Source organism: Musa acuminata, chromosome BXJ3-6 (genome assembly GCF_036884655.1).
Source record: "Musa acuminata AAA Group cultivar baxijiao chromosome BXJ3-6, Cavendish_Baxijiao_AAA, whole genome shotgun sequence".
Lineage (NCBI taxonomy): Eukaryota > Viridiplantae > Streptophyta > Magnoliopsida > Zingiberales > Musaceae > Musa > Musa acuminata.
This window is the reverse complement of record NC_088354.1, coordinates 25,066,159-25,138,247: the sequence shown is the minus strand read 5'-3', so window position 1 is coordinate 25,138,247 and position 72,089 is coordinate 25,066,159.

Sequence of the window (72,089 nt, the reverse complement as noted above, 5' to 3'; positions counted from 1 at the left end):
ACATACCACTCTGCAACTTGGAAAGGAATTTTAAAGGCAAGGAATTGGCTAATCAAACATATTTCTTATGCAATCTCTTCTGGAACTAGTACTAATATGTGGTATGATCCTTGGGTGAATGGGAAGAGTATATTTCAATTATATGGTGACAGAATACGAAAAGATCTTGGGGCTCCCAAAGATTGGAAGGTTTTCGAGTTCATTGCTAAAGATTGGAACTTTTCCGGATGAAACCGAGTGAAACCATTGGCGACATGTTTACCCGTTTCATGGATGTCGTCAACGGTCTAAAAGGACTCGGAAAAAGTTTTTCGGATTTTAAGCTCGTAAATAAGATTCTAAAATCCCTTCCTAAGAGTTGGGATCCTAAAGTCACTGCTATTCAAGAGGCGAAAGATCTAAGCAACTTCCCTCTTGAAGAACTAATTGGGTCATTAATGACCTACGAGATGACTTGCAAAGCTCATGAAGAGCAAGAAGACATCCTTCCAAAGAACAGGAAGGATATGACACTTAAAACTTCAGAAGACCACTTGAGAGAAAACTCAAGTGATGAGGACTGTGACGATGACTTGGCACTTCTAACAAGAAAATTTAAAAAATTCATTAAAAGAAATAAGTTTAAGAATGACGCAAAAAATAAACTTGAACCCAAGAAGGACCAAGTTATTTGCTATGAGTGCAAAAAGCCGGGACACTACAAGATTGATTGTCCCCAAGCCAAAAAGAGAACATCAAAGAAGAAAGCGCTCAAAGCAACATGGGATGACTCGAGCGCGTCCGAAGAAGAGGAGTCCAACACCGAACAAGTTGCTCATTACGCCTTGATGGCAATCGGAGAGGAGGTAACAAATTTAATAGATGTAGATTTATCATTTGATGAATTATTAAATGCCTTCCATGACTTATTTGATGAATGCAAGATTATTAGTAGAAAATATAAATTGCTAAAAAAGGAGCATGATAGTCTTACTTGTAATTTTGATAAGTTAAAAACTGAATATCATGATAGTTTAAGTTCATGCATGAAATGCCATGATCTAGAAACTCTCCAAAAGGAAAACTTGCTACTTAAGGACACCTTGAAGAAATTCGAGGTTGGTAGCAAGTCATTAAACATGATCCTTGCAAACAAGGGTCACGTTCCCAAAAGAAGTGGAAATGGATTTGTGAGAAGTCCTTACCAAAATCCAACCACCTTCATAAAAGTCCCCATCTTACATGTTCGACACCAAAGCAAATGCAACTTTTGTTGCAAACTTGGACACAAAACGCACTATTGTCCATTCAAGAAAATTAGTCCAAACAAATTAATTTGGGTTCCTAAAGGAACCATAATAAATTCTATGCAACATGATAAACAATGTAGATCTATTTTTGAGGCACCCAAAAGAAAATGGGTTCCTAAAAATCATCCTTTCTTGTAGAAACCTATACCATCGCAAGCTAGGAGCAAGAGATGGTACCTTGATAGTGGATGCTCAAGGCATATGACCGGAGATCCATCTCAATTCTCTAAGCTCACTAGCATAGACGAAGGCTATGTCACCTTCGGAGACAACAACAAGGGTAAAATCATTGGCAAAGGAACCATAGGTAACAAATCCAACTTCTTTATTGAAGATGTTTTGTTACTTAATTGTTTAAAACATAACCTCTTGAGCATCAGTCAATTATGTGATAAAGGATACAATGTCATATTCGAATTTAATGCTTGCATCATTGAAAAACCACACAAAAATATGTCTATGATTGCATTAAAACAAAACAACGTATACACTATTGACATCAATGATTTGTGTATTGAAATGTATTTTTTGGTTTTGAATGAGGATGCTTGGCTATGGCATAGAAGATTAGGTCATGCTAGCATGAAACTAATAAATCAAATATCATCTAAAGAACTTGTAAGAGGAATTCCTCATATCAAGTTCATCAAAGATAATGTATGTGATGCTTGCCAATTAGGTAAACAAATTAAGGGTAGTTTCAAATCTAAGAATTAAATAAGCACCTCTAGGCCCTTACAATTGATCCATATGGACTTGTTCGGACCAATCTCTACATCAAGTCTAGGACGTAGCAAATACGCCTTCGTCATTGTGGATGACTATATCAGATATACATGGACTTACTTCTTAAAACAGAAAAATGAATGCTTTAGATATTTTACCAAGTTTTGTAAACTTGTTCAAAATGAGAAGGGGTCTATGATTTCGTCAATTAGGAGTGATCACGGTGGAGAATTTCAAAACCATGATTTCCAAGAATTTTGTGAACTCAATGGATACAACCATAATTTCTATACTCCAAGAAATCCTCAACAAAATGGAGTAGTAGAAAGAAAAAATCGAAATTTACAAGAAATGGCAAGAACCATGTTGAATGAACATAGCCTACCCAAATATTTTTGGGCCGAAGCCGTAAACACCGCATGCTATATTTTGAATAGAGTTCTAGTAAGACCGTTACTCACCAAAACTCCTTATGAGTTATGGAACAACAAAAATCCCAATGATTCATATTTTAAAGTCTTTGGGTGTAAGTGTTTTATCTTGAATGAAAAGGATAACTTAGGAAAATTTGATGCTAAATCCGATGAAGGAATCTTTCTTGGTTATTCTTCGATTTCTAAAGCTTTTCGTATCTTCAATAAAAGAACCTTAATTATTGAAGAATCCATTCATGTTGTTTTCAATGAGATTTCCGAAATAAGAAAAAACGATTTTGATGATGATGTTAATTTTGATTCCTTGAATTTAAATGAAACCCGGTCTCCAACTAGCAACTTGGATGCATCCACTTCCGAAACATCCTTACCCAAGGATTGGAAGTATGTAGATGCTTATCCTAAGGAGCTAATCTTAGGAGACACATCAAAGGGGGTTCAAACACGATCTTCTCTTAAAATTTTTTGTGCGAACGCCGCTTTTCTCTCCCAAATTGAACCCAAATGTGTTGACGAAGCCATGAAAGATGATTCATGGATTATCGCAATGCAAGATGAATTGAATCAATTTGAGAGAAATGAGGTGTGGAAGCTTGTTCCTAGGCCAAATGACCATTTAGTTATTGGTACTAAATGGGTCTTTAGAAACAAGCAAGATGAAAATGGTATCGTGGTTAGAAACAAGGCTAGATTTGTGGCCAAAGGTTTCAACCAAGAAGAAGGTATCGATTACGAAGAAACCTTCGCTCCTGTGGCTCGATTAGAAGCCATAAGGATGCTCCTTGCCTACGCTAGTAGTAGAATTTTAAGTTGTTTCAAATGGATGTTAAAAGTGCTTTTCTTAATGGCTTTATTTCCGAAGAAGTCTATGTTGAACAACCTCCTGGATTTGAAAATAATGGCCTCCCTAATCATGTGTTTAGATTAACTAAAGCTCTTTATGGTTTAAAACAAGCCCTGAGGGCTTGGTATGAGAGACTTAGTTCTTTTCTTATTGAAAATAATTTCACAAAAGGCAAGGTTGATACTACATTATTCATCAAGAATTTTGAAAACAATTTTCTCATTGTTCAGATTTATGTTGATGATATTATCTTTGGTTCCACGAATGAATCTCTTTGTGAATCGTTTGCTAAAACTATGAGTCTTGAATTCGAAATAAGTTTAATGGGAGAATTAACATTCTTCTTAGGCTTACAAATTAAACAACTAAGCAATGACATCTTTATTAGTCAAACTAAATATGCTATGAACTTACTAGAAAAGTTTAATATGAATAACTCAAAGGCTATTAACACTCCTATAAGCACCTCCACTAAGTTAGAAATTGATGAAAGTGGAGAAAGCTTCGATCAAAAAACTTATAGGGGTATGATAGGAAGTTTACTTTACCTCACTGCAACTAGACCAGACATCATGTTCAGTATAGGACTTTGTGCTAGATTTCAATCAAACCCTAAGATATCTCATCTCAAAGAAGTTAAAAGAATACTTAGATATCTTAATGGTACCACAAATCTAGGATTATGGTACCCAAAATAAGAGAATCTTGAGTTAATTGCTTATGCTGATGCGGACTTTGTTGGCTGTAGACTTGATAGAAAAAGCACATCAGGAACATGTCAATTCTTAGGACATGCCCTTGTTTCCTGGTCATCTAAGAAACAAAACTTGGTTGCACTATCAACAACCGAAGCTGAATATATTGCAGCAAGTGCATGTTGTGCACAAGTTGTATGGATGAAAAACACCTTAGAAGATTATAAAGTTCATCTTAAAAATATTCCCATTAAATGTGATAACACAAGTGTAATATGCTTAACAAAGAATCCTATACAACACTCAAGAACAAAACATATTGATATTAGACATCACTTTATACGAGATCATGTTACTAATCATGACGTAATCATAGAGTTCATTGATACTAAACATCAACTAGCTGATATTTTTATAAAACCTCTAAGTGAAGAGCAATTTGATTTCATAAAAAGAGAATTAGGAATGTTGATGTGTCCGCATACATAAATTAGTTAAAATTATTTTTCGAACTTTTTTGAATGATCAAATCACTTGATTGCCATTACATGCCTAAATAACATGTTGGAAATTATATGTTGAATACAAAAATGTTTTGTCTTCATGATTGTATTTGAAAATCTGTAGCATAGTCTTGTCCGAATGCATGAAAGAGTTTATTTCATTTTCGGATTCGGTTAACAATTGGAATGCTAAAAATCGGAGTTTCTCATACACACTTATGAAAAATATTTTTTCTGAAATGGATTTGATGAAATAATTCCTGCTTATAAATTCCATCTTGAAATATGGATGATAGTATTTTTACTTGCAAAAAGCTGTTTCACACACATATCTTGGCTCAAAGTAAACTCGCAAATAACTGGTATCACAAATGGCTTTCCTTCTTCATGCAAAAAGATTATAACAAAAAAAGGAAGAAGTATTCAAAGCAATCTACGCATCATGCCTTCCTTTATATGCTTGATAATTTGCTTATATTGTTCTCCTGGTATCACAACTACCATGCTTTTTGTTGATGACAAAGGGGGAGAAATATATGAATTGATACTATAAACACTTATGCGATGCTTGCATCACCAAGAGATATATGAAAAGATGCTATGATTAATTTGCATTATGCCTTGTTTGTATCGTGTCAAGATATCAAACAAAAAACTAGCATCAAAATTCTACAAGTTGATATCTTACCATGTGATGAAATGCAATACTTGCAAAAATATTTGAAATGTGTACATCATGTAATGATATCAAAATCTTACTTCGCAGCTTTACATGTTGATATCTTACAATATGATGAATTGCTACTATTACCATCATTCAAACCTGTTATATTTGAATATGAATGTCAAGTCTTGACATCATCTTCAGAGAGATACATCATGATGGGAATCATGATGGGAGTATTGATAAGTTCAAATGATTTTAACTTATCAATATGTCTCTTGAATTCTTAGGTTTTGAATTCGAGAATGACTTATCTCAAGTATGGCATATAGACAGGGGGAGTTAAGGTTTTTTTGGTAAGTAAAAGTAAATTGATTATGTGTAAAGTTTCTACAAATAGCTTTATCTATACAAGTCATAGACAAAACCAAGTAACTCATAGAGTGCGAATGCGATAGTTATGACTACACATGCTGTAGATTATAACTACCTGTGGGTACATTATTTGGCATCATTCCCAAGATCTTTAGCTAATAGCAAAATTAAATTTGATAAAGATATCTTTTTCTCTTCGGGTGAAGTGCTCGGTTTTGAGATCATGCTCCATACAGGATCTTGAGTCTCTAATAATCTCTTTCAAGAGCTGAGCATTGTTTGTGTGTTGACATTCAAAGATTCTATTACATCTCTCCTTCCACATCCACCAAATAGCGCATCTGAAAGTAACCTTTGCCAGTTGTGTAAGAGGTCCTTTTCTTGAGAAACATTGCATAAGGTCACCTAGTTCTTGGTGCAAGTTTGGTTGCGGCAGTCTATTGAGTTCAAATCGCTGGAGAATCTCCTTCCATATCCATTTTGTATAATCACAAGCAAAATAGAGGTGGTCAACAGTTTCTTCTTGTTGCAAACAAAGGGAGCATCGGTTAACATGATAGATACCTCTTCTTTTCATATTGTCTATTGTAGGTAGTTTATTGAGGGGAAGTTAAGGTTAACTCCATTATCAATTGATTGTCATCATAAAAAAGGGGGAGATTGTTGAATCTCGGATTTTGATGATGAAGTCAATTGTCATTTGTTATCTAATCTATATGTTGAGATAAGTGTGCAGGATTAACTACGATGACAGTAAGACATGCAGCAGGAGTTGCGCCGGAGTCAAGACAATGATCACGTTGGGAGTTCGAGAGTTCGACGGAAGTTCAGACAGTCGTCGAAGGTTCTGCGGGAACAAATCCGAGAAGTCCATAAGCTTGCCAAAGAAGCTCGTCGGAACTCGCCAAGTGAATTGTCGCAAGTCCAAGAGTTTGCCGGAAGTCCGCAGGAGCATCACCGAGGGTTCATCGGATGATCGACGGAAGTTCGCCTGAAGCTCGCAGGAACAAGCGATTGACGCACCGGAGCAAGTTGCAGTAAATGTCTTAGGAAAAATCGTAGTTAGCACGTTGATTAAGTTGAAAATGGGAGGTGATCCCATTAACTTAATCTTGGGGCAATTGGGCCCTTGAAAAACCCAAATCGGGCCGAATGGATCAACCCATTCGGACCCTGATTTCTGCCAAGCGGTTGAACTGCCCAAGGCAAGAGGTTGCACCGCCTGGGCTCAATCTCCGAGCGAGACTAGGAGGTGCAACCGCTCCAGCCAGGCGGTGGCACCGCCTGGGCTCAGTCTCTGAGCGAGACTGGGCGGTGCAACCTCCCCTGACAGGAGGTGGCACCGCCTGAGCTCGGTCTTCGAGCTCTGCCAGGAGGTGCAACCGCCTGAGCTCGATCTTCGAGCTCTGTCAGGAGGTGCAACCGCCCCTGACAGGAGGTAGCACCGCCCATAGGCTCAGTCTTCGAGCTCTGCCAAGCGGTGTAACCGCTCCAGTCAGGAGGTGCAATCGCCTGATCCCGGAATTCTAGGAATTGACAGTTTTGAGCTCCAAATTTGAGCTGGGTTGGGGCCTATAAATACCCCACCCATTCAGCACTGAAAGAGCATGAACTTACACCGAAATCTTGATCTTTTTCTGTGATTCTTAGAGCTCAAATTTGTTGTAAAGGCCAAAAGTTCTTCTCCCTCTGTTCTTCCAAGTTCTGAGTTGTAAAGAGAGGAGAGAAAATTCTGTAAGGGTTGTCTCCTAAGCCCGTCAAAAGGAGTGAAACTGTAAAAGGGTGGTTGACCTTCGCCTATTGAAGGAAGGCCTCTAGTTGACGTCGGTGACCTCGTCGGTGGAGGAAGCCAAAAGTGGAGTAGGTGAAGATTGACCGAACCACTCTAAATCTCGGTTTGCATTTATTTTGAGCATATTATCTTTACTGCAAACTTCCTCTAAAGCTTTCTGCTTTCTGCGCATATACGATTGGGTTTCAAGCTTTGCACTTTCCGAATCAGTGTTTAAACGTAAATCTGTTTTTTCGTACGATCACCATATTTCAGTTTGCGTTTACGTTTTGATTTCAATCATAATTGCAAACTGCCTTTATATCCTTGCTTAAACTGCATCTTGCCTAATCAAGTGATTTACCAATATGCATTTAGACTTAAATCGGCTTCTTCATACGAACGACGTATTTCAGTTTGCGCTTATATTCTGGTTTTCATCATAACTGCAAACTGCCTTCATAGATTGATTTTAACGTCATCTCGCTTGATCTTAAGTTAAAGTAATCTTAGAATCGGCTTTCACATCGAAATCATTTTTATCGTTCGAACGTGTTTTATCGTTGAAAGATTTCCGCTGCACTAATTCACCCCCCCCCTCTTAGTGCTCTTGATCCTAACAACCTTATCAATTACTCCCATCATGATTCCTATCACGATGTATCTTACTGAAAATGATGTCAAGACTTGACATCCATTCTCAAGTTTTACATTTCAAATATGAATGATGGTAGCAGTTCAACATAAGATATCAACATGTAAATTTATAATTTAAGCTTTTGATATCTTAACGTAAAGCAAACATTTCAAGTGTTTAGCAATCGTAGCATCACATGGCAAGATATCAACAAGTAAAGTTGCTATGCAAGTTCTTGATATTTTATCATGATATGGCAATAACATAGTGCAAATATGACACTCATAGCATCAATTCATATATTTCTCATTCAAATATGGCACTCATAGCATTAATCCATATATTTCTCATTCAAATATGGCACTCATAGCATTAATTCATATATTTCTTCCCCTTTGTCATCAACAAAAAGGAGAATGATATAAGCAAATTTTAAGCATAAGTGCGATAATTATGCCATAAATAGGTTCATGTCATTTTCCAATAGTGAGTGACAAGATACTAATTATGCAAACATCTCAAGGAAAACATGACATGGAGATAGCTTTGAATACTTCTTCCTTTTTATTTGTTATTATCTTTTTGCATGAAGGAGGAAGTCTATTTGTGATACCAGCTATTTGTGAGTTTACTTTGAATGAAGTTAAAATCGATGAGAGATTAAATCATACTTCATTTTTACAATGATCAAGATATGTATGTGAAACAAATCCTTGCAAGTAAAAACACTATCATCCATATAAGAAGGAATTTACAAGCAGGAATCATTTCATCAAATCCATTTCTCAAAAAATATTTTTCATATGATAAGTGTATGAGAGATGTATTTGCCAGTTGATTTCATATGTCAAAAATCAATGATGAGAATCAAACTCGATATGACATATACTTATTAAGTTCGGAAGAGAATAATGTATTGAGAAAATCCGATTGTTAAGATACCACTAGTTAAGAGAATCCGAAAATGAAATTAACACTTTCATGCATTCGGACAAGACTATACTATAGATTTTCAAATATAATCATGAAGACAAAACATGCTCATTGTTATGGAAATTTTTGTATCCAAAACACATAATTTCCAACATGTAATTTTAGGCATGTAATTATGTAAAATCATTATGGCAATTAAGTGATTTGATCATTAAATCAAAAAAGTCCAAAAAATAATCTAAACAAGTTCATGCATTCGGACATATTAACATTCCTAATTCTCTTCTAATGAAATCAAATTGTTCTTCACTTAGTGGTTTTGTAAAAATATCAGCTAGTTGATGCTTAGTATCTATGAACTCTATGATTACATCATGATTAGTGACATGATCTCGTATAAAGTGACATGTTCCTGATGTGCTTTTTCTATCCAGTCTACACCCAGCAAAATCTGCATCAGCATAAGCAATTAACTCAAAATTCTCGGATTTTGGATACCATAATCCTAGATTTGTAGTACTTTTAAGATATCTAAATATTCTTTTAACCACTTTGAGATGAGATATCTTAGGGTTCGATTGAAACCTAGCACAAAGTCCTACACTGAACATGATGTCTGGTCTAGTTGTAGTGAGGTAAAGTAAACTTCCTATCATACCCTTATAAGTTTTTTGATCAAAGCTTTCTCTACTTTCATCAACTTCTAACTTAGTGGAGGTGATCATAGGAGTGTTAATAGCTTTTGAGCTATCCATATTAAATCTTTTCAGCAGATCTAAAGCATATTTAGTTTGACTAATAAAGTTGCCATTGCTTAGTTACTTAATTTGTAAGCCTAAGAAAAATGTTAATTCTCTTATCAAACTCATTTCAAATTCGAGACTCATGGTTTCAACAAAAGATTCACAATGAGATTCATTCATAGAACCGAAGATAATATCTTCAACATAAATCTGAACAATGAGAAAATTATTTTCAAAATTTTTGATAAACAATGTAGTATCGACCTTGCCTTTTGTGAAATTATTTTTAATAAAAAAAGTACTAAGTCTATCATACCAAGCCCTTGGGGCTTGTTTTAAACCATAGAGAGCTTTAGTTAATTTAAATACATGATTAGGGAGGCTATTATTTTCAAATCCGGGAGGTTGTTCAACATAAACTTCTTCAGAAATAAAGCCAATAAGAAAAGCGCTTTTAACATCCATTTGAAACAACTTAAAATTATTATTACTAGCATAGGCAAGGATCATCCTTATGGCTTCTAATCTAGCCATAGGAGCGAAGGTTTCTTCATAATCGATACCTTCTTCTTGGTTGAAACCTTTGGCCATTAATCTAGCCTTGTTTCTAACCACGATACCAGATTCATCTATCTTGTTTCTAAAGACCCATTTAGTACCAATAACTAAATGGTCATTTGGTCTAGGAATAAGTTTTCACACCTCATTTCTCTCAAATTGATTTGACTCATATTGCATTGCGATAATCCATGAATCATCTTTCATGGCTTCGTCAATACATTTAGGTTCAATTTGGGAGAAAAAAGCGGCGTTGGCACAAAAATTTTTAAGAGAAGAACGTGTTTGAACCCCCTTAGATGTGTCTCCTAGGATTAACTCCTTAGGATGAGCATCTACATACTTCCAATCCTTGGGTAAGGGTGTTTCGGAAGTGGATGTATCCAAGTTGCTAGTTGGAGAAGGGGTTTCATTTAAATTCAAAGAATCGAAATTAACATCATTATCAAAATCATATTTCTTGATTTCGGAAATCTCATTGAAAACAACATGAATGAATTCTTCTATAATTAAAGTTCTTTTATTAAAAATACGAAAAGCTTTAGAAACCGAAGAATAACCAAGAAAAATTCCTTCATCGGATTTAGCATCAAATTTTCCTAAGGCATCTTTTTCATTCAAGATAAAATACTTACACCCAAAAACTTTAAAATATGAAATATTAGGTTTCTTATTATTCCATAACTCATAGGGAGTTTTGGTGAGTAAGGGTCTTACTAGAACTCTATTCAAAATATAGCATACAGTGTTTATGGCTTCGGCCCATAAATATTTGGGTAGGCTATGTTCATTCAACATGGTTCTTGCCATTTCTTGTAAATTTCTATTCTTTCTTTCTACTACTCCATTTTGTTGAGGATTTCTTGGAGTAGAGAAGTTGTGGTTGTATCCATTAGATTCACAAAATTCTTGAAAATCACAGTTTTGAAATTCACCACCGTGATCACTTCGAATTGATGAAATCATAAAACCCTTTTCATTTTGAATAAGTTTACAAAACTTGGTAAAATATCTAAAGCATTCATTTTTGTGTTTCAAGAAATAAGTCCATGTGTATCTACTATAGTCATCTACAATGATGAAGGCGTATTTGCTGCTAGTCATAGGTGCCCAGCAAGCCAATCACGTGAGTGATGGCACGTGTGACTTGATATAGAATCTTTTTGCTTATTATATTTTGGCGTATATCACTTTATAACTATTGCATAAATGCATACATATAACTTTTGCTTATTATATTTCTCGTTTATTCTCGGGCCTGCGTGCCTATGATTAAGTTGTAATCACATGAGGAGGCGCAGCGGGAGCGTGGATGCAATAGTGGGACCCACGAGACGGACGATCGCGATGCATGAAGATGCATCAAGATGTCGACGGAACCGACGAGGACGAGATAGACGATCACAGGGCATGGAGATGCACCGTTGCACACATAGATCTTGATGTGAGTGATTAGGCCTACTGGCTCGGGCCTAATCACATTAGGTTGTGGTCCATGATCATCTAGTGTGATTGCTTATACACATATTAGATATGTATATATATTTGCATGCGATATAGATATATATTAAATATGTATATGTGTGACATGTCATATTAGGAGACCAAATCATAGAAACATCTCTCGATAATATTAAGTCGATAAACGTGAGGCAATTAGATTAACCCACGTGGCCTTCCATCGTTATGAGTAGGAACCGATTCCCGGTGTAGGTTGAGTTGGTCGAGTCCCTCGAGACTCACCTATATCGCGATTCGCTATCTTGCTTACGACATAGAGATGTCACCGGTGACCTGAGGACATGGTATGCTTGGTCGAGTCCCTCGAGGGTATATCATCAAATCAGACTCATCTTGTAACGAAGGTGTTGACTTAACCGAGCATCATGGTTGGTCGAGTCCCTCGAGGCCATGGTGATTCGGAGGCCGAATAGGACGGGAATCACAGGGAGTTGTGATCGGCAAGAGTTGCCTACCTTTTAGGCTTAGTGTGATTGGTCGAGTCCCTCGAGGTTACACTAAGACGCTGATTGGATCCTGATCCCCACTAGAAGTCTGCCGGAGGCTTCCGTTTCACGTGCTGAGGGTGTCGCGTGACTCGTTAGTAAAATAGTGGGAGCATATTAAGATAGAAGTCCATATCTTGATAGTTTATTTCTTGCAAAATCTGCATGTTATTCATTTCTGCTACATCTTTATTTTCAGAAAATGTCGCTTTCAAATCCCTTACGTGGCATACTTGATGTCAACCGCTTCACTGGTCCAAATTATACGGATTGGCTCCGTAACTTGAGAATTGTTCTCACAGCGGAGAAAATCGTGTACGTCCTTGATACAGTGATGCCTACGCCCGAAGATGGGGCAAGCGAGGATGAGATCGCTCGCTACGTGAAGTACATTGATGACTCCACTCTTGCTTAGTGCTATATGTTGGGCTCTATGACTCAAGAGTTACAGAGACAACATGAAAAGATGGATGCCAGATCCATTCTCCTACATGTCCGCAAATTGTTTGAGGAACAAGGAAGGACTCAACGATATGAGATATCTAAGAGCCTTTTCCACGCTAGGATGACTGAGGGGACACCGGTTCAGAACCATGTCCTAAAGATGATTGAGTGGATAGAGAAACTCACAGGTCTAGGAATGGTCCTAGAGGATAACTTGTGTATGGACATTGTGCTTCAGTCCCTACCAGATTCCTTTTCACAGTTCATAATGAATTTTAATATGAACAAGCTTGAGGTGACTCTCCCAGAGCTCCTCAATATGTTGAGGGAGGCAGAGAGTACTATTAAGAAAGAGAAGCCAGTTCTCTACACTAGTGAGACCAGAAAGAAAAGGAAAGCAGAAAGGTCCCTTAAGAAGGGAAAGGGCAAGGGCAAACAAGGTAAAGTAAAGGTTGCTAAGAAAGACCCAACAAAGGACAAAGGCCAGTGCTTCCACTGTGGTAAAGATGGGCACTAGAAGAGAAACTGCAAAGAGTACCTTGTAGAAAGGGCGAAACAAAAGCTTGATGAAGCTTCAGGTACATTCATGATCAGTCTCTATTTGTCAGACTCTTATGATAACACATGGGTATTGGATACCGGTAGTGCTTATCATATATGCAATTCGTTGCAGGTTCTGGCAAGGCCTAGGAGACTAGAGAGAGGCGAGATGGACCTCAAGATGGGTAATGGAGCAAAAGTTGCTGTATTAGCTGTTGGCGAGGTCGCCTTACATCTGCCTAGTGGAGCTTTTATTGCATTAGATGCATGTTATTTTGTTCCTTCTATTATCAAAAACATTATCTCCATTTCATGTTTAACAGTTAGTGGATATAAATTTGTTTTTGAGAACAATGGTTGTTCAATATTATTAGATGATAAGATCATCACGAAAGGAACATTGCATAATGGTTTATTTATGTTAGACACTACTCCACATATCATGAATGTAAATGTGTCTAAGAGGAAACGAGATGAGTTGAACAGTGCATACCTGTGGCATTGTAGGCTAGGTCACATCCATGAAAGAAGGATTCAAATGTTGCTAAATGATGGATATCTAGATCCATTCGACTATATGTCTTATGCAACTTGTGAGCCTTGCATTCGTGGAAAATTGACCAACTCTCCATTTAGTGGAACTGGAGAGAGAGCCACTGAGTTGTTGGAACTCATACATAGTGATGTATGTGGACCCATGTCAACTCATGCCATTGGAGGTTACTCCTACTTCATTACATTTACTGATGATTTCTCAAGGTATGGATATATGTATTTAATGAAGTACAAGTCCGAGGCCTTTGAGAAATTCGGAGAGTATAAGAATGAGGTGGAGAACCATATTGGAAAGAGTATCAAAACTCTTCGATCAGATCGAGGAGGTGAGTACTTAAGTACAGAGTTTACTCAGTTCCTCAAGGACCATGGGATATTATCCCAATGGACACCTCCTTACACACCTCAGCTCAATGGTGTCTCTGAAAGGAGAAATCGCACTTTATGAGATATGGTACGGTCCATGATGAGTTTCGCTGACCTACCCATCTCATTCTGGGGATATGCCCTAGAAACTGCAGCTTACTTTCTGAACAGAGTTCCAACTAAGTCGGTAGTGTCTACACCATATGAGATATGGAAAAGGAAGAAGCCTGATCTTAAGGTTGTTAAGATTTGGGGCTGCCCTGCCCACGTTAAAAGACACAACCCCGATAAGTTAGAATCAAGGACAAAGCGATGCATATTTGTGGGATACCCCAAGGAAACTTGTGGGTATTACTTCTATCATCTCGAGGACCAAAAGGTCTTTGTAGCTAAGAGAGCAGTGTTCCTTGAGAAGGAACACATTCTTGGCGGAGACAGTGGGAGAATGATAGAGTTGAGCGAAGTTAGAGAACCAAGCTCAAGCACCACTCTACAGCCCGAGTATGTTCAGGTACCTAATACACAAGTATCAACTTTACGTAGGTATGATAGAGTATCCCATCCTCCTGAGAGATATGTGGGACATATTAGAGCAGAGGATGTAGAGGATATTGATCCTCAGACCTATGAGGAGGCTATTATGAGTATAGACTCCGGGAAGTGGCAAGAAGCCATGAATTCTGAGATGGATTCTATGTACTCCAATAAGGTTTGGAACCTAGTTGATGCGCCCGAAGGTATTGTACCCATCGGTTGCAAATGGATCTTTAAGAAAAAGATCGGAGTAGATGGAAAGGTAGAGACCTATAAAGCAAGGCTAGTGGCTAAAGGGTATCGTCAAAGGCAAGGTGTTGACTACGACGAAACCTTCTCACCCGTAGCAATGCTAAAATCCATCAGAATTCTATTGGCTATTGCAGCACACTATGATTATGAGATCTGACAGATGGATGTGAAAACCGCATTCCTCAATGGGAACCTCGAGGAGGAGGTGTATATGATGCAACCTGAGGGATTCGTGTCCAAGAACTGCCCAGATAAGGTGTGTAGGTTGCTTAAATCCATTTATGGACTAAAGCAAGCTTCCCGAAGTTGGAACATAAGATTTGATGAGTCAATCAGATCTTATGACTTCGTTAAGAACGAAGATGAGCCTTGTGTGTACAGGAAGGTAAGTGGGAGCGCTATCACCTTTTTGGTGTTATATGTGGATGACATCCTCATCATTGGGAATGACGTAGAAATGCTATCCACAGTAAAGACTTGGTTATCTAGACACTTCTCCATAAAGGACTTAGGGGAAGCATCCTATATCTTGGGGATTAGAATCTATAGAGATAGATCCAAGAGGATGCTTGGCTTGTCCCAGTCCAGGTACATAGAAACCATTGTAAAAAGGTTTGGCATGGAAAATTCCAAAGGGCGAACATGAATATCATACCTTATGCCTCAGCAATAGGGTCTATCATGTATGCCATGCTATGTACTAGGCTTGATATAGCGCATGCTCTGAGTGTCACGAGCAGGTATCAGGCGGATCCAGGCTTGGAGCACTGGAAAGCAGTAAAGTGTATCCTTAAGTACTTGAGAAGGACTAAGGATCTTTTACTAGTATATAGAGGTAATAGCCTTAAGGTTGAAGGCTTCACTGACTCAAGTTTTCAGTCTGATGTTGATGATAGCAAGTCGAATTCAGGGTATGTGTACACCTTGAATGGAGGAGCAGTGTGTTGGAAGAGTTCCAAGCAAGATACCACTGCTGACTCGACCACAGAGGCGGAGTACATTGTTGCATCGGATGCAGCAAAGGAGGGAGTCTGGGTGAAGAAGTTCATCACAGATTTAAGAGTCGTGCCGGGTAGCGAGGAGCCGATTTCCTGATATTGCGACAACTATGGGACGATTACTCAAATAAGGGAACCCGGGTCTCATCAGAAGTGTTCTGAGGAGGTTCCAGCTTATCAGAGAGATCGTAACTCAAGGATATATAGCAGAGGAAAGAGTTCCATCCGAAGATAACATTGCAGATCCACTGACAAAGCCGTTGTCTCAGATTGTCTTTGATCATAGGTGCCCGCATGTGACGAACTTAGCTGGTTTTGCCTAAGTCGTGCGGCACTCTTACGTGTCCGTCCACAAAGGTCAGCCTCCCCAAAGCCTCCCATGTCCCTTAGGACCCACAAAAGAGAGAATGGGTTAGAGAAAACGCCTCATTCGGGATCCACAAGCAAACATTTTCGAAAATACTTCATAGACAATGCAAATTACAAACAGACTTTACAAGCTCTGAACAGTTGCACAACAAAGGGTAAAATGGTCTACTATAGATCAAAAATCTCTCACAAGTGTCCATATGACACAACCTTTATTTCCAAGCCTAAAACGGCCACCAAACCCAACTAAAATAGGACTATTAAGCCTTCGGCTGTCCCTCTACATGTTAGGCAAAGTATGAATATACCAAAAGACACGGACATACATAAGCATTACATCAAACATCCTATTTAGAAGTTTGTCCGTGATATTCTCCCCCACTTATTCCTTCGACGACCTCGTCAAAGCCTTTGTCGACACTACAACTCCTCGCCTTTGTTGAGTCTTCAATCTTCTGCTCCAGCTATAATTCACCTCTTGGCTCCCAACTGCTCTCCGTTGTTGTTTTTGAGTAGTCGAACCTTTGATCCGCCATGCTGCTTAAACTCACCAATGACTCTGACTCTGGTGTGGGGTTGGTTGAGTTGTGTTGATCCTTGTTGATTCCTGTGAATCCTCAAAATGAAGGAAAAGACCATCCTTACTATACGCCAGTCTCTCAGATGCCTCATGCTGCTTGAACTGGGTGGATGCTTGTTGGAGCTTTAACAAGCATCGTCTCGTAAACTTTCAAAGCTTTTAGTCCTTCCTCCACAAAATTTGCTCATCGACTTTTCTTTCACTTAGTTGTCACTCCCAATTAGATTAGCATCACTTCCACTTTCGATTGGCATTCTGTTGGGAAATGAAGCGGACAATCTACTCTCAGTAGCACTGATCACCATTGGTGAGGATTTGACAACTATTGTCTTCCATTATCTTCAAAGGGTCTTTGAACTTGTGCAGAGCTCCTCTACTGGATAGATAAGAGAATTGGGGTACTCGGTTTCGTCCATTCTCTTAAGGGTTGAGAAAGCAAAGGTTACTTGACTTCGCCCGCCGCCTCGAGGTTGTACTCCATGCATCGAGCTAGTTACTGACCTTCGCTTGCTCTTTGCTCACACTTCTGAAGCACTTGAAGTGTTTGCACTCCTTACGTTGAGTTAGCTACTGTGATTCACCTTCTCAATGATATCGAACTTCTAGAATGCAAGAAGTTTTTACCCCAACTTAGAGTAATTCTCTAATAGATTTGGTTGCCTCTGGGATTGTACCATCTTCTCCATCAACCCTGTCGCCTACTCCCCTGAGTAGCAAAGGTACAGCACCGCCTACTGCCTACTTCATTCTGCTAGTCATAGGTGCCCAGCAAGCCAATCACATGAGTGATGGCACGTGTGACTTGATACAGAATCTTTTTGCTTATTATATTTTGGCGTATATCACTTTATAACTATTGCATAAATGCATATATATATTGTGATGTCCTTGGATTTGTGCAATGGGAATCGGATCGTGATGAGATTACGATAATGAGATCGATTCACCTTTAAACACATATCCTAAATAATCCCGATCATAGGTTACTCGAGAGGGACATCGTGATAACCGGATAGACTGGTGTGCTGTATACCCGTCCATATGATGGATGCAGCTGGTCTCATAGCTGCTCATGTAGGGACACTAGGGATACAGTACAGGTGCTCATTGGAGAATGAGTTCACTGATCGATCCGTTTACGGAATGCTGGATGGTTGATGATGCCTTATTGTCAGACAACGATTCCGTAGTCCTAGTGGTGTATCTGGTCCTTATACTTGAGACACCAAGGATGTCCTGTATGAGTGCTCCACTCTTTGATACCAGACTTATAGGTTTGGTTGTTCCCAGATCTAGTACAGCTGGTCATTGGGAGTGGTAGTCGACCTTACGAGGGCTATTGAGTGTCAATAGAGGATCATCCACTCTCGGCGTCATGAGAGGAATATCCTATGTGTTCTTGCTCAGACAAATCCCTGGCCAGGGTCATTCGGGTTGAGAGAGAAAGAGTTCTCCGAGAGAATCCGATTAGAGCGAGACTCGAGTAGAAATCGTATGGGTCTGACAGCACCATGCTCGATATACGGTCTCTGGGATATTAGATGGATGAGGGACTATAGGTACATGGTAACTGAGGACAGACAGGTCCAATGGATTGGATTCCCCTGTATCGTCTGGGGACTACGGCGTAGTGGCCTATTACGTCCGTAGTCGATGAGTCAAGTGAATTATTACAGAGATAATAATTCACTCAGTCAGAAGGAGTTCTGACAGGTATGACTCACGGCCAGCTCGATCTTGGGCCTAGAGGGTCACACACATATGGTAGGCATTGCGATGAGTAGAGATTCGGATATGAGATATCCGACGGAGCCCTTGTCTTATTGGATGCAGATCCAATACCCACTAGGGAAGGGCCCATTAGGGTTTGACACGGGATCTCTATAAATAGGAGGGATTCACAGCCTCATAGGCTAGAGTCTTTGCTTGCCTTTCCTATTCTCCTCTCCACCTCAGAGTAAGCCTGGAGTTTTGAGGAGCGTCGTCGCAACCTTACTGTGTGGATCACCGCTAGAGAGGAGGACGCTTGACCTCCTTCACCCTCTCCTAAGGATCTGCAAGGAAACAGGGATATACGATCTCCCTAGGTAACACAATCTCTATACGCAGTTTTGTGTTTTGCGGATTTTTGCGCACCAATCTTCGCACGACGACGAACATCTTTTTGGGAATCGGGGATTTTTGTTTTATTGTTCTTCCGCTGCGCATATGATGTCGCCCCCAATGATTTCCCAACAGTGGTATCAGAGCCAGGTTGTTCGTGCGAATGATTGGTTTTGAACTGCAGTGTGTTGTGTTTAGGAAGAATTTTGACGTCAAAATCGTTGACGCAAAAGCGAGGAAGGGCAGCAACAGTTGCTGCCCTCGATCTGCATGCCTGCAGCCACCTGCAGCGGCAGCCGCAGCCGCAGCCAGGCAGCACAGCGCCGGCGCATGCGCAAGCGCTGTGCCTGCAGCAGCCGGCCGGCGGTCTGCTTGCAGCAGGCTTGCTGCTAGCGGGGCTGGCAACCCACGGGCAGAGGCGTCGCAGGGCAGCGGCGCCTGCCGCCAAAAGGAAGCGGCGCCTGCCGCCGCAGGGCAGCGACGCGCGACGCCTGCCGCCGCTGCTCCCGTGGGCGAAACCCCCCCCACAGGGGCGGCCGCCCGGCGGTACAGCACCGCCTGCGGAGGCAGCGGCGCCCGAAGGGGGCGCCCACCCGCAGCGGCATCGCCGCCAGCGGGCGTGCCGCCTGCAGGCGAGGGCAGTGCCCTCGCCCCGCCGCACAGGCCGCCGCCGGTAGGGTGGCGGCGGCGGCAGCAGCGAAAGGAGGAAAGGGCATTAGGGTTTTCTGGAAAAAGACAGTTTTGCCCCTCGGAATTTGAGAAATTCTAGTTTCTGTCTTTTGTCCAAATTATGAAAATACCCTTAGGAATTGAGAAATTCCCTACATATCCCTGATTTCAGAAAATATTAATTAATTAAAAGGTTTAGTTGATTATTATTTTTATTATTATCTAGTAGTCCTACATGATCATCTGGTGTGATTGCTTATACACATACTAGATATGTACATATATTTGCATACGATGTAGATATATATTAAATATGTATATGTATGACATGTCATATTAGGAGACCAAATTATAGAAACATCTCTCGATAATATTAAGTCGGTAAACGTGAAACAATTAGATTGACCCACGTGGCCTTCCATCGTTATGAGTAGGAACCGATTCCCGGTGTAGGTTGAGTTGGTCGAGTCCCTCGAGACTCACCTATATCGCGATTCGCTATCTTGCTTACGACATAGAGATGTCACCGGTGACCTGAGGACATGGTATGCTTGGTCGAGTCCCTCGAGGGTATATCATCAAATCAGACTCATCTTGTAACGAAGGTATTGACTTAACCGAGCATCATGGTTGGTTGAGTCCCTCGAGGCCATGGTGATTCGGAGGCCGAACAGGACGGGAATCACAAGGAGTTGTGATCGGCAAGAGTTGCCTACCTTTTAGGCTTAGTGTGATTGGTCGAGTCCCTCGAGGTTACACTAAGACGCTGATTGGATCCTGATCCCCACTAGAAGTCTGCCAGAGACTTCCGTTTCACGTGCTGAGGGTGTCGCGTGACTCGTTTGTAAAATAGTGGGAGCATATTAAGATAGAAGTCCATATCTTGATAGTTTATTTCTTGCAAAATCTGCATGTTATTCATTTCTGCTGCATCTTTATTTTCAGAAAATGTCGCTTTCAAATCCCTTACGTGACATACTTGATGTCAACCGCCTCACTGGTCCAAATTATATGGATTGGCTCCGTAACTTGAGAATTGTTCTCACAGCGGAGAAAATCGTGTATGTCCTTAATACAGTGATGCCTGCGCCCTAAGAAGGGGCAAGCGAGGATGAGATCGCTTGCTACGTGAAGTACATTGATGACTCCACTCTTGCTCAGTGCTATATGTTGGGCTCTATGACTCCTGAGTTACAGAGACAACATGAAAAGATGGATGCCAGATTCATTCTCCTACATGTTCGTAAATTGTTTGAGGAACAGGGAAGGACTCAACGATATGAGATATCCAAGAGCCTTTTCCGCGCTAGGATGACTGAGGGGACACCGGTTCAGAACCATGTCCTAAAGATGATTGCGTGGATAGAGAAACTCACAGGTCTAGGAATGGTCCTAGAGGATAACTTGTGTGTGGACATTGTGCTTCAGTCCCTACCAGATTCCTTTTCACAGTTCATAATGAATTTTAATATGAACAAGCTTGAGGTGACTCTTCCAGAGCTCCTCAATATGTTGAGGGAGGCAGAGAGTACTATTAAGAAAGAGAAGCCAGTTCTCTACACTGGTGAGGCCAAAAAGAAAAGGAAAGAAGAAAGGTCCCTTAAGAAGGGAAAGGGCAAGGGCAAACCAAGTAAAGCAAAGGTTGCTAAGAAAGACCCAGCAAACGACAAAGGCCAGTGCTTCTACTGTGGTAAAGATGGGCACTGGAAGAGGAACTGCAAAGAGTACCTTGTAGAAAGGGCGAAACAAGAAGCTTGGTGAAGCTTCAGGTACATTCATGATCAATCTCCAATTGTTAGATTTTTGTGATAGTGCATTGGTATTGGATACCAATATTGCTTATCACATCTATAATTTATTGTAAATTCTAGCAAAGCTAAGGGGAGATTGACGAGAGGAATATTGCATAAAGGTTTGTTTATGCAAGACACTACTCCACATATCATGAATGTAAGTGTCTAAGAGGAAACGAGAGGAGGTGAACAGTGTATACCTATGGTATTGTAGGCTAGGTCATATCTATGAGGGAATGATTCAAAAGTTGCTAAATGATGGATATCTAGATCCATTTGACTATGTGTCATATGAAACTTGCGAGCCTTGCCTTCATGGAAAACGGACCAACTCTCCATTTAGTGGAACTGGAGAGAGAGCCACTGAGCTGTTGGAACTCATACATAGTGATGTATGTGGACCCATGTCAACTCATGCCATTGGAGGTTACTCCTACTTCATTATATTTACTGATGATTTCTCAAGGTATGGATATGTGTACTTAATGAAGTACAAGTCCGAGGCCTTTGAGAAATTCAGAGAGTATAAGAATGAGGTGGAGAACCAGACTGGAAAGAGTATCAAAACTCTTCGATCAGATCGAGGAGGTGAGTACTTAAGTACAGTGTTTACTCAGTTCCTCAAGGACCATGGGATATTATCCCAATGGACACCTCCTTATACACCTCAGCTCAATGGTGTCTTTGGAAGGAGGAATCGTACGCTACTAGATATGGTACGGTCCATGATGAGTTTCGCTGACCTACCCATCTTATTCTAGGGATATGCCCTAGAGACCGCAGCTTACCTTCTGAACAGAGTTCCAACTAAGTCGGTAGTGTCTACACCATATGAGATACGGAAAGGGAAGAAGCCTGATCTTAAGGTTGTTAAGATTTAGGGCTGCCCTGCCCACATTAAAAGACACAACCCCGATAAGTTAGAATCAAGGACAGAGTGATGCAAATTTGTGGGACACCCCAAGGAAACTTGTGGGTATTATTTCTATCATCTCGAGGACCAAAAGGTCTTTGTAGCTAAGAGAGTAGTGTTCCTTGAGAAGGAACACATTCTTGGCGGAGACAGTGGGAGAATGATAGAGTTGAGTGAGGTTGGAGAACCAAGCTCAAGCACCACTCTACAGCGCAAGTCTATTCAGGTACCTAATACACAAGTATCAACTTTATGCAGGTCTGATATCACATCCTCCTGAGAGATATGTGGGACATTTTAGAGGAGAGGATGTTGAGGATATTGATCCTCAGACCTACGAGGAGCCTATTATGAGTATAGACTCCGGGAAGTGGCAAGAAGCCATGAATTCTGAGATGGATTCTATGTACTCCAATAAGGTTTGGAACCTAGTTGATGCGCCCGAAGGTATTGTACCCAATGGTTGCAAATGGATCTTTAAGAAAAAGATCGGAGTAGATGGAAAGGTAGAGACCTATAAAGCAAGGCTAGTGGCTAAGGGGTATCGTCAAAGGCAAGGTGTTGACTACGACGAAACCTTCTCACACGTAGCAATGCTAAAATCCATCAGAATTCTATTGGCTATTGCAGCACACTATGATTATGAGATCTGGCAAATGGATGTGAAAACCGCATTCCTTAATGGGAACCTCGTGGAGGAGGTGTATATGATGCAACCTGAGGGATTCGTGTCCAAGATCTGCCCAGATAAGGTGTGTAGGTTGCTTAGATCCATTTATGGACTAAAGCAAGCTTCCCGAAGTTGGAACATAAGATTTGATGAGGCAATCAGATCTTATGACTTCGTTAAGAACGAAGATGAGCCTTGTGTGTACAGGAAGGTCAGTGGGAGCGTTATCATATTTTTGGTGTTATATGTGGATGACATCCTGATCATTGGGAATGACGTAGGAATGCTATCAACGGTAAAGGCTTGGTTATCTAGACAGTTCTCCATGAAGGACTTAGGAGAAGTATCCTATATCTTGGGGATTAGAATCTATAGAGATAGATCCAAGAGGATGCTTGGCTTGTCCCAATCCAAGTACATAGAAACCATTGTCAAAATGTTTGGCATTGAAAATTCTAAGAAAGGGCGAACATGGATATGATACCTTATGCCTCAGCAATATGGTCTATCATGTATACCATGCTATGTACTAGGCCTGATATAGCGCATGCTCTGAGTGTCACGAGCAGGTATCAGGTGGATCCAGGCTTGGAGCACTGGAAAGCAATAAAGTGTATCCTTAAGTACTTGAGAAGGACTAAGGATCTTTTACTAATATATGGAGGTAATAGCCTTAAGATTGAAGGCTACACTGACTCAAGTTTTCTGTCTGATGTCGATGATAGCAAGTCGAATTCAGGGTATGTGTACACCTTGAATGGAGGAGCAGTGTGCTGGAAGAGTTCCAAGCAAGATAACACTACTGACTCGACCACAGAGGCGGAGTACATTACTGCATTAGATGTAGCAAAGGAGGGAGTCTGGGTGAAGAAGTTCATCACAGATTTGGGAGTCGTGCCGGGTAGCGAGGAGCCGATCTCCTTATATTGCGATAATAACAGGGCGATTACTCAAATAAGGGAACCCGGGTCTCATCAGAAGTGTTCTGAGGAGGTTCCAACTTATCGGAGAGATCGTAACCCGAGGATATGTAGCAGTGGAAAGAGTTACATCCGAAGATAACATTGCAGATCCACTGACAAAGCCGTTGTCTCATTTTGTCTTTGAGCGTCACAAGGGTCTGATGGGGATCAGACACATAGGTGATTGGCTTTAGGTCAAGTGGGAGATTGCTAGTCATAGGTGCCTAGCAAGCCAATCACGTGAGTGATGGCACGTGTGACTTGATACAGAATCTTTTTGCTTATTATATTTTGACGTATATCACTTTATAACTATTGCATAAATGCATACATATATTGTGATGTCCTTGGATTTGTGCAATGGGAATCGGATCATGATGAGATCACGATAATGAGATCGATTCACCTTTAAACACATATCCTAAATAATCCCGGTCATAGGTTACTCGAGAGGGACATCGTGATAACCGGATAGACTGGTGTGCTGTATACCCGTCCATATGATGGATGCAGCTGGTCTCATAGCTGCTCGTGTAGGGACACTAAGGATACAGTACAGGTGCTCATTGGAGAATGAGTTCACTGATTGATCCGCTTACGGAATGCTAGATAGTTGATGATGCCTTATTGTCAAACAGCGATTCCGTAGTCCTAGTGGTGTATCTGGTCCTTAGACTTGAGACACCAAGGATGTCCTGTATGAGTGCTCCACTCTTTGATACCAGACTTATAGGTTTGGCTGTCCCAGATCTAGTACAGCTGGTCATTGGGAGTGGTAGTCGACCTTACGAGGGCTATTGAGTGTCGATAGAGGATCATCCACTCTCGGCGTCATGAGAGGAATATCCCATGTGTTCTTGCTCAGACAAATCCCTGGCCAGGGTCATTCGGGTTGAGAGAGAAAGAGTTCTCAGGGAGAATCCGATTAGAGCGAGACTCGAGTAGAAACCGTATGGGTCTGACAACACCATGCTCGATATACGGTCTCTGGGATATTAGATGGATGAGGGACTATAGGTACACGGTAACTGAGGACAGACAGGTCCAATGGATTGGATTCCTCTGTATCGTTTGGGGACTACGACGTAGTGGCCTAGTACTTCCGTAGTCGATGAGTCAAGTGAATTATTACAGAGATAATAATTCACTGAGTTAGAAGGAGTTCTGACAGGTATGACTCACGACCAGCTCGATATTGGGCCTAGAGGGTCACACACATATGGTAGGCATTGCGATGAGTAGAGGTTCGGATATAAGATATCCGACGGAGCCCTTGTCTTATTGGATGCAGATCCAATACCCACTAGGGGAGGACCCATTAGGGTTTGATAGGGGACCTCTATAAATAGGATGGATTCAGAGCCTCATAGGCTAGAGCCTTTGCTTGCCTTTCCTATTCTCCTCTTCCTCTCCACCTCAGATCAGGCCTGGAGTTTTTGAGGAGCGTCGTCGCAACCCTGCTGTGTGGATCACCGCTAGAGAGGAGGACGCTTGACCTCCTTTACCCTCTCCTAAGGATCTGCAAGGAAACAGGGATATACGATCTCCCTAGGTAACACAATCTACTCTATACGCAGTTTCATGTTTCGAGGATTTTTGCGCACCAATCTTCGCACGACGACGAACATCTTTTTGGGAATCGGAGATTTTGTTTCTTGTTCTTCTGCTGCGCATGTGATGTCGCCCCCAAGATTTCCCAACATTTGCTTCCTCCTAGGCTTGATGTAGAGATTGGTCTGAACAAGTCCATATGGATCAATTGTAAGGGCCTAGAGGTGCTTATTTGATTCTTAGATTTGAAACTACCCTTAATTTGTTTTCCTAATTGACAAGCATCACACACATTATCTTTGATGAACTTGATATGAGGAATTCCTCGTACAAGTTCTTTGGATGATAATTGAGTGATTAGTTTCATGCTAGCATGACCTAATCTCCTATGCCAAAGCCAAGCATCCTCATTCAAAATCGAGAAACATATTTCATTGCAAAGATCATTGATGTCAATGGTGTATATGTTATTCTGTTTTAATGCAATCATAGATGTGTTTTTGTGTGGTTTTTCAATGATGCAAGCATTAGATTCGAATTTGACGATATATCCTTTATCACATAATTGACTAATGCTCAAGAGGTTATGTTTTAAACCATCAACTAACAAAACATCTTTAATAAAGAAGTTTGATTTGTTACCTATGGTTCCTTTGCCAATGATTTTACCCTTGTTGTTATCTCCGAAAGTGACATAGCCTTCGTCTATGCTAGAGAGCTTAGAGAATTGAGATGGATCTCCGGTCATATGCCTTGAGCATCCACTATCAAGGTGCCATCTCTTGCTCCTAGCTTGTGATGGTGTATAGTCTCTATAAGAAAGGATAATTTTTAGGTACCCATTCGCTTTTGGATGCCTCAAAAACTGATCTATATTGTTTATCATGTTGCATAGAGTTTATCATGGTTCCTTTAGGAACCCAAATTAATTTGTTCGGACTAATTTTCTTGAATGGACACTGATGCATTTTGTGTCCATATTTGCAACAAAAGTTGCATTTGCTTTGGTATCGAACATGTAAGATGGAGCCTTCTATAAAGGTGGTTGGATTTTGGTGAGGGCTTCTCACAAATCCGATTCCACTTCTTTTGGGAACGTGACCCTTGTTTGCAAGGATCATGTTCAAATACTTGCTACCAACCTCGAATTTCTTCAAGGTGTCCTTAAGTAGCCAGTTTTCCTTTTGGAGAGTTTCTATATCATGACATTTTTCACAATGAGCTAAACTATCATGATATTCAGTTTTTAATTTATCAAAATTGCTAACAAGACTATCATGCTTATTTTTCAGCAATTTATATTTTCTACTAATTGTTTTGCATTCATCAAATAAGTCATGGAAGGCATTTAATAATTCATCAAATAATAAATCTGCATCAATTAAATTTGTTACCTCTTCTCCGATGGCCATTAAGGCGTAATGAGCAACTTGCTCGGTGTTGGAATTCTCTTCTTCGGATGCGCTCGAGTCATCCCACGTTGCTTTGAGCACCTTCTTCTTTAATGTTCTCTTCTTGGCTTGGGGACAATCACTTTTGTAGTGTCCCGGCTTTTTGCATTCGTAGCAAATAACTTGGTCCTTTTTGGGTTCAAGTTTATTTTTTGTATCACTTTTAAACTTGTTTCTCTTAATGAATTTTTTGAATTTCCTTGTTAGAAGTGCCAAGTCATCGTCACAGTCCTCATCATTTGAGTTTTCTCTCAAGTGGTCATCTAAAGTTTTAAGTGTCATATCCTTCCTGTTCTTTGGAAGGATGTCTTCTTGCTCTTCATGAGCCTTGCAAGTCATTTCATAGGTCATTAATGACCCGATTAGTTCTTCAAGAGGGAAGTTATTTAAATCTTTAGCCTCTTGAATAGTAGTGACTTTAGGGTCCCAACTCTTAGGGAGGGATCTTAGAATCTTATTTACGAGCTCAAAATCCGAAAAACTTTTGCCGAGTCCTTTTAGACCATTGACGATATCCGTGAAACGGGTGTACATGTTGCCAATAGTCTCGCTCGGTTACATTCGGAAAAGTTCAAAAGAATGTATCAAAAGATTGATTTTTGACTCTTTCACTCTACTTGTGCCTTCGTGAGTCACTTCGAGTGTATGCTAAATATCAAACGCGGTTTCACAAACCAAAACACGATTGAACTCATTTTTATCAAGCACACAAAATAAGGCATTCATAGCCTTTGTATTAAGAGCGAAAGTCTTCTTCTCCAATTCATTCCAATCGATCATTTTTTTTTTTTGGTAAGTAATTCCAATGATCGATTGGAATATAAGAAAGGATAATATTCTAATCGATCATTGGAAGAGAAGACTTCCAAAATCCATTTTCGATAAGATTCCAAAGTTCAAAATCCATTGAAATAAAGAAGATCCTCATTCGGGTCTTCCAATAGGTGTAGTCCGTCCCATTGAACATGGGTGGACATGTAATAGAGTGGCCCTCTTGGTTTCCGGCGTATGCCATCTCTCTTGGGTTTTAGTCCGTTTGAGAGTTAACCCCGCTCTGATACCAATTGTTAGGATCAAGAGCACTAAGAGGGGAGGGGGGGGGGGGGGGTTGGGGGTGAATTAGTGTAGCGGAAAACATTCGATGATTAAAACTGCATTCGTATGATAAAAGCGATTTTGGTAAGAAAGCCAATTCGTAAATCACTTTAACTTGCGATTAAGCGAGATGTAGTTAAAGCAAAGATATAAAGGAAGTTTACAGTTATGATGAAAATCAGAATGTAAGCGCAAACTGAAATAAGATGTTCATATGATAAAACCAATTTCCGTCTTCACATCGATTCAAAAAATACTTAACTATGAAACACGTTCGTAAATGAGCAGAAGGCAGTAAGCTACTGAGGAGGTTTGCAGTAAAGATAAGATGCTCAAAGTAAATGCAAACCAAGATTTAGAGTGGTTCGGTCAATCTTGACCTACATCCACTTTTGGCTTTCTCCTCCGATGAGGTCACCGACGTCCACTAGAGGCCTTCCTTCAATAGGCAAAGGCCAACCACCCTTTTATAGTTTCACTCCTGTTGACGGGCTTAGGAGACAACCCTTATAGAGTTTTCTCTCCTCTCTTGAAAGATCAAAACATAGAAAAAAAGAGGGAGGAGAACTTCTAGATTTTAAAACACTTTTGAGCTCTAAAATCACATTGTACAATCAAGTTTTCAGTGCCCTTTCATGTAGGAAAGGGTGGGGTATTTATAGGCCTCAAACCAGTTTGAATTCCGAGCTCAAAACTGTCATGTCCCGGAATTCCGGGGTCTGGCGGTTGCACCGCCTGGCAGAGCTCGGAGACTGAGCCTCTGGGCGGTGCTACCTCCTGTCAAGGGTGGTTGCACCGCTTTGCAAAGCTTGGAGACTGAGCCTCTGAGTGTGCCACCGCCTGACAAGGGCGGTTGCACCGCCCAGTCTCGCTCGGAGCCTAAGCCTAGGCGGTGCCACTGCCTGACTGGAGCGGTTGCACCGCTTGGCAGAGCTTGGAGACCGAGCTCAAGTGGTTCCACCGCTTGTCAAGGGCGGTTGCACCGCCCAGCCTAGCTCGGAGACTGAGCCTTGGGCGGTGCCACTGCCGACCCAGGTAGTGCCACCGCTGGCCAAGAAATCTGGGTATAAATGGGCTGATCCATTCGACCCAATTTGGGTCTGTCAAGGGCCCAATTGCCCCAAGATTAAGTTAATGGGATCACCTCCCATTTCTAACTTAATCATCGTGCTAACTATAATATTTCTTAAGACATTTACTGCAACTTGCTTTGGTGCGTCAATCGCTTCTTCCGGCGAGCTTGCAGCGAACTTTCGTCGATCATCCGATGAACCCTCGGTGATGCTCCTGCGGACTTCCAGCAAACTCCTGGACTTGCGACGATCCACTTGGCGAGTTCCGACAAGCTTCTTTTGGCAAGCTCATGGACTTCTCGGATTTGTTCCCGCAGAACCTCCGACAATCGTCCGGACTTTCGTCGAACTCTCGAACTCCCAATGTGATCATAGTCTTGACTCCGGCGCAACTCCTGCTGCATGTCTTACTTTCATCATAGTTAATCCTGCACACTTATCTCAACATATGGATTAGATAACAAATGACAATTGACTTAATCATCAAAATATGAGATTCAACAAATAACCCTCTTGAAAGCCGAAAGGATCCATTTCTATTTGGGTGTTAAACCAAAGTAGAAAACCGTGGCTCTAATACCAATTGTTATGATCGGAGCGTCACTAAGAGGGGGGGAGGGTGAATTAGTGCAGCGGATTGAAACTTGTAAGTATGAAATCGATTTCGTAATTGTGTCGAGATTTCGATTCGATGGATGATGTCTTAGTAAAATTAGCTCGAGTAAAGGAAGGAGATGAAAACCAAAAGTTTGCTGCTAAATAAATAAATGTTTCAGAAAGTTAAACACTCACACATTCAAGGAACACCGCAATTTAAAGTGGTTCGGTCAAATGACCTACATCCACTTGTGAAGTCTTCTTTTATGAGGCTCTCAACTTCCACTAGCAAATCACTTTGAAGGGAAAGGACCAAATATCCCTCTTACAATCTTTTTACAAGTGGTTCACACTCTTACAGATTTTTTCAAAGAGAAAGAGGGAGGTGAACACTTAAGCTATAGAAAACAAGACTTTGCTAAAGCTTTTTCTCAATTTCTAACTTCTCAAAAAGGTATCTTCTCTGCTGAGAATTGAGGGGTATTTATAGACCCAAAGAGGATTTAAATTTGTACTCTAAATTTCGAATTCCTTTGGGTTCCTGGAGCTGGTGGTGCCACCGCCTGTCGGTGGCGATGCCACTGCTTGTCAATGTCACATTGACCGTTTACTAGCGGTGCCACCGCCTCTCGGTGGCGGTGCCACCACCCAGTCTGACAGTACCACCGCCCGATCCTTCAAGTTCTGGGCGATGCCACCGCTCGTCCTTACGGGTCATTGGTTGGGCTCCAAATTTGGCCCAAACCAGTTCATATTAGGGCCTAGTTGGCCTATAACCAGGTTGGTTATAGGATTAACTCTTAATCCTAACCCTAATTACATGTAAACTATGAAATTAAGACATAGTCCTAGGTAGGTTTTTAACCTGCAATGTCGAGTTTCCTTCCAACGAGCTTTCCGGCGATCTTCCGGTGGACTTCAGATACACCCTTGGATTTCTTTTGGCGGACTCCCAATAGGTTTCCGATCTTGTGGTGAGTTCAGCGAGTCTTTGGCAAGTAGCCAAACCTTCTCGGTGATATCCGCAAACCTCCGACGATCTCTTCGACGGACTTCCGAAAACTTCGGCAAGTCCCCGATTTCTTCTCGGTTGGTTCCGGAAGCACTTTTGACGAATCTTCAAACTCTCGAACACCCATCGAACTTGACTTCGGTAGACTTACTTTATGTCTTCAAGCTATCGTAGTTAATCCTGCACACTTAAAATAAAACTTCGATCGAGACAATTAATCCTAAGCAATTAATCAAGTTGTCCAGCATGTCATTGGTCCCTCGATGCTTCGTTCGATTCTTCGGCACATCATCGTCCTATTTTACGACCTTTTGCCCAATCGGCCAGTTGACTCTGCAACTCCGATATCCTTGGCACAATCTCCGCTCTTCTTGGCCCGATGCTTGAATCCACGGTCCGAAGCCTTCTGTCGATACGTCGATTGATCCATCGGCCCGACGTCCAATCTTCTGACATGTTCCTCCGGCGCAACATGATTTTCCTACTTTAATTGTCTCATCCTGATCGAAGTATCCCGCATCACTCAAAACATAGATTAAATCATAAACACTTATCAAGTGGTTTCATCTTCAAAATACGAGATTCAATATGGATAAGGGACTATAGGTACACGGTAACTGAGGACAGATAGGTCCGATAGATTGGATTCCCCTATATCGTTTGGGGACTGCGACGTAGTGGCCTAGTACATCTGCAATCGATGAGTCGAGTGAATTATTATAGAGATAATAATTCACTAAGCCAGAAGGAGTTCTGATAGTTATGACTCACGACCAGCTCGATATTGGGCTTAGAGGGTCATACATATATGGTAGGCATTACGATATGTGATATCCGCTGGAGTCCCTATTTTATTGGATATCCAATAAGCCCTTGAATTATTGGATCATATGGATGAGATCCAATAAGAGCTCATAAGAGATTATTGGATAGAGATCCACTAATCTAAGAGGCTTGGGTAGTTGGATGGAGATCCAATACCCAATAGGGGAGGGTTTCAATAGTTTATAGGCTAGAGCTTTTTGCTTCCTCTCATATTCTCCTCCGCCTCTCCACCTCAGAGCAAGCCTGGAGTTTTGAGGAGCGTCATCATAACCCTACTGTGTGGATCACCACTAGAGAGGAGGGCGCTTGACCTCCTTCTCCCTCTCCTAGAGATCCGTAGGGATTTAGGGATATACGATCTCCATAGGTAACACAATCTATCTCACATGTGGTTTTCTATTTCATAAACTTTTGTGCACCAATCTTCGCACGACAATGAACATATCTTTGGGAATTAGAGATTTTGTTTTCTGTTCTTCCGTTGCATATATGATGTCACCTCCAAGATTTCCCAACAATGGTAGTACAGCCAGGTTATTCGTGTGAAAATTAGTTTTGAACTACATGTGTTGTGTTTTGGAGAAGCTTTTGACGTCAAAATTGTTGATGCAAAAGCGAGAAAGGGCAGCAACTGTTGCTGCCCTCACTACCATCTACGTGCAGTAGGCTTGTTGTCGATGGTCGACAGCCTACAGCTCCTGGCATAGCCAGCAACGACTAGCGCTGCCAATGGCAACCCGCATGCAGTGGCACCGTGGGGCAGAGGCGCCTACGTCCGTTGCGCCCATGGGGTGAGGCACCGCAGGGTAGCGACGCTTGTGGGCGCTGCGCCCGCTGGCAAAACCGCCTGGCGAGGTAGCACCGCTCGCCCGCAAGGGCGCCCACCTACAGGGGCGAAGCCGCTCACGGGCAAGGGTGGCGCCCCCCGCCGCACAGACCGCCACCGGCAAGGTGGCGACGATCGCAGCAAGGGAGAGGGAGAAAGGGGCTTAGGGTTTTCTAGGCAAAAGATAGTTTTACCCCTCGAAATTTTAAAAATTTTAGATTTTATCCTTTATCCAAATTATGAAAATACCCTTGAGAATTAAAAAAATTTCCTGCATGACCCTGATTTAAAAAATATTAATTAATTAAAAGTTTAATTTATTATTATTATTTTACTATTTTCTAGTAGTCCTACATGATGATGATTTATACATGTGAAGTATGATATGTGGATAGATGATCATGGACCGTATGATGTGCGTACTTGTGATTATTATTATTGGGGCCTACGAGCCTCCATTTTATTTCTCGTTTATTGTCGGGTCTACGTGCCTTTGATTAAGTTGTAATCACATAAGAAGGCATAGCGGGAGCATGGAAGCGATAGCGGGACCCAAGAGACGGACGATCGTGATGCATGGAGATGCATCGAGATGCCGACGGAACCGATGAGGATGAGATGGATGATCACAGGGCATGGAGATGCACCGCTGCACACATAGATCTTGATGTGAGTGATTAGGCCCACTAGCTTGGGCCTGATAACATTAGACTATGGTCCATGATAATCTGGTGTAATTGCTCATGTGATGTGTGATTGTTTATACACTTACTAGATATGTATATATATTTGTATGCGAAGTAGATATATATTAAATATGTATGTGTGTGATATGTCATATTAGGAGACCAAATCAAAGAAACCCCTATCTTGACAATATTAAGTCGGTAAACATGAGGCAATTAAATTGACCCACATGGCCTTCTATTGTTATAGATAGGAATCGATTCTTAATATAGGTCGAGTTGGTCGAGTCCCTCAAGGCTCACCTATATCACAATTCACTTGCCTACGACATAGAGATATCACCGGTGACCTGAGGACATGGTATGCTTGATCGAGTCCCTCGAGGGTATATCATCGAATCAGACTCATCTTGTAACGATGGTGTTAACTTAACTGAACATAATGGTTGGTCAAGTCTCTCAAGACCATGATGATTCAGAGGTCGAACAGGACGAAAATCACAACGAGTTGTGATCAGCAAGAGTTGCCTACCTTTCGGGCTTAGTGTGATTGGTCGAGTCCCTCGATGTTACACTAAGACGCTGATCAAATATCGATCCCCACTAAAAGTCTACCGGAGACTTTCGTTTCACGTGCTGAGGGTGTCATGTGACTTACCAGTAAAATAGTGGGAGCATATTAAGATAGAAGTCCATATCTTGATTGTTTATGTTTTGTAAAATCCGCATGTTATTTATTTATGCTATGTATTTATTTTTAGAAAATGTCACTTTCAAATCCCTTACGTGGCATACTTGATGTCAACTACCTCACTGGTCCAAATTATACGGATTGGCTCCGCAACTTAAGAATTGTTCTCATAACAGAGAACATCGCGTACATCCTTAATACAGTGATGCTTACGTCCGAGGAAGGGGAAAGCGAGGATGAGATCGCTCACTACGTGAAGTACATTGATGACTCCACTCTTGCTCAGTGTTACATGTTGGGCTCTATGACTCCTGAGTTACAAAGACAGCATGAAAAAATGGATGCCAAATACATTCTCCTACATGTCCGCAAACTATTTGAGGAATAGGGAAGGACTCAACGATATGAGATATTCAAGAGCCTCTTCCACACTAGGATGACTGAGGGGACACCGGTTCAGAACCATGTCCTAAAGATAATTGAGTGGATAGAGAAACTCACAGGTCTAGGAATGGTCTCAGAGGATAACCTGTGTGTGGATTGTGCTTCAGTCCCTACCAGATTACTTTCCACAGTTCATAGTGAATTTTAATATGAACAAACTTGAGGTGATTCTCTTGAAGCTCTTCAATATGTTGAGAGAGATAGAGAGTACTATCAATAAAGAGAAGCCAGTTCTCTACACTGGTGAGACCAGAAAGAAAAGGAAAGCAGAAAACTCCCTTAAGAAGGGCAAGGGAAAACTAGGTAAAGCAAAGGTTATTGCTAAGAAAGACCCAGCAAATGACAAAGGCCAGTGCTTCCATTGCGGAAAAGATGGGTACTGAAAGAGGAACTACAAAGAGTACTTTGCAGAGAGGGTGAAATAAAAGCTTGGAGAAGCTTTAGGTATATTCATGACCAGTCTTCATTTGTCAGACTCTTATGATAATACATGAGTATTGGATACCGGTAGTGCTTATCATATTTGTAATTCATTATAGGTTCTAGCAAGGCCTAGGAGATTGGCGAGAGGCGAGATTGACCTTAAGATGAGTAATGGAGCAAAAGTTGCTGTAGTAGCTATTGGTGAGGTCACCCTACATTTGCCTGGTGGAGCTATTATTGTATTGGATGCATGTTATTTTGTTCCTTCTATTATCAAAAATATTATTTCTATTTTATGTTTGACAGTTAGTGGATATAAATTAGTTTTTGAGGACAATGGTTGTTCAATATTATTAGATGATGAGATCATCAAGAGAGGAACATTGTATAATGGTTCCTAAGACATATTCTAAGCAAGATAAGTCCGATTTTAGCATGGCTATGGGCGAGATAGATTTTTAGGTTCTCGCCTATAGGTCATTAAAGACCCAATTAGTTCTTCGAGTGGAAGGTTATTTAGGTTTTTAACTTCTTGTATGGCAGTTACTTTTGAATCCCAATCTTTAGAAAGAGAACGTAAAATTTTGTTTATAAGTTCAAAATCCGAAAAACTTTTACCAAGTGATTTTAAACCATTGACGACATCCGTAAAACGGGTGTACATGTCTCTAATGGTTTCGTTTGGTTTCATATGAAATAATCCGAAATCATACATCAAAAGATTAATCTTCAAAACTTTTACTCTACTAGTATCTTCGTGTGTGATTTCAAGAATGTGCCAAATGTTGAAAGTCGTTTCACACATAGAAACACGATTAAACTCAGTTTTGTCTAAAGCTTAAAATCGAGCATTCATAGCTCTAGCATTTAAAGAAAATGTCTTCTTCTCCAAATCATTCCAATGGTTCATTAGAAGAGAAGACATTCAAAAACCATTTTCAATAATATTCCATAAATCAAGGTTTAAGAAAAGCAAGAAAACTCTTATACGAGTTTTCTAATAAGTATAGTCCGTCCCATTGAACAAGGGAGGACGAATAAGAGAATGACCCTCTTGAAAGCCAAAAAGAGCCATTTCTCTTGGGTGTTAAACCAAATGAGAAATACGAGGCTCTGATACCAACTGTTAGGAACAAGTCGGCACTAAGAGGGGGGGGGGGGCAATCAAGACCACATGAATCAAGGTATTTTAAAGTTTAAAAATCTGTAAGCTGTAGATGAAGTGGATAAATATAGGAATAAAGCCATAAAAGTTAAGGATATTATGCGGGAGGAAAATACAAAACCGAAGGATAAGAAAAAGGATGGTACAATCCATCCAAAGTCGTAGGATGAATACCTTACCACCTTTTTATTTCTTTATTACTGATGAAGATAACATGTTGGAATGTTCGCGGACTTAATAAGCCAGAGAAATATCGGGAGCTCAACAGAATAATCAAGTCTGCCACATGTGATATTGTTATTCTAGTAGAAACGAAAATTAAACAATCGCGCGTTCAAGCTCAAAAGAATTTAATATGGCCGGACGTAGAACTGTTTACCAATGACTCAAAAGAAACTTTTGGTAGAATATGGGTCTTATGGCATCCTAACTCTATTAATGCTTGGTTTATTTCTGCTACTGATCAATTCATTCATCTTAAGGTAGAGGACAAAAAGAATGGCTGTCAATTCAATTTCACTGGTATATATGCTTCAAATAGTATGCAAGAAAGAAATACTCTTTGGTCTGACCTGACTAATATTACAATTGGCTGTCTCAATGTACCTTGGATTGTTCTTGGAGACTTTAATACTGTTCGGTACACAAATGAAAAAGAGGGGGGTAGACAACTTTTAGAAAGCCAGCTTCAAAGTTTTAATGATTACATTGACACTACAGCTTTGTTTGATATGAAATCTGTGGGTAATTGGCTCTCCTAGAGTAATCAAGGTGCTGCTAACAGAAAAATAATGGCTCGACTTGATAGGTATTTGATTAATCATGAATGGTTAACAGTTTACCCAGATTCACTTCTTGAGTATGGTGCTCCTTTGTTTTCTGACCATTCTTTAATGTATATACACGCAGACAAAGCGACACCAAGAGGCAAGAAACCGTTTAGATTCTTTAACATGTGGAGTACTCATCCTCAATTTCTTGATGTTATCAGATCTGCTTGGAATGTTAATGTGCATGGATCCCCCCCTTACATCTTATGTCAAAAGCTCAAAGCCTGTAAAGCAGCACTAAAGGAGTGGAATACAAATACCTTTGGCAATATTACCACCACAATTCAATTTTGTAGGAAGGAACTAATGTCATTGCAACATGAGCTGCAACTTCAGCCAAATGATGAGAATATTATCTACAAAGAGACAGAAGCCAGAAATAACTTCATGCAAGCCTTAAAACAGGAGGAAAGTTTTGTAAAGCAGAAGTCTCGACAGCATTGGCTTACACTAGGAGATTCCAATACTAAATTTTTCTATGCTTCAATTGCTACTCGAAGGGCTGTTAACCGTATCAGCAAATGCAGAGACAAAGATGATAATCTTATTGAGAATTTAGATGAGGTTAAAGCACACACAGAGCAATTTTTTTATTCCTTACTCAATCAAGCTGGGAAAACTAATAACATTCATGTGGAGCCGACTAGAAAACTTGATTCGGAAGCTATTTCAATCCTCAATGCCCCAATTACTGACGACGAAATTGTATGTGTTGTCTTTAAGTCACCAAAGCACAAAAGCCCAGGTCCAGATGGATTTCCAACTGAATTTTACCAAACTGCTTGGTCTATTATTGGAAATGATGTGATCAATGCTTGCCATCATTTTTTCTCTTCATGTCATATTCTTAGAGAGATGAATTGCACCTTTATTTCTTTAATTCCGAAGAATACAGGGGCTGATTCACTAGAGAACTATCGACCCATATCATTATGCTACTTTATTTACAAGATCATCTCCAAAGTATTAGCAAATAGAATGCAAAAGGTAATACACAAGATCATTAGCCCAAATTAAACTGCTTTCATCAAAGGGAGAAGTATACATCACAACATTTTGCTTGCTAATGACTTGGTCAAAGATTTGCATTCAAAAGCAAGAGGGACAAAAATATGTTTTAAAGCTGATTTACGGAAAGCCTTTGATTCAGTTAATAGGAAATTTATCTATAAGATGCTCCTCGATATGAACTTCCCACAGCAATGGGTTAATTGGATTCAATCTTGCTTGGAAACTCCAAAGTTTTCGATACTCTTTAATGGCTCACCTATTGGTTTTTTTGGGAGCACGAATGACATCCGATAAGGTGATCCACTCTCTTCGTATCTCTTTACTATTGCGATGGAAGGACTTAGCTGTATGTTGGAACATGCAGTCTTAAATGGCAGCATTAAGGTACCCAATGCTGGCTCTATTCATATATCACATATAACATTTGCAGATGATTTACTTATCTTTCTTCAAAATGATCCAACTTCAGTAAATAACCTGGCTACTATTATGAATGACTTTGGTATGGTTTCTGGACTTCAGTTAAATCATGCGAAAAGTAAAGTATATATGAGCCCTTACGTTGAGGATAAGGTCTTTATTGCACAAACTTTGGGGGTTAGTGAGGGAAGTTTGCCAGTTCCTTATTTGGGTCTCCCGCTCATATCCACAGGCATTCACAAAACCCACTGTCAGCCTATCCTGCAAAAAATAAAGAATAGAATTTCTTCTTGAAAAAATAGGCTTCTATCAAAAGCAGGACGACTCGAACTCATCCGTTCTGTATTGCACTCCTACTCTATATATTGGTGTAATGCATTTCTTCTGCCTGTTGGACTTCTCCAAGATATTGAACGGTTATTAATGAACTTCTTCTGGAATGGCACAAATGATAAGGCAATGCATATGGTAAATTGGGATAGCATTTGCAAACCGAAAGATGAAGGGGGGCTAAACTTGAGAAATACTAGAGATTGGAATCAAGCATGCCTAGTACAACAATTGTGGGATCTTTTGCAAAACAAATGTTCCTTATGGTCACAATGGGTTTCTTCTATGTATCTTTCAAAGGAATCAATCTAGGAAATTTCAACAAGAACATACCACTCTGCAGCTTGGAAAGGAATTTTAAAGGCAAGGAATTGGCTAATCAAACATATTTCTTATGCAATCTCTTCTAGAACTAGTACTAATATGTGGTACGATCCTTGGGTGAATGGGAAGAGTATATTTCAATTATATGGTGACAGAATACGAAAAGATCTTGGGGCTCTCAAAGATTGGAAGGTTTCCGAGTTCATTGCTAACGGTACCTGGTGTCTCCCTAATCCTATTTCTCCCGAAATGTTATCACTTTGGCCGACTATCATAGCTATTCCAATGAGGAACAACTCTTCAGATATACTTATTTGGCCTCATGACAATGGTAAATTTAGTGCCACATCCGCATGGAATCAAATTAGGCAAAGAAATAACAAGTGGGTCCCAAGCAGTTGGACATGGGATCGACCGGGATCACAAAGACACTCCTTATGTACATGGCAGGTCCTTCTCAATAAACTACCTATAATAGACAATATGAAAAGAAGAGGTATCTATCATGTTAACCGATGCTCCCTTTGTTTGCAACAAGAAGAAACTATTGACTACCTCTATTTTGCTTGTGCTTATACAAAATGGATATGGAAGGAGATTCTCCAGCGATTTGAACTCAATAGACTGCCGCAACCAAACTTGCACCAAGAACTAGGCGACCTTATGCAATGTTTCTCAAGAAAAGGGCTACTTACACAACTAGCAAAGGTTACTTTCAGATGCGCTATTTGGTGGATGTGGAAGGAGAGATGTAATAGAATCTTTGAATGTCAACACACAAACAATGCTCAGCTCTTGAAAGAGATTATTAGAGACTCAAGATCCTGTATGGAGCATGATCTCAAAACCGAGCACTTCACCCGAAGAGAAAAAGATATTTTTATCAAATTTAATTTTGCTATTAGCTAAAGATCTTGGGAATGATGCCAAATAATGTACCCACAAGTAGTTATAGTCTACAGCATGTGTAGTCATAACTATCGCATTCGCACTCTATGAGTTACTTGGCTTTGTCTATGACTTGTATAGATAAAGCTATTTGTAGAAACTTTACACATAATCAATTTACTTTTACTTACCAAAAAAAAATTACATCGGTTTTATAAAATTCTTTCGTACGTTAAAAATCAAACTTGAAAAGATAGCTTGAAATCTCGTTCATATATGAAGTGAATGTAGTAGGCAAGTAAAGATTCAGTTTGCAGTAATGTAAATTACTCAAATATAGAAATGCATACCAGAGAAGAACACACCAATTTTATAGTGGATCGATCGTTGTGACCTACATCCACTCCTCTGATTCCTCTTCCGTCGAGACCATTGGCATCCTCTATAGATCTTCCTTTAATAGGCGAAGATCAACCTCCTTCTTACACCCTTCTTCTCCTTTTACCGGGTTTATGATACAACCCTTACAAGTACTCACTCCTCTCTCAAACTATTCTAACTTAGACTAGAAGATGAGGATTCTCAAAAGATTACAACAGCGTTTTTCACTCTTTAAATTCTTTGTGCTTGTGTGTGTAACCATTATAAAGCTGATCAACACACAAACAATGCTCAGCTCTTGAAAGAGATTATTAGAGACTCAATATCCTGTATGGAGCATGATCTCAAAACCGAGCACTTCACCCGAAGAGAAAAAGATATTTTTATCAAATTTAATTTTGCTATTAGCTAAAGATCTTGGGAATGATGCCAAATAATGTACCCACTGGTAGTTATAGTCTACAGCATGTGTAGTCATAACTATCGCATTCGCACTCTATGAGTTACTTGGCTTTGTCTATGACTTGTATAGATAAAGCTATTTGTAGAAACTTTACACATAATCAATTTACTTTTACTTACCAAAAAAAAAAAGTGTGTGTAACCAGGGATGAGAGGGGTATTTATAGGCTTCAAGTTAATTCAAATATGGAGCCTAAAATGGTCTCATCCCATGTTTTCTAGGTACTGATAGTACCACCGCCATTCCTAGGGGGTGCTACCGCCGTAGGATCTGGTACTAGGTAGTACCACAACCGAATAGGGGTGGTACCACCGCTGGCAGTATTACTGTTGATGGTACCACCACCTAGCCTGGGCAGTACCATCGCCCAGGAATCTTGGGGTACTGTTCCCCAAGCGGTGCCACTGCCGGCTAGGGTTTTAACACTCTGGTTGGGCCTTGAATCAGGTCCAAACCAGTCCAACTTCGGGCCTAATTGGCCCCAAACAGAGTTGATGGGATTATCTCCCAATCTCAACTCTAATTATGTGCTAACTATGATTCCTAAGACATATTCTAAGCAAGATAAGTCTGATTTCTTCCGGCGATCTTTCCGGCGAACTTCCGACGATCTCTCGGCAATGTTCCAGTGGACTTCTGGCAAGCTCCTGGACTTCACGATGATCTTCTTGGTGAGTTTCGACGAGCTTCTTTGGCAAGCTCCTGGACTTCTCGGTTGGTTCCGATAGAACTTCCAACGAACGTCCGTACTTCCGACGAACTCTCGAACTCCCAATAAAATTACGTTCTTGACTCTGGGACTTCATTTTACTTTATGCCTTACTATCGTAGTTAATCCTGCACATATAAAAACACACTTCGATCTAGACAATTATTACTAAGTATGAATCTGTTAGGACTCTAGCTTGGAGAGTCCTAATTGAGTGGGATATTCATGTAAAACTATTAGGACTCTAGCTAGGAGAGTCCTAATTGAGAGGGACATTCTGTTAGGACTCTAGCTAGGAGAGTCCTAATTGAGAGGGGCATTCATGTAGGAGGTGTTTTCTTAGAGAAGAATTAGGAGTTGTAAAGGAATAGGAGTCTTGACTAGGAGTCCTACTAGGAGTTGGTTAGAAGTAAGAGTCTTAAGTAGGAGTCCTATTAGGAGTTAGGGTTTAGAAGCCCTATAAATAGCCATGTATTCCTTCTCTTTTCATAAGCAATAGATGAATCTTTTCTGCAGCCTTTGAGCAGCAAATTGGAGGGAGGAACCCCTATAGAGTTCCAAGGAGGCCGATCCCCTAAAGAGATCAACCCCAAGTTTAGAATCTGCAAGGGTTCTAACAGTTTAGAATCAACTCCTAATAGGACTCCTACTTAAGACTCCTATTCCCTTACAACTCCTAATTCTTCTCTAAGAAAAAAAACCTCCTACATGAATGCCCCTCTTAATTAGGACTCTCCTAGCTAGAGTCCTAACAGAATGTCCCTCTCAATTAGGACTCTCCTAGCTAGAGTCCTAACAGTTTTATATGAATGTCCCTCTCAATTTGGACTCTCCAAGCTAGAGTCCTAATAGACCCGCCCTCTTCAAATCAGCCTTGTCCTCGAGGCTGATGATTCGTGAATTCTAGGAATTTGATCTTCAAGTCGTCATAGTTCTCCCAAGTGGCATCTTCTAATGGTAGGTTCGCCCACTGTATTAGCACTTCATTAGTGGGTCGTCTTCTTCGAGTCACGATCCGTCGATCAATAAAGGTACTTGGCTGGGTCTGGAGTTCTCTTTGGGTAGTCATATTTGGTGGGTGGCTTTGGGCTGTCTCCAAGCACCTATTTAAAACATCCGTCTGTCTGTTGGTTTGTGGGTGATATGTCATACTCATTTTCAATTTAGTGCCCTGCATATGGAATAACTTTGTCCAAAATCTGCTCTTGAAGATGCAAGTAGAATTTGTCACAAGCACAATGCATCCCTTATAGCATAATTCTTTTGAGTCCCGATTGTAATGAGCCACGGAGCTTGGTGGTTCCTCTAATTTTTTTTGTATCTTACTAGTCTCCAAATCTTCCTGCCATTCCATCTTAATATCCTCAAGGAAGTCATTAGTTGGAAGTAAAATGATCGAAAATTCAGCTTGCTCAGGTAGCTGCGAAAGCGCATCTACAACAACATTTTCTTTCCACCTTTTGTAAGTTATTTCATAATCAAATCCAAGAAGTTTTGTTACCCATTTTTGCTGCTCGGGGGAAGATATCTTCTGCTCCAAGAAATATTTTAGGCTTTTATGGTCGGTCTTGATTTGAAAGTATCGCCTGATCAAGTACGATCTCCACCTCGTTACTGCGTGCACAATGGCGAGCATCTCCTTATCATATGTTAACATGTTTTGATAGGGGGGAGACAATGTCTTACTAATATATGTGAGTGGTCGACCATCTTGCATGAGAACTTCTCCCATTCTGTCTCCAGATGCATCGGCCTTAATGATGAAGGGTTGGTTGAAATCTGGTAGCGCTAGCACCGCATCGTCGTTATGGCTGCCTTAAGTTTGTCGAAGGTAGTGGAGGCTCTATCCGACCATTGGAAGACATCTTTTTCCAGTAAGGAAGTAAGTGGTGCACTGATCTTTCCATAGTTTTTCACGAACTTACGGTAGTAGCCTGTTAAACCCAAAAAGCCATGTAGCAATTTTATGTTCCTCGGGGTAGGCCAGTTTTGCATTGCTTCAATTTTGAATGGGTCCACCATCACACCTTCCTCTGATATGATATGCCCAAGATATTTCACCTTTTGTTGAAGAAAGTAAAAATTCGTAGTGGCCGTTGTGTGTTCGAAAGGCAGTTTTCGGTATGACTTCTTCATACACTCGTATTTGATAATACCCGGATCGAAGGTCCAGCTTTGTGAAGATTTGTGCTCCCTTTCATCTAGCAATTCATCTGCTATTGGAATAAGGTATTTGTTCTTGATGGTTATGCCATTGAGAGCTCGGTAATCAACGCATATTCGCCATGTTTCGTCCTTCTTGTAAATAAATAGCACCGGTGAAAAGTAGAGGTTGCAACTTGACCAAATAACTCCTGTTTCAAGCATCTATTTTAAAATCCTTTCTATTTCATCATTCTGGAGATGTGGATACCGATATGGCTGAGTATGTCACGCCCCTCAAAATATATCCATGATTTTTTTAAACAATTTTCGTCATAGACCAATCCATCCAGGATCCAAACTAACGTTTGAGGACACTGAAAAATATTCAATCAAATTCACATCCATAAAACCTGTGCATTTTAAAATCATATATCACATCACTCGATAATTCACATTTATGGCAACCCAAGCCAACTTGACAAACATGAACAATATTTATAAATCCACAAGCTAAATAAATTATACAATCAGAACTCCAACTATTCACCACAAGTTCATATCGTCATAAATTAGACTTAACATTCCGAAATTCCAAATAAGAGAGATCTTCTAACACTTTTACACAGTATATCCATTTCGATTCATCGACAACATTTCATTACATACAAAACATACTTATACAACAATAACATAATAACCAACACGACTTGCCCAATATTCTGAATAGCTATCCACTGCCTCAGCCCAAATCAAACATCTCGAAGAGTGACAAGCTGACCTGAAAGATTTATATAACAACGGAGTGAGCCAAAAACGGCTCAGCAAGTGACAAAGCATATTCAGAACAAAAGGAACGGTTTCAAACGAGTAAGGTATCATAATGCAAGGCAGAATACAAGAATTCTCAAGGATACCATCTCAATAGATACCAAATCATTCGTATCATGTCATTCAAAACATATTTGATCCATAACGAATGGAGCATATCAGTAACAAAGGAAACATATCGGAGCTTATCAATGGCAGATAGGACATTTCAGAACATATCAGTTCATAGCAAATGAAGCATAGAGTAATTGGAGCATATCAGTAACAAAGGAAACATATCGGAGCTTATCAATGGCAGATAGGACATTTCAGAACATATCAGTTCATAGCCAATGGAGCACAGAGTAATTGGAGCATATCAATGGCAGATGAAATGTTCCGAAGCATATCAACGACATATGGAACATTTCGAAGCATATTATCAGTGAATGAAGCATTTCAGAGCATAACAAAAACAAATATCGTACAGAAGCTCAAACGTCATCTTTGACGTTGCAAACATATCAATCTTATCCAAAGCATGTACAGAAACACATAACCAAAGCTCTGGATATCATATCAAACATACAGAAGGTGTAGTGGGATCTCAGTCAGAATGTGATTCATCCATTTCTGAATGACCACCTAACAAAAGTCTCCCACGTTTGGGAGCTCCATCCACCCACGTCTAGGTGAAGTCAAAGGGGGCCGGCAGAGCATCGCAGGCTCTAAGCAATATCCCACAAAGCGGGACCCCACAAAGCGGGCAAATAAGCGCATACCAGAATATCCCACATAGCGGGACCCCACAAAGCGGGCAAATCAGCGCATACCCTTTACCATTTCTGGCAAAGGTCCAGACAATCCCACACACCAGAGTACAAAAGGGCAGTTTCAACAATAAGTAGCATATATCGGAAGCACACGCGGAACAACAAAGTGTACATGTGCCTTTACGAGTCAATCCGAAGTAAGCAATAATCTTTCACAAGTATATTCAGATTTGAAAGGAATTGAAAGCAAGGGCACATATGGAATCCAAGCAATCACATATAACTCAATTCAATATGAAGATTTGATGAATTCAATGTCCAAATGAATGAAACTGGAATAGGCACATATCGAAAGCAAATGCGGAACAATAGGATATACATGTGCCTATATGAGTCAATACAATATAGCATAAACGTTACACAACAGTTTTCAAGAATGCAATAATTTTAAGGACAAGAGCATACAAGAATTCAAAGCAGTAATATAAAGCTCAATTGAATGAGAAAGCTAAAGGATATCAATCTCCAAAGGAATGAAACCAGAATATGAGAAATCGACCAAAGCTCGATTTCTGGCAGAATACAGAAGGCACATAGAACAAATGATTCAAACTATCAATCGTGCTCCAATTTACTCAGAAATAATCATTGGATAATACTTTCAAATAAGACAGGCTTCATATGAATTGAACTATCCAACAGAGAGAGTTACAAATAATTTGGTAAGCAAGTGTCGTAGAACAAAATCTCTGTTGGCAGAATTCATAATGTCATATTCAACAGATAACTGGACAGGTGTTTGGATTCCAAATCTTTCAATCCATATATCAAGGAAAGGTCTACGAGTCTAGTTTCCAATGAAATCAGTTTTGAACAAATCAGAGTTTCCAACAAAGACTTATAGGCAGCTCGGTATCAAAAGGTCAGAATCTCAGAAGTTGCACAGATTCGAATCGTTACGTCTAAACAGGAGATATATCAAATGCAAGGCTAGAACAATTCAAAGTTCCTCATATTCAAAGCAAATGTAGAGATAAAAATGGCAGTGAGGAACGATCAGGATACTTGCAAGAGAAAAGATTAGAAAGCTTGCAATAGAAAAGGTTAGAACACTTGCCTTTTGAAGGTTTTGATCCAAAGATTCGAAGAAGGTGTACGCTCGAATCCTTTTTCTACTTTTCCTCCGTGTTCTCTCTCTGTTTCGTTTTGTGCTCTCATTTTCTTCCTTTCTTCGCAACTACACCACATGTCGAACATCGAGGCACAGTCACCTGCTCTCTCTTACTCTCATTCCTTCTTTTTCTTTCCTAAACGCAGCTGCCACAGTCGCCGCCGCTGCCGCTGACACAATCGCAGCCCCTTCCACCGCACTACCTTCCTTCCTCCCTTCTCTCGCAGACATAACTGCTGCATACGCAGTCGCTGCCGCTGCGGCCGCAATCCCGTCCGCAGCCCCTTTTTCCCCCTTTCCTTTCTTTTCTTTCCCAGCTACAACTACCGCAGTCGCAGTCGCAACCATGGCCGCAGCCACCACAGCCGCAGCCACTTCTTTCTCCCCTGCTCTATTTCCTCTCCTTCTCTTCCAGCTGCAGCTGCCACTGCCACAGCTGCCTCTCCTTCTCCTCTTCCTCTCTTCTTCCCTTTTCCTTTCTCTTCTTCTTCCTTTCCTTCTCTTCTTTCCCAGCTGCACTGCTGCAGTCGCAGCCTCAGCCGCGGCCACAGCCTCTTCTTCCTCCCCTGCTCATCTTCCTCTCCTTCTTCTCTTCCAACTGCAGTTGCCATCGCCGCAGCCGCAGCCCCTTCTTTCCCTTCTCTTCTTCCTCTCTTTCCCTTCTTCCTTTCTCTTCCTCTTTCCCTGCCATAGCTGCAGCTGCCACAGCCGCAGCCGCTGCTACTTCTTTCCCTTCTCCTCTTCCTTCTCCTTCCTTTCTTCTTCTTCTCTTCTTCTCCTTCCTCCCCTTCTTCTTCCCGGCGTCACACACACCCTCTCCTCTGTTTCCTCTGCAGGGAACAGAGGTATCACAACCTCTTCTCCTGCTTCCTCTTCCTCTTCTCTTCCTCTTCTTCTTCTTCTCCTCTTCGAACGCCCCACACCTCTCCTCTGTTTCCACCTGCAGGAAACAGAGGTGCTGCAGCCCTAGCTGCTGCCACCTCTCGCTCCTCTCCCTCTTCCCTCTCTTCTCCTTCTCTTCTTCTCCTCTTCCCTTTTCCTCCCCGGCGTCACACACACCCTCTCCTCTGTTTCCTCTGCAGGAACAGAGGCATCACAACCTCTTCTCCTGCTTCCTCTTCTTCTTCTCTTCCTCTTCTTCTTCTTCTCCTCTTCGAACGCCCCACACCTCTCCTCTGTTTCCACCTGCAGGAAACAGAGGTGCTGCAGCCCTAGCTGCTGCCACCTCTCGCTCCTCTCCCTCTTCCCTCTCTTTTCCCTCTTCTTCTCCTTCTCTTCTTCTCCTCTTTCCCTTTTCCTCCCCAACGCCACACACCTCCTCGCTGCAGCCTTGCCGCAGCTATTCTCCTCTCTTCTTTTTCTTCTTCTTCTTCTTCTTCTTCTTCTCTTCTCCCTCTTCTTCCTCTCTTCTTCTCCCCACGCTCCACCGCTCCTCTCTCTGTTCAGAACAGAGAGCGTGGGAGGCGGTGGGATAAAACCGAATTTTCGGTTTTGCTTTATCTTTTTTTTTTTCTTTTTGTAACTTAACAGTTTAGTCCTTGAAATTTCCATATTTACATATAGGTCCCCCAATTTATAAATAAATCTTTATTAATAATTTTTTAAAAGTGAGGGATATTACACTCTCCCCTCCTTAAAAGAAAATTTAGTCCTCTAAATTGATCATAGTTCAATCAACGAAATGATGAGGATTATGATATCTTTATTTCTTTCTCCTGCCCTCAAATAATTTCATCAATACAATATAATGACATAATTATCCAAGAGTGACCGAAATATTCTCCTCCTTGATCCTCAATAGACGGTAACCCGACCTTCAATCAATTTCTAAAAATACTTGCGCACCCTACAGTTAATGAAGCAAGTCGTTACTTCAGGAAATACTCATTTTTGATGGTCACCTGATTCAATTGTCTATAATCATTACAAAGCCTCAATGTTCCATACATCTTTTTAACTAACACCGGAGCACCCCATGATAAAATATTAAGCCAAATAAAATCCTCATTTAATAATCCTTGTAGTTGCTTTTCCAATTCCACTTACTCAAATGATATCTTTCTGTAGAGAGGCTTAGATATTGGGATTGTCCCAAGGACCAAATCAAAAGCAAAATCACATTTGGAGGTAATCCAAACAAGTCATCCTGGGATAATTAGGCAAGGAGATAAATAATGTCCAATACTCTCAAAATAAAAGATCGGCTGATCAAATATGCAAAAAGTGATCATTTGTTATATACCAATCCATACTGGTATGATAAGAAGATAGCCAATCCATACCAAGTATAATATCATAACTCCAAATCTCTAGGAGAACTAAATCAGCAAAAGTTCAAGTTCTCCAATAAAAATCAGACAAGAGGACCAGATTCAAGTTCATTATCAGGGAATCTCCAATGATCGTATTTACATATAGCACATAAGGTAGTGGTCTAGGTTGAATACCCAAGTGATAGGCAAAATATTCCGAATCAAATCATAGATGGGACCCATGGTCAAACAAATATTTGCATTCTTTCATAAACATGCATAATACCTTCGGTCACTAATTTCAGAAGTTTCAGAATAATATTCAGTGATAGCATACACTCTGACATGGGCAGATGATTTAAGAAGCAGTGTCTCTTTCTTTTTGTTCAAAGGGGCAGTCTTTTATTTTATGATCCAACTTTCTACAAACAAAATAGACTCCAGTCACTCGGAAACATAAATTTGTTTCATAATTTAACTTGTAATTCATATATGATTGAGTCTTTTGTGATGACTTCCCATTTCAAATCCAAATGTCTTGACCCTCTTGTTATCACTTTCTGATTCATTTCTAATCATATTCTTATTGGTAAACTTGTCCTTGTCATTCTTGCCATTGATCTCCAAAAATTCTTTTCATTTTTGCAATTAATGATCATCCTCTATTTCCAATATAAGGTGGCAAAAGAAATCTTTCGATCATCAGAACAATTTAGTACATCAAATATCTTTTCTATTCGCATCATCCATTTTTCTGCCACCAATGAAATTAGGTCCACCATGCTTCCGCTGCGCCACTCTGATTCAATATCCCCGATCAATCCTTTCATTCCCCTTAATTAATCAGAAACAAATGAAATAGGAGGACCAAATGTCCTCGTCATCCCAGATTCCTAAAATGCATCAAAGAAAATTTCCACCGATCACTATAGTTCATTAGACCTCAATATATTTTGCACGTCAACATATCAAATATTTCAGTAATCCTCAAACAATGCTCTGATACCACCTCTGTCACGCCCCTCAAAATATATCCATGATTTTTTTAAACAATTTTCGTCATAGACCAATCCATCCAGGATCCAAACTAACGTTTGAGGACACTGAAAAACATTCAATCAAATTCACATCCATAAAACCTGTGCATTTTAAAATCATATATCACATCACTCGATAATTCACATTTATGGCAACCCAAGCCAACTTGACAAACATTAACAACATTTATAAATCCACAAGCTAAATAAATTATACAATCAGAACTCCAACTATTCACCACAAGTTCATATCGTCATAAATTAGACTTAACATTCCGAAATTCCAAATAAGAGAGATCTTCTAACACTTTTACATAGTATATCCATTTCGATTCATCGACAACATTTCATTACATACAAAACATACTTATACAACAATAACATAATAACCAACACGACTTGCCCAATATTCTGAATAGCTATCCACTGCCTCAGCCCAAATCAAACATCTCGAAGAGTGACAAGCTGACCTGAAAGATTTATATAACAACGGAGTGAGCCAAAAACGGCTCAGCAAGTGACAAAGTATATTCAGAACAAAAGGAACGGTTTCAAACGAGTAAGGTATCATAATGCAAGGCAAAATACAAGAATTCTCAAGGATACCATCTCAATAGATACCAAATCATTTGTATCATGTCATTCAAAACATATTTGATCCATAACGAATGGAGCATATCAGTAACAAAGGAAACATATCGGAGCTTATCAATGGCAGATAGGACATTTCAGAACATATCAGTTCATAGCAAATGGAGCATAGAGTAATTGGAGCATATCAGTAACAAAGGAAACATATCGGAGCTTATCAATGGCAGATAGGACATTTCAGAACATATCAGTTCATAGCAAATGGAGCACAGAGTAATTGGAGCATATCAATGACAGATGAAATATTCCGGAGCATATCAACGACATATGGAACATTTCGAAGCATATTATCAGTGAATGAAGCATTTCAGAGCATAACAAAAACAAATATCGTACAGAAGCTCAAACGTCGTCTTTGACGTTGCAAACATATCAATCTTATCCAAACCATTTACAGAAACACATAACCAAAGCTCTGGATATCATATCAAACATACAGAAGGTGTAGTGGGATCTCAATCAGAATGTGATTCATCCATTTCTGAATGACCACCTGACAAAAGTCTCCCACGTCTGGGAGCTCCATCCACCCACGTCTAGGTGAAGTCAAAAGGGGCCGGCAGAGCATCGCAGGCTCTAAGCAATATCCCACAAAGCGGGACCCCACAAAGCGGGCAAATAAGCGCATACCAGAATATCCCACATAGCGGGACCCCACAAAGCGGGCAAATCAGCGCATACCCTTTACCATTTCTGGCAAAGGTCCAGACAATCCCACACACCAGAGTACAAAAGGGCAGTTTCAACAATAAGTAGCATATATCGGAAGCACACGCGGAACAACAAAGCGTACATGTGCCTTTACGAGTCAATCCGAAGTAAGCAATAATCTTTCACAAGTATATTCATATTTGAAAGGAATTGAAAGCAAGGGCACATATGGAATCCAAGCAATCACATATAACTCAATTCAATATGAAGATTTGATGAATTCAATGTCCAAATGAATGAAACTGGAATAGGCACATATCGAAAGCAAATGCGGAACAATAGGATATACATGTGCCTATATGAGTCAATACGATATAGCATAAACGTTACACAACAGTTTTCAAGAATGCAATAATTTTAAGGACAAGAGCATACAAGAATTCAAAGCAGTAATATAAAGCTCAATTGAATGAGAAAGCTAAAGGATATCAATCTCCAAAGGAATGAAACCAGAATATGAGAAATCGACCAAAGCTCGATTTCTGGCAGAATACAGAAGGCACATAGAACAAATGATTCAAACTATCAATCGTGCTCCAATTTACTCAGAAATAATCATCGGATAATACTTTCAGATAAGACAGGCTTCATATGAATTGAACTATCCAACAGAGAGAGTTACAAATAATTTGGTAAGCAAGTGTCGTAGAACAAAATCTCTGTTGGCAGAATTCATAATGTCATATTCAACAGATAACTGGACAGGTGTTTGGATTCCAAATCTTTCAATCCATATATCAAGGAAAGGTCTACGAGTCTAGTTTCCAATGAAATCAGTTTTGAACAAATCAGAGTTTCCAACAAAGACTTATAGGCAGCTCGGTATCAAAAGGTCAGAATCTCAGAAGTTGCACAGATTCGAATCGTTACGTCTAAACAGGAGATATATCAAATGCAAGGCTAGAACAATTCAAAGTTCCTCATATTCAAAGCAAATGTAGAGATAAAAATGGCAGTGAGGAACGATCAGGATACTTGCAAGAGAAAAGATTAGAAAGCTTGCAATAGAAAAGGTTAGAACACTTGCCTTTTGAAGGTTTTGATCCAAAGATTCGAAGAAGGTGTACGCTCGAATCCTTTTTCTACTTTTCCTCCGTGTTCTCTCTCTGTTTCGTTTTGTGCTCTCATTTTCTTCCTTTCTTCGCAACTACACCACATGTCGAACATCGAGGCACAGTCACCTGCTCTCTCTTACTCTCATTCCTTCTTTTTCTTTCCTAAACGCAGCTGCCACAGTCGCCGCCGCTGCCGCTGACACAATCGCAGCCCCTTCCACCGCACTACCTTCCTTCCTCCCTTCTCTCGTAGACATAACTGCTGCATACGCAGTCGCTGCCGCTGCGGCCGCAATCCCGTCCGCAGCCCCTTTTTCCCCCTTTCCTTTCTTTTCTTTCCCAGCTACAACTGCCGCAGTCGCAGTCGCAACCATGGCCGCAGCCACCACAGCCGCAGCCACTTCTTTCTACCCTACTCTATTTCCTCTCCTTCTCTTCCAGCTGCAGCTGCCACTGCCACAGCTGCCTCTCCTTCTCCTCTTCCTCTCTTCTTCCCTTTTCCTTTCTCTTCTTCTTCCTTTCCTTCTCTTCTTTCCCAGCTGCACTGCTGCAGTCGCAGCCTCAGCCGCGGCCACAGCCTCTTCTTCCTCCCCTGCTCATCTTCCTCTCCTTCTTCTCTTCCAACTGCAGCTGCCATCGCCGCAGCCGCAGCCCCTTCTTTCCCTTCTCTTCTTCCTCTCCTTCCCTTCTTCCTTTCTCTTCCTCTTTCCCTGCCATAGCTGCAGCTGCCACAGCCGCAGCCGCTGCTACTTCTTTCCCTTCTCCTCTTCCTTCTCCTTCCTTTCTTCTTCTTCTCTTCTTCTCCTTCCTCCCCTTCTTCTTCCCGGCGTCACACACACCCTCTCCTCTGTTTCCTCTACAGGGAACAGAGGTATCACAACCTCTTCTCCTGCTTCCTCTTCCTCTTCTCTTCCTCTTCTTCTTCTTCTCCTCTTCGAACGCCCCACACCTCTCCTCTGTTTCCACCTGCAGGAAACAGAGGTGCTGCAGCCCTAGCTGCTGCCACCTCTCGCTCCTCTCCCTCTTCCCTCTCTTCTCCTTCTCTTCTTCTCCTCTTCCCTTTTCCTCCCCGGCGTCACACACACCCTCTCCTCTGTTTCCTCTGCAGGAACAGAGGCATCACAACCTCTTCTCCTGCTTCCTCTTCTTCTTCTCTTCCTCTTCTTCTTCTTCTCCTCTTCGAACGCCCCACACCTCTCCTCTGTTTCCACCTGCAGGAAACAGAGGTGCTGCAGCCCTAGCTGCTGCCACCTCTCGCTCCTCTCCCTCTTCCCTCTCTTTTCCCTCTTCTTCTCCTTCTCTTCTTCTCCTCTTTCCCTTTTCCTCCCCAACGCCACACACCTCCTCGCTGCAGCCTTGCCGCAGCTATTCTCCTCTCTTCTTTTTCTTCTTCTTCTTCTTCTTCTTCTCTTCTCCCTCTTCTTCCTCTCTTCTTCTCCCCACGCTCCACCGCTCCTCTCTCTGTTCGAGAAACAGACCCACGCCCCACCGCTTCTCTCTCTGTTCGAGGAACAGAGAGCGTGGGAGGCGGTGGGATAAAACCGAATTTTCGGTTTTCCTTTATCTTTTTTTTTCTTTTTGCAACTTAACAGTTTAGTCCTTGAAATTTCCATATTTACATATAGGTCCCCTGATTTATAAATAAATCTTTATTAATAATTTTTCAAAAGTGAGGGATATTACAGAGTATTTGCTGGAGATTTGACTGGAAAAATCATTATACAATGATCATGCCGACGAGTAAGAGGTAGGTTGTGCGGCTCATCAAATATATCTGAAAATTCAGAAAGCAAAGGAAATAGGTTTGGAACTTCAAATTCTATTGGCTCTCCTTTAATTTGCTGCTCAAGTTGTACCAAAAAGCCCCTGCATGCTTTATGCAAAACCTTCTCCATTTGTTGTGTGCAAATCATCGTTACGTCGCCCTCACGTTTCCCATGAAGTATCACTTGTTTCTCCTTACTGTAACATTTTATAAATAGTTGCATAAAATTCCAAGAAATATCACCTAATGTCATCAACCATTTAATTCTGAGTATGGCCTCATGATCATCAAGAGGGAGGAGGAAGAAATCTGCAATTATCTCTTGGTCCTGCAACAACAGTTTCACCTGCGGGCACCTATGATCACACTTCAAAATCCGTCCGTTGGCGACCTTAACGACAAACCTTCTGCAATTCTTAATAGGTAAGTTCATATGGACAGCAACCTTACTGTTTAGGAAGTTATTAATCTGCCCGTATTGATGAGAACAGTGATCGGTTGTTGTTTGAGAAGGCCTCCAACTTTCATTGTTTGCGGGTTTGAGTAGCCAGCTAGTGTATGTACCGTAACTTCGGTCGGTTGTGGCTCTTCTTCTGCATCTTTTTCTTCATGTTCAAGGCTCTCTTTTGAATGTTCAATGACCTCTTCTTCTATCGGTTCAATCATAAGAAGCCCTCTTTTACTACAGCGATGCTCACGGCTCCACGGCTCGTTACAATGCAAACATAACCCCTTCGCATATCGCTCCCGAAGCTCTTCTCTTGTTAACCTCTTTGGTGTAGGGACTTGGTCAATAGTAGGGGGGGCTGAGGGCTTCAATATTACTGGTTGAGGAGCGACCCTAGTCTTCCGAGCTTCATGGTTCAATTGCTCCTCTTGATATCGTGCGAAAGAGATGGCTGCCATAAGCGTATACGGTTGTCGCGCTTTAACTTCTCCTCAGATCTCCGGCTTCAAGCCGTCAATGAAGGTCCTCAATAGCTGTTTTTAGACCAATCATGAGTTTGATTAGATAACCTTTCAAACCTGGTTTGGTACTCTTGAATGGTGGAAGTTTGTCGGATCTTTGCTAATTGTCCATCAATATTCTCGTAATCGGTTGGTCTGAAGCGGATCAGCAGTCCTTCTTTGAATTATTCCCATGAAAGGACTCCATAAGTATATTCAAACTAGTCAAACCACTGTATAGCATCCCCTTTAAGATGTATAGCTGCAATTTTCACCATAGATGAATCCGTAGTTTTGTGGTACTAAAAATATCGCTCCGCGCGCGAGATCCAACCAATCGGGTCTCCTTCTTCCCATCTAGGGAAGTCCACTCTCATGCATGGATAGTTGGGTTCAGTCATAGAGCCTCCCCTCCCTTGGAACTCATTTCTTCGAGCCTGGTGCGATTGGGTAAAGCTCTCTCCGTGATATGATTTTTTCGGGCTTAGTGGTCGGCCCAATCTGAGTTCGGTAAAGAGCGTCCGAATCTTATCCTCCATTCGCGCCTCTAAGGCTTCGAATTTAGCATTGATTGCCTCCTTAGATGCCATAGTATATGCCTCCAAATCTATGATGTTAAGATCTCTCTTTTGTTGTCAGGTTAAAGGCATGTATAGTTGAGAGAAGTGATGGTCGAAAGGATTGGTGGATCGATGGATGTAGGCTACGATTTAGCCTTGTTTTGTGGCTGTTTTGGGTGCAGTTTGAGGGTGTAGTTTAGTGGAGTTTTAGGGCTATGGATGAATGTTTTGGATCTATGATAGATGGTGTAGCAAAGGTTTGATAGAAATCAGTGGAAGTTGTAGCAAGTATGTGCTGTCTTGTAAGAGTAGAATTGTCGTCGAAGAAACAACGGTTTCTTGATGTAATTTCCACCAAAAACTTAAGAGAATTGAGGTGAGAATTGATAGCAAAATCACAGTTTATATGACAGCAAGGATATCTAATTTAATCAAGAAAATTTTGGCAGTATAACAGCAAGGAAATTGGTGTAAGTTGCGATTGCAGAATTCTCGTCGAAAAATTTCAGCGGGTTACGATGAAAATTTGCAGCAACATAAAATCATTTTTAGAGATAAATTTCTTAATAGATTAATCTTAGATGGAAGCTAAGATGATCTATGAAGTGTATAAGAAATTTCATTCAAAAAAGATTACAAATAGATGGGTTAAGGCAACAATATGCGGCTGAAATTTTCTACAGCACAGATTTTTAAGTATAGCAGATTGGACGTAAAAGATCAGTGGTTTATATTAAGAATTTTTTGATGAAACCAAAGGAAAATCCACTGTTAGGAAGTGTCAAAGCTATCATAAAAATTTCGTAGAGATTTGGATAGAAACAATGTAGTATCAAGATCAAACAAACAGTGCTATGCGGCTGAAATTTTACATTGCAGATTTTTAAGTATAGCAGATTTGACGTAAAAGATCAATGGTTTATATTGAGAATTTTTTGAAAAAACCAAAGGAAAATCTGCTGTTAGGAAGTGTCAAAGATGTCATAAAAATTTGATAGAAATTTGGATAGAAAAAGCATAGTAGCAAGATCAAATAGATGGTACTATGTGGTTGGAATTCTGCAATGTATCTTTCGTCGTAGAGATGAAAACTTTGTGACGAAAGGTTTATGCAGCAATATAGGAACCATTTTTTTTTTTGGATTTTTGAATTATGATAACTAAATTGCAGCAGAAGTAAGGTAGGAAAACAGAACCTGTTGCAATTCACGGGGAGATCAAAGGATGATCCGCGGTGGTGGAGATGATGGCGGAATTTAGCGACGATCTTTTAAGCAATTGTGGGAATTGCTTTGGGCGGTTGTGGAGGGCTAATGGATGGCAGTGGAAGGGCACCGAGATGCCAAGAATGTTGCTCTGATACCAGGTGTTAGAACCCTTGTAGATTCTAAACTTGGGATTGATCTCTTTAGGGGATCGGCCTCCTTGGAACTCTATAGGGGTTCCTCCCTCTAAGTTGCTGCTCAAAGGCTGCAGAAAAGATTCTACTTATCAAAAGAGAAGGAATACATGGCTATTTATAGGACTTCTAAACCCTAACTCCTAATAGGACTCCTACTTAAGACTCTTCTAACCAACTCCTAATAGGACTCCTACTCAAGACTCCTATTCCCTTACAACTCCTAATTCTTCTCTAAGAAAAAAAACCTCCTACATGAATGTTCCTCTTAATTAGGACTCTCCTAGCTAGAGTCCTAACAGAATGTCCCTCTCAATTAGGACTCTCCTAGCTAGAGTCCTAACAGTTTTACATGAATGTCCCTCTCAATTAGGACTCTCCAAGCTAGAGTCATAACACTAACCTTGGGCCCAATTGGCCCCAAATTGAGTTGGCCCAATTCCAACTCAATTATGTGCTTACTATGAAATTTAAGGCAAATACTAAGCTAAATAAGTCTAGTTTCTTCCGGCGAGTTTCTAGTGATCTTTCGATGAACTTCCGACGATCTCTCAGCAATGTTCCAACAGACTCCCGGTAGGCTCCTGAACTTCACAACAATCTTCTTGGTGAGTTCAATAAGTTTCTCTGGCAAGCTCCTGGACTTCTCGGTCAATTCCGATAGAACTTCCGATGAACGTCGGGACTTCTGACGAACTCTCGAACTCCCAAAGAACTCTTGTTCTTGACTCCGGGATTTCATTTTTCTTTATGCCTTGATCGCTATCATAGTTAATATTGCATACTTAAAACCTACTTCGATATAGACAATTATTATAAGGCTTAAATCAAATGTTGTCTGACATGTCATTGGTTCATCGACGCTTTGTCTGATTTTTCGACGCATCGTCCTATCTTACAGCCTATTACCGAATCAGCTAGTTGACCTCTGCAACTCCAATTTCCTTGGCATAATTTCTGCTCTTCTTGGCCTGATGCCCGAACCCATGGCCCGAGACCTTCTATCGATATGTCAACCGATCCTTCGGCTCGACGTCTAATCTTTTGACATGTTTCTCTCCAGCCTAACATGATTCTTCCTGCTTTAATTGTCTCTCCCTGATCGAAGCTTCCTGCGTCACTCAAAACACAGATGCCATATTGATAAAACCTTGAATTCAAGTTGAATCAAGTCAAAGCAATATTTCATCATGAAATTATTATGAGTCCACGTAACATAAAATCATACATAATCAAAATTTCAATACATCATTCCATGCGTGATCATCATTATAACTTCTCCCCCTTTGTCATCAACAAAATGGAGAAGTGCAACTATATAAGCTTTTGATATAAAATTTCAAATCATTACATAATTTCAAGTTTAAATATCACATATCATTGCATAATTTCATCATTGCATATATCATTATGCAAGCTAGCAAGTTTTTGATATGAAAGTTAGCAAATTTTTGCATCTTTTGAAATGTGATGTTCAAGATAGCAAGTTCTTTCTTCTCTTTTGATAAGTGTAATCTTTGCTTCCTCTACAATATTCATGCTAGCAATTATAACAAGTTTTTCATCATTTTACAACATGGAAGCTAGAAATTTGGCAAGTGTTACTTCTCTTTGAAGTATGAAGGTTAATAAGTTTTTGAAAAAGAATGCAAGATAGTAAGATAGCAATGTATCATTTTAGAATATGCAAGCTAGCAAATTTTAAGTTTTGCAAGTTTGTAAATTTTGTTAGATATGCAAGTTAGTATGTTTGCTTTTCTTTACGTTGTTCAAACTAGCAAGTTTTTCACACATAAAAGTTGGAAAAATTTTTGCATCTTGAGCTAGCAATTTTTCTCCCCCTTTGTCATTGTAAAAAAGAAGGAAAGAATACAATGTTATAATTCTTTTTCCCTTTACATTAATTTTCAAATCATGACAAAGTTAAAGTATCAATCTTTTTTCAATATGTTTGTCTATCATAATAGTTTCAAATTAAAACATGCACAATTTTAAAACCTTACATTTCATTCTTACTTCATTCATGATACCAAAAATAAATCAATCATCACTATAGGCATATCACACATGATACTCAAGCATGTTAGGATCAAGAGTACTAAGAGGGGTGGGGGGGGGGGGGCGGCGTTGAATTAGTGCAGCAGAAAACATTCGACGATTAAAGTGACGTTCGTATGATAAAAGTGTTTTTGATGAAAAATCGTTTTGGAAAGTTCTTCAACTTAAGATAAAGCGAAAGTATAGTTGAAGTAAAGCAACGAAGGCGGTTTGCAATTAAGATAGAGAGCAGAATGTAAATGCAAACCGAGATTTAGAGTGGTTCGGTCAATATTGACCTACATCCACTATTGGCTTCCTCCTCCGATGAGGTCACCGACGTCTACTAGAAGCCTTCCTTCAATAGGCGAAGGCCAACCACCCTTTTATAGCTTTACTCCTTTTGATAGGCTTAGGAGACAACCCTTACAGATTTTCACTCCTCTCTTGAATGATCAAAACTTAAAGGAAAGAGGGAGAAAAACTTCTAGCCTTTTACAACACTTTTAAGCTCTCAAATTCTTAGAATAAATGCAAGCTTTCGATGCCCTTTTATGCAGGAAAGGGTGGGATTTACATAGGTCCCAACTGGTTTGAATTTGGAGCTCAAAAGTGTCATCTCCCGGATTTTCGGAGTCCTATCAGTACCACCACCATAACTGGGCGGTACTACCGCCTAGCATCTAACACTAGGTGGTACTACCGCTCAGCCTATGCAGTACGACCGCCTGACTGGGGCGGTACCACTGCCTGTGGTAGTAATAACTGACAATGGTGCTACCGCCCAAAATTCTTGGGAGACCAAGTCTCCTGGGCGGTGCCACTACCGGTCAGGAATTCTGAGTTCGAATGGGCTAATCCATTCGGTCTAATTTGGGTCTATTCAGGGTCTAGTTGGTCCCAGATTAAGTTAATGGGTATCACCTCCCAATTCTAACTTAATCTACCTGCTAACCATGCCACTTAAGATATTAATGCTGCAAATCATGTTCCGGTGCGTCAATCGCTTCTTCCGGTGAGCTTTCGATGAACTTCCGGTGAACATCCGATGAACCCTCGGTGATGCTCTGACGGACTTCTGGCAAACTCCTGGACTCGTGACGATCCTCTTGGCGAGTTCTGACGAGCTTCTTTGGCAAGCTCCTAGACTTCTTGGATTGTTCCTACAAAACCTCCGACGACCGTCCGGACTTTCGACGAACTCTCGAACCCCCAACGTGATCTTGGTCTTGACTCTGGCTCAACACCTGTTGCATGTCTTACTGTCATCGTAATAATCCTGCATACTTATCTCAACATATAGATTAGTTAACCAAATGGCAATTGACTTCATCATCAAAATCCGAGATTCAACAATCTCTCCCTTTTTGATGACGGAGTTAACCTTAACTCCCCCTATCTATATGTCATACTTGAGATAAGTCATTCTTGAATTCAAAGCCTTTGGATTCAAGAGATATATTGATAAGTTAAGTTCATTTAAACTTATCAATACCCCCATCATGATTCCTATCATGATGTTTCTCTTTGAAAATGATGTCAAGACATGATATCCATTTTCAAGTTTCATATTTCAAATGTGAAAGATAGCAATCACAACAATTCATCATATAGTAAGATATCAACATTGTAAAATTACGATGCAAGCTCTTGATATCTTAACATAATGCAAATATTTCAAATGTAAGCTCTATATATAGCAATTCATTATATCATAGCAATTCATCATATGGCAGGCAAGATATCAATTTGTAAAATTACGATGCAAGCTCTTGATATCTTAACATAATACAAATATTTCAAATGTAAGCTCTATTTATAGTAATTCATTCTATCATAGCAATTCATCATATGACAAGATATCAATTTGTAAAATTACGATGTAAGCTTTTGATATATTAACATAATGTAAATATAGCAATCATAGCAATTATAGCAATTCTATTATCAATTTACCATATATTTCTCTGATATCTTAACATAATGCAAATATGATAATTATAGCAATTCTATCTATCATCAATTTACCACATATTTCTCCCCCATTGTCATCAATAAAAAGGAGAATGATTTAAGCATATTTCAAGCATAAGTGTGGTAATGATTCATGTCATAGAAAGGTTCATGTCATTTTTCAATAATAAGTGATAGGATACCAATTATACAAACATTTCAACGAAACATGACATGGAGATATCTTTCATTACATCTTCCTTTTAATTTGTCATTATATATTTGCATGAAGGAGGAAAGCCATTGTGAGCTTAATGAACATGATGAACATGATGAACAAAATCACCTTCCAATGAACAGGAAGGATTTGGAACTCCGGACAAATGAATACCATTTGAGCGATGACTCAAGTGATGAGGATAATGATGAACTTGAACTTCGAACACTAAATCTTAATAAGTTTATTAAACAAAAATATAAAATAAATAATGAACTTGAACGGAGGAAGAGACCAAAGAAGAGGAAGGCAACCAAGGATGAATCAAAAACTTCCAAAGGCGAAACGACGAATTGGGCTTTGATGGGCTTCGACTACAAGGTAAGTAACTCAACTCTCTTGAATTATTTTGAAATTATTTGAAGTTTTTCATAAGTGCTTAATTTAGATAGTAGGAATAGAAAATAAAAAATTATTTTTCAAAAATTATATCATGTTTTCTTTTTTGCATCTTTGAAAATTTTAAAATTTGATCATGAAAAGTATATTGCTAAGGTTTCATGCATGTTATGTTTTGAAATGTTGAATGATGTATGCAACATTAGGGATGATAATTATACGATATGTGATAGTGCTTAGGATTAATCCATGCATGTGTATCTTGATGATTTTATACTATTACATGCCTTAATAACATGTTAGAAAATATATGTTTTGGATACAAAAATATCCATGATCATGAGCATTTTTAACTTCATGATTGAATTTGAAAATCTATAGCAAAACCATGTCCGAATGCATGAAAGTGTTAAATTTTATTTTTGGATTTTCTTGATCCTAACAATTCATTTTTGAGAATCTATTGATCTTGATGGTTTTATGATGAAATTCATTTTTCGATCCTAAACATTGATGTATGTTTTTATTTAACATAAATGAAAAAGCATGCTAACATGAAATCAATCACTTAAAATGAAATACCTAAAAAAAGAAAAATATATTATTAATGAAATCATGAATCTACTTATGTTACGAATTTTGTGAACCATAAAAATGATTTTTGGTGATTTGAATTTGAATGAGTTTTATCCAAAATCATGATCTTGATTCCGTGATATTTACAAATTAAGATTTATTATGAATCAAGATTTTTTCATTAGTCGATCTCCTAAGATTTTCTTTTGATTAATTATGAGTAGGTTTTTTCAAAAAGAAATCATGTCTTTTGGTATTCACATGTTCTAATCTTTCATAATATGATTTTTATGCAATTCCTTGTATTCATGAAATGTTTATCGCATCACCCAATTACTTTCTTCTTGATATTCCTTATGTGGTGATATAAAATTATGCATGAAATACTCTTGATATTATTTTGATGCATACAAATAAAAAGTTGTGATTATGAATGGTAGGATAAAATTTGACAAGTTAATACCATCATGATTTGAAACATTTATGATTTGAAATTATGCATGCAATTGCTTTTTATTGTGATGATATATTCAATATGAAAAATGGTATCATACATGAAAATAGTGATAAATATTTTGAAAATAAATGTTTGTATCATGTTAGATAATTTTACATTTTGTGCATGATGAGTTATAGTGATGATTGAAACAATGATTGAAATGATATGAATGATGATTTGGAATCATGCATATAATGATGAGTTTATATGTTTTGAAAATATATATGATGATTTGGTATTATGCATGCAATAATGATGCACGCAGTGATGAAATATTCATGATAAAATTATTATTTTGATATTCATAACTTGAATCTTCCTTTCTTTTTGCCAATGACAAAGGGAGAGAAAGAGTTGCTAATATGCTATCTTGAATTGATGTAAAGGGTCATCTCAAAGAGAAATTAGCTACCTTGCACAAGTCAAGAAAATGCAAAAACTTGCTTACTTTCTTGCACATCTAAAGAAAAGATACAAATGTAACACTTGCCAAATTGGTTGCTTGCCTCATGTAAAACATGGTCCCTTGGTAGTTTGGTATTTTGCTAAGGAAGCAAAAATGACACTTCTCAAAAGAGAAGAAAGAGCTTGCTTTCTTGAACATCTTTAATTTGCTAGCTAGCATGATGTACAATTTGCTATCTTGAACATTACAAAGAAATACTATCATGCACATTGCAAAGAAAAGCAAATATGCCAACTTGCACATCTTTAAATTTGCTAGCTTGTATATAGTAAAACTTGCATATCGTAAAAGTTGCTAGCTTGTAGAGAAGCAAAGAATTGCTATCTCAAAAGAAGCAAAAAATGCAAAACTTAGAAAACTTGCAATATAATTGCTCTTGCCATGCTTTGTATCAAAAATAGGTTGACATCCTTAAAAGTATCGCATGAAATTTTTTAGTATCGCAATGTATCACATGTTTCACAAATTGAAAATTTTGAGACTATTATCATATCATATTTAACAATTGATGTCTTTCATGACATGATTTCTTTGCATTTTTGTCTTGTATATATCATGTGATGATTGAAATATTGATTGATGCAAATTCATAATTTATGTAAAAGTCTAAATCATTGGTTCCTCTCCTTCTTTTCGGCAATGACATAGGGGGAGAAAGATTGCTAGCTCAAGGCAAATGCTGGCTAGCTTGTACTCTTCCCTTCTTTTCGACAAAAACAAAGGGAAGAAAGCTTTTGCTAGTTAGAACATGCAAAGAAAAGCAAAGTGCAATCTTGCACAAGAAGCAAGTGTTGAATTGCCATTATTGAACTTAAGAATCATGCTATGCTTTTGTGCTTATATGTTGTGATGAAAATCTAGCTTCATGTTGCAAAAACTTGCATATCTTTTAAAATAGCTAGAGCTACTTCTCCTTTTTGTTGATGACATAGGGGGAGAAGTATATTGATGACTTCATGCATTTAATTGAATATTATATATATATTTGCATGATAGTTTAAATATTTTTCATAACATGTGATAAATATTACTTGGATTTGGGATAATCCAAGTATTCTATCAATGGCATATTGATAGGGGGAGTTTGGTTAAACTCCGAGGAGTTAAGGTTAACTCCGTTAGTCATCAATTAGTTGTCATCATAAAAAAAGGGGAGATTGTTGAATCTCGGATTTTGATGATGAAACTAATTGATTGTGTTTAGATGTTTAACTGCATTTTGAGTGATGCAGGTCTACTCGATCAGGATTAGACAGTTAACGTAGGAGGAATTGACGTTGCGCTAGAGGAGATCACGTCAAGATATTGGATGACAGAAGGCTTCGGACGTCGGGCATCGGGCCAAGGAGAGCGGGATTGCACCAAGGATATCGGGGTTCCGGAGGTCAACCGCTGATTGGGCAACAAGCCGCAAGAGAGGATGATGCGCTGAAGAATCGGACGAAGCGCCAACCAATGACGTGCCGGGCAACATAATGTCAATTCGTGTTGTACTAATTGTCTAGATCGGAGTAGAGTTTTGGCTTGTGTGTGTAGGTTTAACTACGATAACGATGAAGACATAAAACGAAACAAAGTGTCGGAGTCAAGCGCGAAGGATTTGTTGTGAGTTCAAGAGTTTGACGGAAGTCCGAAGGTTCATCGGGAATGCTGCCGGAACTAGCCGAGAATGAGTAGGGAGCTTGCTGAAGGGTTTTTCAGAAGCTTGCCGGAAGGTTCGTTGGAAGTTCGCGGAGCTCGCCGAGAAAGATCGGAGCTTGCCGAAGAAGCTCGTTGGAACTCACCAAGATCAAATCGTGAAGTCTAGGAGCTTGCCGAGAGTCCGCAGAATGGTTTCCGAAAGTTCGTCGGAAGACCATCGGAAGTTCGCCGGAAGCTCGCCGGAAAAAGTCTTGACTTGCGGACTTTGTAATAGCTTAGGAAATGCCTTTAAATTCATAGTTATCACGTTAATTAGGGTTAGGATTAGGTGTTAATCTATAACCCAAGTAGGGGCCAATTGGGCCCGAGTTTTGACTGGTTTGGGCCAAGTTTGGAGCCCAACCAGTGAGCTGAAATAGTGTAGGTGGTGGCACCGCCAGATTAGGCGGTGGCACCGCTTGGCTGGGCGGTGGCACTGCCAGTCCACTATTAGTGTCAAACACTGACAGGCGGTGGCACCGCCAGCATCGGGAACCAAAGAGAATTCAAATTTTGGAGCCCAAATTTGAATCCTCTTGAGGCCTATAAATACCCCTCAATTCTCAGCTGAGATTACAACCTTTGAGAAGCAAGAGATTGAGATAAAAGTCTTAGCAAAGCTTTTAGCAAGTTTTTGTTTTCAATAGCTTGAGTGTTCACCTCCCTCTTTCTCTTTGAAAATTTGTAAGAGTGTGAACCACTTGTAAAAGGTTGTAAGACGGGTATTTATCCTTCCCCTTCAAAGTGATTTGCTAGTGGAAGTTGGGAGCCTCTTCAAAGAAGGCTTCGGAAGTGGATGTAGGTCATTTTGACCGAACCACTTTAAATTGGTGTGTTCTCTGGTTTGCATTTACTTATTGTCATTTATATTACTGCAAACCGTCTTCACTTTGATGCTCTACTTCTTTGTCTCCTTCTTACGTATCCCTTCAAGTTAAAACGCAATCAAAACGGTTTCAAACGAAACATTGCTTTTATCGTACGAAGTTTCCGAAAGTGTTTAAATCGTAAAAAGTTTATCGTACTTTACCGCTGCACTAATTCACCCCCCCCCCCTCTTAGTGCCGCTCCGATCCTAACACAAGAGGCTAAGGACCTTAAAACATTCCCTCTCGAAAAACTTATTGGGTCTCTAATGACCTACAAAATGAACAATGTGATAAAAAGGGAACTCGAGAACAACCTTCCAAAGGACAGGAAGGATTTGGGACATAGAACATTTGAAGACCACTCGAGCATAATCTCAAGTGATGGTGAACTCGAACTCACTAAGAAATTTTAAAAGTTAATGAAACAAAAATTTAAGAATGAAAAGAACATAACTGTTTGCTTTGAATGTAAGAAAAAGAACAAGAATTGGGATGAATCGAGCTCCTCCGAAGACAATGAGAAAATCAAGAAAGGCGAGGTGGCAAACTACGCCTTAACCACTTTCAACGATGAGGTAATCGAAATCCCCCCAATTTATTTTGAAATTACTTGATGCTTTCCATGATGCATTTTCTTTTTATTAGTTTAGAAAAATTATTTTTAATTGCTTAATGTAATGAAAATGAAAAAATTAGGAATCATGCTTATCATTCTAGTAATTTTAAAAATAATCATGAAAATTGTATGTTTATGATAAACAAAATGATTTTGATTAAAAATGCCTTATATGATATCGTGCCTAATAAATTTATTTTTTGAAACTATGCATGATGATGATGAGTTTTGGGTAATTTAGCAAAAAAAAAAAATCTTTGAATGATCTCAAGAAAAGGGCCTCTTACACAACTGGCAAAGGTTACTTTCATATGCGCTATTTGGTGGATGTGGAAGGAGAGATGTAATAGAATCTTTGAATGTCAACACACAAACAATGCTCAGCTCTTGAAAGAGATTATTAGAGATTCAAGATCCTGTATGGAGCATGATCTCAAAACCGAGCACTTCACCCGAAGAGAAAAAGATATCTTTATCAAATTTAATTTTGCTATTAGCTAAAGATCTTGGGAATGATGCCAAATAATGTACCCACAGGTAGTTATAGTCTACAGCATGTGTAGTCATAACTATCGCATTCGCACTCTATGAGTTACTTGGCTTTGTCTATGACTTGTATAGATAAAGCTATTTGTAGAAACTTTACACATAATCAATTTACTTTTACTTACCAAAAAAAAAAAAAAAAAAATTTAGCAGCGATCTGATCTCCCTAGAGCGATGGTACTGTAGCAATGATCTGATCTCTTATAGTGTTGGCTTCTCCCCAAGGTCAACGGTACTGTAGCGGTGGCGGTACTATAGCGGCGGCCAGATCTCCCTAGGGCGATAATACTGTAGTGGCGATCAGGCTCGTACAGCAGCGTCTTCTCCCTAGGGCGACGACACTACAGCGGCGATCTGGCTCTTGCAGCGACATCTTCTCCCAAGGGCGACGGTACTATAGCGCGATCAGAATACTGTAGCGGCGGCTTCTCCCTAGGACGACGACACTGTAGCGACAATTAGAATACTATAGCGGTGGCTTCTCCCTAGGGCAACGACACTATAGCGACGATCAGGCTGCGGTAGCAACGTCTTCTCCCTAGGGCGATGATATTGTAGCGGCAATCAAACTACTGTAGCAGCAGATTCTCCCTAGGGCGATGGTACTTTAGTGGTGATCAGACTCCTACAGCGGCGGTATCTCCCTATGGCGACAATACTGTAGCGATGACCAAAGGAGGGATCAGACATGGCAGCGATGGTCCCTAGGGTAGTTGCTCCTCCACTATATTCTCTCCAGAGAAATGCTCCTTCGACGAAGCAGCATCGAAGCAGGTCGCGCTCTAGATCGCGGCATCCAGCCCTCATTTCCAGTGACCCTCGGCCTTGGACTAGCCTCTTTAAGGCTCCGGTTGGAAGTCCGGATCTTAGGCTGAAATTCTTTACTCCAGAAGTTCAGGCCGACAAGAAGATTGCTCTATACGAGACAGCTGATTTTACAAAGCTAATTGAGACATGGTCTATGGCGATTGTTGGCTATGTGGTAGGTCTCAAAACATCATATTTTCCACTATCCTCATTTATCAAAACTCGATGGGGAATATCGGCATTTGACCTCCATATGCTGGAGAATGGTTTTTTTGTTTGCAAACTATACTCTGAAGAAGATTTACAATGGATCCTGGAAGGGTTCTGGACTATTCGTGGCCATCCAATGATTCTACGACATTGGTCTCCTGATTGTTGAATCTCGGATTTTGATGATGAAGTCAATTGTCAATTGTTGTCTAACCTATATGTTGAGATAAGTGTGCAGGATTAACTACGATGAAAGTAAGACATGCAGCAGGAGTTGCGCCGGAGTCATGACAATGATCACGTTGGGAGTTCGAGAGCTCGACGGAAGTTCGGACAGTCGTCGGAGGTTCTACGGGAACAAATCTGAGAAGTCCATAAGCTTGCCAAAGAAGCTCGTCGGAACTCGCCAAGTGGATCGTCGCAAGTCCAGGAGTTTGCCGGAAGTCCGTAGGAGAATCACCGAGGGTTCATCGGATGATCGACGGAAGTTCGCCGGAAACTCGCCGGAAGAAGCGATTGATGCACTGGAGCAAGCTGCAGAAATTGTCTTAGGATTTATCGTAGTTAGCACAATGATTAAGTTGGTAATGGGAGGTGATCCCATTAGCTTAATCTTGGGGCAATTGGGCCCCTGAAAAACTCAAATTGGGCCGAATGGATCTACCCATTCGGACCTTGATTGCTGTGGGAAGTGCAACCGCCCAAGCCAGGAGGTAGCACCGCCTGGGCTAAGTCTCCCAGGGAGACTGGGCGGTGCAACCGCCCCAGCCAGGAGGTGCAACCGCCCCAGCCAGGAGGTGCAACCGCCTGGGCTCAGTTTCCAAGCGAGACTGGGTGGTGCAACCTCTCCTGACAGGAGGTAGCACCGCCTGAGCTTGGTCTTCGAGCTCTGGCAAGCGGTGCAACCGCCCCAGTCAGGAGGTGCAACCGCCTGAGCTCGGTCTTCGAGCTCTGGCAGAGAGGTGCAACCACCCCTGACAAAGGTGGCACTGCCTAGAGGCTCAGTCTTCAAGCTCTGCCAGGCAGTGCAACCGCCCCAGTCAGGAGGTGCAACCGCCTGATCCCGGAATTCTGGGAATTGACAGTTTTGAGCTCCAAATTTGAACTGGGTTGGGGCCTATAAATACCCCACCCATTCAGCACTGAAAGGTAGCAACTTACACTCGAAATCTTGATATCTTTCTGTGATTCTTAGAGCTCAAAATTGTTGTAAAGGCCAAAAGTTCTCCTCCCTTTGTTCTTCAAAGTTTTGAGTTGTAAAGAGAGGAGAGAAAATTTCTGTAAGGGTTGTCTCCTAAGCCCGTCAAAAGGAGTGAAACCGTAAAAGGGTGGTTGGCCTTCGCCTATTGAAGGAAGGCCTCTAGTTGACGTCGGTGACCTCGTCGATGGAGGAAGCCAAAAGTGGAGTAGGTCAAGATTGACCGAACCACTCTAAATCTCGGTTTGCATTTACTTTGAGCATTTTATCTTTACTGCAAACCTCGTAAATAGCTACTGCCTTCTGCGCTTTTACGAACGAATTTTTAAGTGCAGAACTTTCCGAATATGCGTTTAGACGTAAATCGGCTTTTTCGTACGATCATTACATTTCAGTTTACGTTTACGTCTTGATTTCAATCATAACTGCAAACTGCCTTCTGCGTATGTATAAAACATATCTCAAAGTTCAGTATCTTCAAAATTGTCATTTAGACGTAAACTGGTGTTATCATACGAACATCGCATTTCAGTTTGCGCTTGCATTCTGATTTTCATCATAAACTGCAAACTGCCTTTGTAGATTTACTTTAACGTCATCTCGCTTAATCTTAAGTAATCTTAGAATCGTCTTTTACATCGAAATCGTTTTTTATCAAACGAACGCAGCTTTCGGTTTTAATCGCTGAAAAATTTCTGCTGCACTAATTCACCCCCCCCCCCTCTTAGTGCTCTTGATCCTAACAATTGGTATCAGAGCGGGGTTAACTCTCAAACGGATTAAAACCCTAGAGAGATGGCTTACGCTAAAAACCAAGAGGGCCATTCTATTACACGTCCACCCATGTTCAATGGGACGGACTACACCTATTGGAAGACCCGAATGAGGATCTTTCTTATTTCTATGGATTTTGAACTTTGGAATCTTGTCGAAAATGGTTTTTCGAAGTCTTCTCTTCCAATGATCGATTGGAATGATTTGGAGAAGAAGGCTTTCGCTCTTAATGCAAAGGCTATGAATGCCTTATTTTGTGCACTTGATAAAAATGAGTTTAATCATGTTTCGATTTGTGAAACCGCATTTGATATTTGGCACACACTCGAAGTGACTCATGAAGGCACAAGTAGAGTGAAAGAGTCAAAAATCAATCTTTTGTTATACTCTTTTGAACTTTTCTGAATGAAACCGAGTGAGACTATTGGCGACATGTTTACCCGTTTCACGGATGTCGTCAACGGTCCAAAAAGACTCGGAAAAAGTTTTTCGGATTTTGAGCTCGTAAATAAGATTCTAAGATCCCTTCCTAAGAGTTGGGATCCTAAAGTCACTGCTAATCAAGAGGCGAAAGATCTAAGCAACTTCCCTCTTGAAGAACTAATTGGGTCATTAATGACCTACGAGATGACTTGCAAAGCTCATGAAGAGCAAGAAGACATCCTTCCAAAGAACAGGAAGGATATGGCTGTTAGGACTCTAGCTTGGAGAGTCCTAATTGAGAGGGACATTCATGTAAAACTATTAGGACTCTAGTTAGGAGAGTCCTAATTGAGAGGGGCATTCATGTAGGAGGTGTTTTCTTAGAGAAGAATTAGGAGTTGTAAGGGAATAGGAGTCTTGATTAGGAGTCCTACTAGGAGTTGGTTAGAAGTAAGAGTCTTAAGTAGGAGTCATATTAGGAGTTAGGGTTTAGAAGCCCTATAAATAGCCATGTATTCCTTCTCTTTTGATAAGCAATAGATGAATCTTTTCTACAGCCTTTGAGCAGCAACTTGGAGGGAGGAACCCCTATAGAGTTCCAAGGAGGCCGATCCCCTAAAGAGATCAACCCCAAGTTTAGAATCTGCAAGGGTTCTAACACCTGGTATCAGAGCAGCGTTCTTGGCATCTCGCTGCCCTTCCATTGCCATCCATCAGCCCTCCACAACCTCCCAAAGCAATTCCCACAATTGCTTAAAAGATCGTCGCCGAATTCCGCCTTCATCTCCACCACCGTAGATCATCCTTTGATCTCCCCGTGAATTGCAACAGGTTCTGGTTTCCTACCTTACTGTTGCTGCAATTTAGTTGTCCTTATTCGAAAATCCAAAAAAAAAACTGTTCCTATATTGCTGCATAAACCTTTCGTCACAAAGTTTTCATCTCTACGACGAAAGATACATTGCAGAATTCCAGCCGCATAGCACCATATGTTTGATCTTGCTACTGTGCTTTTTCTATCCAAATTTCTATGAAATTTTTATGACATCTTTGACACTTCCTAACAGCAGATTTCCCTTTAGTTTTTTTTTAAAATTCTCAATATAAACCATTGATCTTTTATGTCTAATCTGCGATACTTGAAAATCTGCATTGTAAAATTTCAGCCGCATAGCACTGTTTGTTTGATCTTGATACTATATTGTTTCTTTCCAAATCTCTACGAAATTTTTATGATAGCTTTGACACTTCCTAATAGTGGATTTCCCTTTGGTTTCAAAAAAAAAATTCTCAATATAAACCACTGATCTTTTACGTCCAATCTGCTATACTTAAAATTCTGTGCTGCAGAAAATTTCAGCGGCATATTGTTGCCTTAACCCATCTATTTGCAATCTTTTTTGAATGAAATTTCTTATACACTTCATAGATCATCTTGGCTTCCATGTAAGATTGATATATTAAGGAATTCATCTCTAAAAATAATTTTGTGTTGCTGCAAATTTTCATCGTACCCCGCTGAAATTTTTCGACGACAATTCTGCTATCGCAACTTGCACCAATTTTCTTGCTATTATACTGCTGAAATTCTCTTGATTAAATGAGACATCCTTGCTGTCATATAATCTCTAATTTTGCTATCAATTCCCTCCTCAACTCTCTTAAGTTTTTGGTAGAAATTACATTGAGAAACCATTGTTTCTTCGACGACAATTCTACTCTTACAAGACAGCACATACTTGCTGCAACTTCCACTGATTTCTATCAAACCTTTGCTGCCATCTACCACAGATCCAAAACTTTCATCCACAGCCCTAAAACTCCACTAAACCACACCCTCAAACTGCACCCAAAACTACCACAAAACTAGCCTAAATCGTAGCCTACATCCACCGATCCACCAACCCTTTCGACCATCACTTCTCTCAACCTATACATGCCTTTAACCTAATAACAAAAGAGAGATCTTAACATCATAGATTTGGAGGCATATACTATGACATCTAAGGAGGCAATCAATGCTAAATTCGAAACCTTGGAGGCGCGAATGGAGGATAAGATTCGGACGCTCTTTACCGAACTCAGATTGGGCCAACCACTAAGCCCGAAGAAATCATATCAAGGAGAGAGCTTTGCCCAATCACACCAAGCCCAAAGATATGACTTCCAAGAGAGGGGAAGCTCTATGACCAACCCCAACTATCCATGCATGAGAGTGGACTTCCCTAGATGGGAAGAAGGAGACCCAATTGGTTGGATCTCGCGCGCGGAGCGATATTTTCGGTACCATAAAATCGCGGATGCATCTATGGTGAAAATTGCAGCTATATATCTTGAAGGAGATGCTATACAGTGGTTTGACTGGTTTGAACATACTTATGGAGTCCTTTCATGGCGACAATTCAAAGAAGGACTGCTGATCTG